The 72,089-nt window shown below is 39.1% G+C and overlaps 1 protein-coding gene across 1 annotated transcript; it reads left to right on the forward strand.

Moving 5' to 3' along the window:
• Positions 1-28,548: 28,548 nt before the first annotated feature.
• irx1a (iroquois homeobox 1a) lies at positions 28,549-33,556 on the forward strand. The gene is made up of 4 exons (XM_072394638.1): positions 28,549-29,106; positions 30,444-31,548; positions 31,904-31,979; positions 33,009-33,556. The coding sequence occupies exons 1-4, from the start codon at positions 28,864-28,866 to the stop codon at positions 33,082-33,084; spliced, it is 1,500 nt and encodes a 499-aa protein (XP_072250739.1). The 5' UTR covers positions 28,549-28,863; the 3' UTR covers positions 33,085-33,556.
• Positions 33,557-72,089: the final 38,533 nt, after the last annotated feature.

Here is a 72,089-nt window from a genome sequence, read left to right on the forward strand (position 1 = left end):
CAGTGACCAACACAACCGCATCCACACTAGCACAGTGGACTGAAGAACTTCTAATCAGACTCGTTTGTGAAAAAGATTTACCTGCCACCACAGCGTTCTCCAGGTCTAGAGGGATAACTAATCATAGAGAATAAAGTTTAGTCGTGACTTTGATGATATTGAATCCAAAATGTGTAAAATATGTTCAATGATCAATTCTTACACCGTGTTGCAGTGTTACAGTGACCTGATTGCTTTGACTGTGTTCCTTTAGAAATGTTTTGTTTTTCAACTTTTTTTTATCTATCTATTTATATAGTTTCATTTTATTTTTAGGTGATTATTTTTAATCAATACATAAAGGGAAAATGGGGGAAAAAAACTTTTTTATGACCTGTTATAAATACATGGTACTGAGTTGGTAGTTTCCGTGAACCAACATAAAACCTGCTGTTATCCAAAATACAGTTAAAAAATACTATTAAAACAAATTACAGCAAACTGTAATTGTGAATGTAAATCCTGAAACCAAAGACAATAAGTTCCAGAGCACTTTTAAAGAATGCATGACTATAAATACCAGAGAAGGAGTTATCATGTTTACAATCCAGTCCAACACTCCAACATATATTCTTGCAAGTATTGTGTTTTACAGGAGTATGCATATCAGCTGTATTTTCCCCCTCCAACACTACATAACAACAAATTTCACCAAAATGATAAATAGATAAATAAATAAATATTTTCCTGCCAGTAAGCTTCATATTTTGGAGGCGTTTTGGAGGACAGGACTGTTGTATACGTATAACAAAACAAAACATTGTTCCTTTCCTGTACAGATAATGACAACAGGTTGTGAAAAAGAATAAGGAAGTGACTTTGTATGTTTGTTTGTTACTCAATTATGCCAACTCAGCTCACTATCATGCAGTTTCCCACTTTACATGACCACCAAGCAAGTAGAACTGTGGGTTGTTACATGCAGCAAAAAGCATCAATACTTTACAGCCAACTTGTTCTATAAGAGCAGGGTGCTAAATGTATTTCACTTATCATCACAGTCAAACTATAGAAACTACTTCTTTAAAGCTTGGTTCATGACTTCAGAGAGCAAAGCTGAATCAATAAAGGGGAAAAAAAGCAAAAAAAAGCAAACAGAACCAAGATGCTGACAAGATTCTGCCCGGCAATCAGAGGCCATACTGTGCAGTTTTTGAGCTTCTTTCAGATTCTTTGCTCCTCTGGGTTTGCTTGCTCTGCTGACATTAACATTGATGTGATCTGAAACATAAAAGCTTTCCTTTCATTTGTCTGCCTGTTTTTCTTTTGAAATACAGTTTCTGTTGCCATCGTCTTTGTTTTTGGTTTACACATACAGTTAGAGCCGCGTTTCTTGTCTCTGACAGATTAAGACACATAGTGCTTTGTCGCAAACACATTTGTCTACATCACTGTTTTGTTTGCTTTAACTGCTTTTGATCTTAGCAGCAAGCCTCACGTAGTTTTCCATAGCTTTTGTACTTTGTAGTTTAACTCTGGCATAGCTTCAACTTCTCTATCTAGAAGTGGAAAGGTTGGAAAAGTTTCCATGTTCCAACATGCAATTATGTTGTTAAAACTGTAAATTCCCCTTAACAGAGGTGTCAGAATGCATTCTTGACAATAAAGCACATTGGAAATGCATGAGTACCATCACTGGTGAAAACAAAAACATACAGAGCAAAGCGTGGAAGTAGATGTGGAATGGGCAAACACACCAGCACGCAAATATGTACAACTGCAAATAACAAGCACTGAATGCCAACATACACATGCCACTCTCCTATCACACGCATAGTTCATACAAAAATACGTGTGTACAGTGAGAACACTTGCCCTCAGACATACAGCAGGCACAAGAGCTCCAGTTGGACAACAGTGTTAACTGAATTATATTTATAACGCATGATGCAACTCCACTTGAATAAGATGTGATCACCAAGCCAAGCCTGCACAACTGCACAATGTGTCAGTATGTGACAGACACATACTGTATCTACTCTTGGTGCCTGCACAGGCTTGTGTAGAAAGAGTGTGTGCACATACATCAGTGTGTGCTTGCATCCCATTCATTCAATTTCATTCTGCTGTACAGTGCAGTAGGGCCATAAACAGGGGGCACCTCTCCTATTTGATAACAGATAGGCTCCCGTAGGATCAGCCATTATTCCTTTGCATTTCACAGAGCAAATGAACTTGACAGATGGCTGTGTCACCCAAACCCTTGACTACCAACCTGATTATGCAGAAAACAATACAATAGAATAGAGCAGGGGAATCATTACCAGAGGTAGGGATTGTGAGCTCAAGAGCACACCCCACCGCCTCACCCACAGTCGAGGACAATGCAGCACAGCCCAACAAAATTACACTTGTGAAATTGAACAGCAAGAATGAGTTTAACATAAACTGGGTTACGGTCAAGCAATCTGTCATCAGGCTAAAGCGATTGTCTAGGGCTGCTTGCATGGCATATGAACTCATCCGTCATCTGCGGCTCCATTAACGGCTGCAGCTCAGGTTTTAAACTGTAGAGATTTACTGGCTGGGGAAAGACTCCCTTGCTGACAATACAGGCTTTATGAGCAATATGACTTTTTGTGTTTTTTCTGTTAACAACTGTTTCCAGAAAAGTTGAGATGATACCTTAAGAGGAAAAATAAACAGAACCTAATAGTTTGCTTATTATACAAAACACTGTACGTAAATTTTATATTTGAGAATTTTTTTTTGATGTACAGTCATGTCAAAAAGAAAGAACACCCTCTGTCAGTTCTAAGGTTATACATATCAGGTCATCATAAGAAGTCATCTTGTCCTTCCGGAATCTTAAATTAGGTAGATTAAACCACAGAAAACCAACAACACATGACATATTACATCATGTCAATATCTATTTAACAAGAAGTAAGCCTAAATGCAGAAAACAGTGATTGAAAAAGTAAGTTAATCCTTATTACTTCCATGATGAATTTGAGAAAACCATGTGCTGCTAATTAAATGCACTTGATCAAGTGGTATCACTTTTATAAAAGTAGAGGTTTTGTCAGTTAGCTGGTTTGGAGCATTCAAATGTGTGTTAACACAATGCGACGGAGGAAAGACATGAGCAACAATTGCCTCTCTGAAATTGGAACTCATCAATCTGGGGAGTGTTACAAGGCCATTTCCAAACAATTTAGTCCCTCATTCTATTATTTTTAGGGCTTGAATATGTCTTAATTTAGATCTGTCCTGCACCTTTGAGTTACAATGCTAATATGAACAGGATACAAACTGAACTGCTACTTATTTTGGCTACTTTTAAAAGTTTTTGTTTCTAATGGTGGTAATGCATTCTGTGATAGATTGCTTGACAAAATTCTGACACATTTCTAACTTCCATCTGGGTAAAAAAAATTAGAAGTTGGATTTCCTGGTCTGGATGAAAAACATTAAAAAAAAGAGAAAGATAGGGCATTATTGGCTAATTCTGGATGATTATACACACTTTTCCCTGTGTAAATCTGTGGGTCACTAAATAAGATATTTCAAGACATACTGAGCACCAAACAGTTTTTTGTCAAGCACATACAAAGATGACAGTATGGCGAGGTATGAAGAGTTGTCAAGAGAAAACCTGCTCTCCAAAGCAAGTGGTGATGTTTGCTTCGCATCTGGACTAATAACATAACAAACTTCTGGAAGAATCAACACGTTATATATATGCAGCTGAGCTGTCAGTTTTGAGCAGTGGCATTTTCATTCAGAAGCTATATGAATTTTGTTGTGCAAATGTAAAATCCTGCTGTCCAATGAGCTTTTGCCCTTACCATGAAGCTTTTTTGACCAGACCACTAGCATAAACACGGAGACCAAACACGGAGACCAAACATGTCTGCGTCGCACGCATTCTCTCTGTTCAACTTGTGTGACTTTCATTAAGTTCACGTTTGAATAGACAAAACAGACTTTCTCCATCACTCAAACTGTTAAGCGTGCTAAGATAACAAATGAGGTGAATGTGCCTCTTCTTTCTCAGTGTAACGTGAACTTTAGCAGTGTAGCGACAAGGGTGTGCTTTACTACTTCAACCTCATATCCTGAAGTTAGCGGCTTGGTCAAAGTATCTGTGAAGCACACAGGGTAAACAGAGCTTAACAGGGTCTGAATGTTGTAAATAAGAAGACTCAAGTCTGTGGCAGAAAGTTTATTCAACCTGTACGGTTTCCCCTCCCTTCAGCGATGGTGTGTTTTCCTCTCTGTGCTGTCGACGGTGTGTCACACTGCGTTGCCAGCTCCCAAAGCAAACCAACAGTGGCCTTGCATCAGTTTAGCACCCCGGTGCAAGGTATGTACACGTGGAGAGTCAAATCAAAGACCTTGTTTGTGCTTCAGCACAGTGCAGGTTTTCAGTGGGGAGAAATAAACCTTAAATAGGAAATCTCACACTATCTTGTAAGTGGGTTAAAGGAGACACAGCCTGGAAGGAGGTGAGCAAATAAGGAGTGAGGAAATGGGGAGAAAAAAAACATTGCCTTTGACTTCGATCTCTGGTGTGATGAATCACAGAGTTGCAAATCCCTTTTTAGCTAATTGCTACCAACATGCAAGATTTCTCCCCTACTCCTACTCCATGTTCAATATCAATTTTCAGGGCCAGCAGAGAGAGATAGCCCTGGTCCGTTCCCCTGAGTTTAGCCAGCGGCCTCACTGATAAAAACTGCACTAACAGCACTTAGCCATTTCAGAGACTAGGGAAATAGACACACAAACACACACATACACATACTGTCTTTTATTCACAGCTGTGTGTGGTAATGAAGGAGAAAAGATGGGCCAATCGAAGTGAAACAGGGAACAGGCTGGTGTCATCTGCTGTGTGACCTTCTGAGAAGACTGTGTGTGTACATGTGTGTGTGTGTGTGCTCTCCTCAAGAAGTCTGGAGGTCAGACCTGTGCTCACTGAGGGGAATTAACATTTGTCTGCTTCGCTAAGGACAGGCTGTCCCCCTTGGAGAATGCAGGAAATGTGTGCATTTTCAATATGTAGTTAAGGGTCATGCAGAAGTATTTTGTCCTGAACAATTAGCGTCAGCATGTTTGACAATTTCAACCCAACAGAAATTTATGCATGTTGACATATACAGATGTGGGTAGACTTGAAGGGCTTTGTCAAAATATAAAATATTAAAAGGGAAATAAAATTGCATATAACTGAGGGCATGGGATGTAAGATATTTGACACTTTAAGACTGTAAAGTTGTCATAGTCTTATTTTACTACACTTAACTAAAAGTGACCAAAACTGACAAATACAAAAGGAATTGATATACATGGAATATACCATATATTATGTTTGTTTGTGTATGTGTAGTTTTCAGTGGCTGCTTGCCCTTGACCATCATCAAGAGGATTTTGGACAAAGCAGAGGTCCCCTGACGCTTTCAGCTAGCCTCAAGTAGCTGGCTCGACAATTAAAGGATCACCTCCTCCTCAGAATCCATCATGGACAAATACAAACAAAGTGCACTCCAGTCAATGACAAAAGCCATGCATTTTACAACAGTGTTTGTGTGTGAGTGTGAATGTAACCTAGCAGCATAGTTAAATTATCTTACCTTACAAGGCATCTGGATTCTCACTCAATCTGTGAGATCAGGAGTGAATATATCCTTCCAGTCCTCAAGCTACCTTATGTGTATGTGGCCAAAGCACAGTTAGTCAAACAAATAAGTGTGTTGGCAGTTACATGTGGGTTTTTTATATTAGTTATATCACAACTAGTTAGTATTGGTATATATTGGTAATAACCACTCTTTGACCAAGGATTTATCTAGTCGTTTGTCAGGTAATTTCTTTCAAAGTGCGTCCCCTTTCCTAAACAAGTTCCAACAGTGCCTTCCCTGAGTAACAAAACTCATAGCACCTTAGAATAGAAATTGTACCATCCCATGGTTGACAATAATTAGAAATAAACAGTCCCTGACACTCAGATACATTGGTTCTGTAAGCTGTACGGCATTACCAACTGCAGCCCGATGTTTTCATGCATGCAGACACTGTCATGCCGCATGTGTCTATTTCTTTGTCACTTTGTGGAGTCATACACAAACTAATTTGGGGTCTTGTGTGAATGTTGAGGTATCTTGATTATCACAGTTACAACCTGTGGTAATTCCTGTCGCTGTATTTTGTTTGTATTTTCAGACCGACGCCACTTAGTTAAAAAGTTATGGTTTAGAAGATAAAATACCTGCTTAAGTTTAGGAGTAAAAACATGGCTTGGTATTAGATATCAGCCCAGTGGCCAAGAAACGAGGTATATGACATAGGCCTTTTTAAAATAATAACATACTAAAGCTACCAACAAGTCTTCCAATCCTAATCTTCCAAGCCTAAAGGTAATTTGCTCATACTGCCCCTCATCTGAATGTTTCCACATTGGAACAGAAGTTATTCTTAAGTTATTTGGTCAAGAAGCCACATAATCTATGCACAGTGCTTTGTAACTTGCTTGCAAAACAAGTTAAAATTTAATTTTGTCACTTCCCAGGAGGGTTTATGCAAGAGTTATGATCTATCAACATTGGAAAATAACTATAGACTTAAAATTTTTTTTTTTTTTTTACAATGCAAACTGTGACTCTCACGGATGCCATTTTTATTCTTAACGTAGAGTTTCTGTCATGACTAGCAGAGATTATTTATTATTTAGGGTGTATCTGCCTGCATGCAATGGACGGGAACAGTCTCTAGCATACACATTGCACATATTTCTAATAAATCTAATTATGAAACATATTTTCTGCGGATACTGGGCTGGCTAATTGTTTGTGTCTAATAATAGATTAAATAAAAGGTAATGATGGAAGATAGCAAGTAATTACAGCTTCCTCTGACTGTACACTTTCTTAAAGGGCGAGTGCACCATTTTGTCTCACACAATTAAAGACTCCCTTTGAAAGATCGGACTATTAAGAAAACCAGGGGACAAACCAAGATCCTTTTTACGTCACAGTGATCAGACTTCCAGATCTATCTGTCCTTTAATCCCATCACTGAGTCATTTACTTTTTTTTTCTTTTTTGCATAAACCTACCCATGCAATTTCTTGACATGGAGACATCACAAATCAAACTCTCCCACTCATAACCACTACCAGAAGCTATAATTCCATTTATTACTTTCTGCATATTAATCAGTGTTTGAGTAGGTTCAAATTACAATTTGCTATTTCTAAACAGCTGCAAGCTTTATTGGACATTTGCCTTCACCTGTCTTTCAGCCCTTTCACACTTTTGTTTCAACAGTGAAAAAGCAGCTTCTTTAGAGCTGAAGTCACATGCTCCCTTGTCTGATTATGCAAAAGACTTTTAAAGCACCAAGTTGGAGAGAGGTTTGACAGATCTGTGGCCTTCATACCCTGCTCCTTTTAACCCTCTGCTCTCTTCTTTACTCTAATCTGATTGCTAGCAGACATCTTTGATCTAGTCTTGGGCCAGAGGAAAGCAAGCTGCAGAGGCCTTGCCTTTACAGATGAAGTGAGGATGGAGATTAGCAGCCTTCCCTTACAGCTTTAGTAGCTAATACCTGATTAGTGCCCCAAGTCAGCCAATTGTCTCAGCACAGGCTATCAGTGTTAGCATTGGATCTGGAGGAGTTGATGTATGGAGACGAGCAGCGCAAGATGGGATGGTGTAGTAGGGATGGTAATATTGAGTACAGGGAGGGTTGGGATGAAGGTTGATTCTGTAATGCATACTTGTTCTATCCCACCCCACTAAGAAGATTAGGCATTGGGGTCTCATATTAGCTGTGCTCTCTGGGCCTTTGGTGGTCCATGCAGCTGGTTCTCCTCTCCTCTTTTCTCATTTTCCTCTCCTGTAGTGGAACATTCTCTTCCATTACACTGTATTACAGGATCACCAAAAGTCTGGGTTCTGAAAATCCCTCTTTCCTTTTTAAGATATCCTTTTCCTTTTGAAAAAAGAATCATCTGCTGTAATGCCCAGCATCTGTTTTCAATTAGAGGAAATCCTATTGTCTTTATTCTGAACTATGCATACTTTTTAAATAAGAGATTGCAAAACTTATTTGATATTTGAGGTGAGATACATTATAAGAGCATTGAAAGATGGTCATTCCATCTTATGATGCCCATTATGATGCAAATAATTGCACAAACATGTGCTAATTTTCTAGGTCTTGCTTGCTTTTCTCCTCAGAAGTAAACTATGTTTAGGGTGTGTTGTGTCTTGATTAATTAATGTCACATCATTAATTTACAACTAACACAACCTTAAGTGTGCTCTTACACTGACGGTAGAGTCTTCAGAGACATAGTTGGCAAAGAGGCCAAACAGGAGACCATGAAAGTTTTTAAAAAAGGAGATGAGATTGACTGTTGACATCTTGTTCTATTGGAGGGCTGTTGGGCTGTTGGAGGGCTGTTTTCCAGCTTGCTCTCTCTGACTGTCAATTGCTTTAACTATGACAGTATAACAAAGACAGAGCGGGCCTCTCTGAAAAGGACAAGCTTAGCCAATTAGAACACTTGAGACAGGCAAATGTCTACCTCCTACTTGAATCTAGAGTTATGCTCCTGCTGATGAGAAAAAGTGGTTTAAACATAGACAGTATTTAAACATTGGTCTCATTATTTTAACTGGTTATAAGAACAATACTCCCCACTCAAGGGTTGCGTGCTTCAAGTTCTCAGTCAAGTTCATCTGTTCAGTCTACAGCAGTTTGAATTCAATTAAAAACAGTGAGATCTCTTTGTGCTTGCCATCTACAATAATTCAAAGAAAACTATGCATACTTGTCTATGCACAAGTATGATACAGATATTATGTAAGGGTTTTGCTTTTTCTTTCAGTATGCACAAAATACTGCTGAAAAAACAATTCTGTGTGTCTTTGTGTGTGTGAGTGTGTGTGGTGGTGGTTGGGATACAGACAAAATCAGAAGAAAGGTGAAGGAAGAGTGCAAAGAATGAGGAGAAGCTCATTCAGGGAAGCCTCAAATGCCTCATTATCCTAAGAGCCACATCTCCTTATGAGAATACGTTTTATCTCCCTACAATCCTTTACTCTTTGTTCTCCGGCACACTTAAGGTGAACACCTATTAATTTGCATGTATGTGAACGTAGGGCCGAAACCGCATGCTGATATGACTGTGAGTATGCCTTATTAGTGTGGTGCTGAGCCGCTGAATGGAAAATTAATAAATAAAAGGTGAAGATTAGCTCTGTGTGCATACGATTTTGTTTTTAGGAAAATTAGGCCTCACGGACCTAACTAATTCAGATGATTAATCTCTCATTATCTGAACCCTTTATCTCAAACTTGCTCGCCAATGCAGCCGATTTGTCTGCTAACATTTTCTTGTTACTTTGCAGGGTGTGTGAGCTTAATTAACAAAAGAGTAAAATCTTGTTTGCTGAGGTGCTGTAATGTTTTGCTCGTAAAGAGGTGTGGTTTTCGGTGCTTTTTTTTTCTTTTAAAGATGCATGCATGTACAGTTCTATAGGTGCTACAATTTGCTCATTAAAAGTCTGCGTTTCATGCAGCGCCGCTTTCTCCTCTCTCCCTGGCTATTTTGAATGTGGTGCTTAGTCATCTGACTCACTCTGGCTGAGAAAAGCAAAGTTAGTTTAACTCAATACTGAATCCAGTTTTGTGGTTGTAAACACCCCCCATCAGCGGCAACCATAGACCCATAGAGTCTCAAAGGAGAAGCCCAGTTAACGCCTCTGCTCCCCCGTGGTCAGCTAATGAGAGGGGGCATGCATTGCTACAATCCTCCTTACTCTCTCTCGCACTCAGCCCACAGAGTGGTATTGATCCCTGATGTCAAAGGCCTTACATTTCTGGGCCACTCAGTCCAGACTCCTGCACAGTCCCCTACCCGACCTCCAAGCAGTCAAATTAGCAGACTATCAACTCATCAGAGCCTGAGTAAAAATAAATGCTTAGGAACCTTTCCTCTCCCCTTTAACTCTTGTACTTTATGTTCGGACCACCTATTTGTAAGCTTTCAAAGGATTACAACCAACGCCAATACAACCGGTTCTGTACAGCAAGGCACCGTTTTTTGTCATTTAGCGACCCAGTGTCATTGATACCAGGGCACAGGATGCAGCCTACACAGCCTTTGTTATTTTCAAACTGCATTAATAATCTATGATCTCCTTGTGCTCCTCGCCTCTAGAATGGTTGCAGGCTGTTTACATAAACTGACGAGGGTAGCAAAAATGTCATGCTGCGATTTCTGAAAAGTGTTTTAGCCCTCAGAAGACATGATAAAAATGGTATTTATTAATTGGATGGTATCTGGGTTCTGTTTACATTTTTCATATTCATTTATTATGTTTTCTTTGGTCGGCTATGAAAAGGCATTTGACTGACACAAATACATTATTCCATTTGTGTGTTATGTCCCACGAGGCTGTTAATTATTTGTTTTTCTTGAGTAGAGGAATTTAAAGAAAGTACATCACAAGTTCATCACCCAGGGATGATGACTGCTTTTTTTTCGCCCCTCTTCTTTCACGCATCCCTTTATGCTTCCCTTTTCCCCACGTCTCCCCGTATTTGTGCTCAAAGAAAATCAAACCATGCTATAGTTGAATACACTATTTGAGGAAAAGTTGAAAACTGGTACTTACAACTGCAGAAAGCTTTCAGTTTGTCCTTTTTGGTCAGTCGATAGTCTAATTATTTATCGGCAAAGGGAGCTCCTAGTTTTGTCAACAGCCTTCACATTGGAATTAATCACTTTAAAAATAAAATATGAAGTGAGAAAATGCAAAGCTTTAAGCTATCTATTATGCCATTTACTATTCTAAAGTAATGAATTTGGAAAATTGAGATCTGTATTTAGCTGTCACGACCATTTTGGCTGAAGGGTGATTGACATTTCGCTCAGGCTGACAAGCAGTGATGTGACCAGTCCTATTTACTTCATTGGTTGAGAGAGTATGGACCAAATTATACGACATGTGGGACATGCAAATGTACTCTTTAGCTGCAAACTAGGGGTGTCACATAGTCCTTACTCCTTTACTATGACCATCCAGAATTTTCTTTCCCAAGCTGAAAGAATAAAGTTATTGCAATTTTACAGTTTTCCAAGCATAATACTTCCAATAATACACAGACACACACACGCCATCAGTTTTTGTAATATAGCTCCAGTGAGTTTACTGTAAATGGTGTTGTGTGTAGCTATTACTGAGCTCAAAGTTCTCTGTTAACATGATGCATGTTCTTTTATGCACCAAGGTTGGAGTAAAAAAAAAAAAAAGTGGGGAAAGAATCTTCAATTTCGCAAGCACCACCAGACTGATTATTATAAATGACAGCTGAACCTGATGAAATTGTATTCCCAATTGAAAACCAAATTGTTATCAGGCCAACAAGATTCTCTTGCGCCTGGACCATACTAATTTTGCATCAAAACATTGGTAAATATATTTAAAAGCCATAATAGCATATTACCACGGAGTCTTCCTTCACCCTCACACGTGGACCCTATTAATCTAGGACTTCGATTTGCATGTAAATGTGGTCAACTTTCATATCATCAAAATACATGAATCCTACACCACTGACAGGCCAGCATGTCTGTGTGCGTGGCTGTGTGTGTGTGTGTACGTGGGTGTGTGTGTGTATACACAAATATCTCACCCACAAGCTTGCTTTAGAATATATGCAAGTGCACTTGTATATTCACAAGCTATTACAGATTCATATATGTGTGTTTGCATGTGATACTCTGCTGGGTAAGAAGGAGTATTTGTGTTGATATTGGTGTGTAGGAATGTTGGCGTAGGAGAATTTGGTTTTGAAATAATGCATTGAGGTTTGATGTGCAATTACTTTCGTATATTAGGAATTTCACAGAGGTCAGACTAACAAGGCAGAAAAGGTGACAAGATAGGAAGATGTAAAAAGGGAAAAATGTATCAATATCGCATGTGTGTGTGTGTGTGTGTGCATGTGTGTCAACATCAGTAAAGTAACATTGTCTGGTATATTGCCAATGTTGAAGAAGCTAGTGATGCCAGCTGAAGCCTTGGGCAAGACTATACAGTCTCTGAATTATGTTAAAAAATATCTGTTATTTGTTTCATCTTCTTAATATTACTATTATATTGTCGTAAAGTGTATGTTATATCATGGTTAGGACTTGATGACACTCTTTGTACTATGCAACCATCTCCTTAAGCAACATCATTTTGACATGTGCGCTTGCTCTCGAGACCAGGTTTTATTGTCAGCAGGAATAAATGACTCTTGAGGTGGTCTTTTTGGAATGATAGGCAGACTGAGCTTTTCGGGAGGAATGTAGCCTCTCTAACTTTCACTTTTACACACAAATATATTAAAGCAGAGAGAACTGTGCTACCATATGTGCTCCTAAAAAAGGGAAGTTAAAAACAGCTTGTTTAAGATAAATATACTTAGAAACTTATGCAGGTTTTACTTGGTGCTGGATCGGAGTAGATACATCAGTCTGTTGCCAACAAAAACTCTGTACCTACAACCATCATCTTGCCATCTGCCTCACTGACTTAAGTCTAATTTAATTTTTCAAGGCCAATTTTCTATTTTCACAACTTTGAGTGTTAGAAGGCATGTTTTATTCACTATCCTGTATTGCATATAGTATTTGAAATATCCTACTTAACAATATACAGTGTGACTCAATGTGGTTGGTCATCTGACGCATCACAAAACCTGTCTGGCACACCTAACTGGGACAAACAGGAGCCTTTAAAACATATCCTCCATATTGTCCCCCCCTTTCACGTTCACGTATACATCATTGCATGATGTATGTGGTGTTTTATTTATTCTACCTTATAAACTAATGTAAAAGGGCATTAGGATATTAGTAAAGTGGTTAACTCTGGAACCTCACAGCAAGAAAGCTCATGGTTCACATTTCTGGGAGTGTGCATGCTCGCCCAATACAAGCAAAGAGTTTTCCATAGGTACTGACAACACAGTCCAACAACATCCATGTAAGGTTAACTAAGTATTATAAACTGTGAGATTGGGGAAGAAAACAGGGAAATACCAACTTGAAATAAAGACTACCAAAGAATCAATGAACTGTGGACATCTGGCCAGAAATTGGGTTTCGTTTGAACCTAATTCTTATGAAGCAAAGCCTTAAGGCATAGAAAAGCCTGGATGCCTGGTCATAGGATTTATCAGCAAAATGAAGATGGCAAGAAACTTAACCCATACATTCTGTATATTCCAACAGGTTTGTACAAACAGTTTTTATTTGATTCAAACTTTTGTAATGAAAACTGTTATATCCTATGTCATAATGCGTAATGACAATTATGAAACATTTTGGGGCACACATTTTGACCCTTTATTGTAGTTTTTATAGGCTTTAAACTATTTGACTTGTAAACCTGGGAATCAGAATCACAACAGCACTTTCTAGTTGGAGGGCATATTAGCCATGTTAATGATAAATATTACTTAAACATGTTTGAATAAAACTTTAAAGGTAAAGTCACTTTCTGTACTTTATCTTGGAGAACTACGTGTTAATGTTTGGCTACGTAAAATTACTAGCTAAGATCTAAAATTATTTACGCTGCTGACCACAAGACAAAAGACAAGATTGCTGCAGATTGTTTTTCAATCAAATGCAAAGTTGCTGTTGCATGGTCTATAAATGAGAGGTACTGAATATCCTATCAAGTGTATGGTTTCTCAAAATATTGAACAAGAAATTATTTTTTCCAGTATCCACCACAAACCCTGTTACCAGGCCTGGACTCCTGTTGTCATTAGTCCTCTTGACTTTATTTTTTTTTTTAAAGTTTGTCTTAAGATAAACGTGCTTTCTTTCTTAATCCATTGGTTGACTGGATTGCAGGACAGCCTTTATTCATTGAACATGCATTTTGTTGTATTTTTATGCCAGTCGAAAAGTCTGCAGTTACTGAGTCAAGAGTCTTTTTGCAACTCTGTGTTCATGACCTAAGTGCCATGACATCTCTGATGACATGCATTCCCTCTGTAACAACTGATCGCACCTGCCCAGGTGCCCATAACAGCTGTGAAGTCTTCTTCCAAAGGGAGGTAGTCACACAGAGCAAGATAGTCAGCCAAAGCATTGTCTCCCTTTGAAGGGATGATGGCATGAATCAGTGGATAAATAAGGAGGGTGGGTGGTTGAGAGGAAAAGTTGATTAGGAGACATGGTTGTGGTTGGGCAGTGCATCAAAGAATAGTGATAGGTATGACAACAGAGAAGAACAAGAAAGAAGAAAAGTAAGGATGGGATGGTGAGGGGGTTGGGGGGGGGGGACTATTGGAAAGCAGTGGAAGAAGCTTTAATTAATCCCTCTATCCAAGGATCACTATTTCATATGCTATTCAACCTTTGTTAGGCTATAGGTCTCTATGACTGTTTGATACAGCATTGGAGAAAATGATTGCTTTACATAGTAATCTAGTTTTGATGATATGATGTCCACCAACTGAAGACAGTGCTCACAATATAAACAAGACTAATTTCAACAAGGCCAATGAAGTGCTTAATCTGTGTGTGAGGAAGGCTTGTTCTCAACATACTGACATGTAACACTTGTGTTAAGAAAATGCCACACAAATTATGTCGAAACCAAATTATAAAAATCATATCCAAACCATTGTTATCCAGCAGCATAATCCAACTGACTTTGGGCGAGAAGATAGATACATCTTGGATATATGAGCAGTTCATCACAGGTCAAACAGAGACAAAAAACATTCATACTCAAAGCCAGTTTGCTTGGCTGAAGGAAGCTACAGTATGATCCAAGGTTGAGGAGACCATCCAAAGTCAATGCCGAAATTTGAGTAGCAGTTTGAACCACAACCGTCTTGGTGTGAGGCAATAGTGCCAACCAAAGCACCACCACAGCACCCAATATGAAATATAGAAAGTCATATAAAATTTCATACACCATAATTATCTCATTGGATCTAATTTATATTAAATTTGTATTGTAAAAATGGCACAGAAGTGAATGAACAACGATTAAATATGCATCCAGCTCTTTAAAAATGTTTACATCATGAAGAACAAATGTTTGAAAGAAGAAAACGTTTGCGTTAAAGATGTTATCCCGACTACTGGCTTGTTCATCCCAGACCACTGCAGATAGAGACTGTGGTGTAGAGAGGGTAGGTGAGGGAAAACAGAGTGGCAAAGTGAAGAAGTGGAAGAAAGGAAAGAGGAGAAATACAGCACTCACTAAGGAGGATATCCCTCTTTCCATATTTATCCCGTAAAGTATAATTTGATTGGCTGCTCAGTGGCAGGGGCCCCTGGTGGCTGCACAGCTCTGTCGTCAGACTAAAGAGGGAAACAGCTTTTCACTTTTTCTGTCAAAACTAGCTTTGCCCAAATGGTATCATTTTAAATGCCATGGCAGTGGAAGGTGGAACAGAGTGTGATGGGCCTAAGGGTATACATAGACCCCATATGCTATAGACACTGATACAAGTGTAATTCTAGACTATTGGAGTGACACCAGAGATTCGCCCAACCACTAGCCACACACACATACACACTACATTTAGAACACGAAGCAGCAGGAGGGGGACTGAACGTGGAACAGGCTGTCATGCCATGAAAATTTAAGAAATTCTTTAACCTGGCCGTTCCTGATCCCCTCCTCCTTTGAATATTTTATAATGCCAAAATGATTTATTAACTTGAGACAGGTACAGCTCAGTAGGGCCAAGTAGAGCCACAGGGACAACAGCGGGGTGAGACCCACAGGGTGCTGCATCGATCACAAGGCAGAGGGAGAAGACTGATTTATACCATATTTTACACTGGATATTCCTTTTTTGGGAGGGATATTTTTCTTCTATTATGATTGAAGTAGGTTAAGGTTAAATTATGCCTTTGAATGTAAATGAAATGTTCGTTATAAACTCTTTCGAAGCTTATTGTTACACTACACATTTCTAGGTAATTTTCCTTTGATTTGAATTCATGATGTGAGTAACTCTCATTTCAACTAAAATGGAATGAGAATGGAACTCTTTGGGGTAAGAAAATAAACTTATCATACATAGGCCACCATTTAGAATCAATGACAACAATAATTCTGATCTAAAATGCAGTTTCAGTTCGAAAGTAAAAAGAATTTACATAGATGCACAATCACACACATATTACATATTATTATATATTAAAATGTAGCCTGCAGTCTATTATTTGAAATTTAGAATAATAGCTATTGGTACAATGCATCAATATCAGTTGGAAAACATTTATGTCCAACTCCATCTCTTTTATGAGTCATGATTGCCAGAGACACCGTTGGTAAACAATGTCTCATAGGTCACTGAGCAGTGGGAAGGTGAAATATGGCAATTAGACACTCAATACCCAAAAGAGTCCATAATGGAGGGTGAAACAGGATATAGAAAAATATGCTCAGAATATGATGCACAAAGTAAAAACAAAAGAAGAGAACAGGAAGGAAAAGGAATGAAACTTAAGAAATTATCTGACCAGAAAGAGATAGAGCACCATGAACAAATAAATGAGACAGAAAGTGAGAACCACTGAAATGGAGTGAGAGTAAGGGAGCAGTGAAGCAGATAGGGCCCATGGGAGCCAGCGAGTGAACAAAAGCAGCCCTTCTGCTAATTGACTGCAGAATTAGCCCCATCTCCCCCAGTGGGACTGTGGTGAAGCAGTGGCAGATGGAGGCAGACTGGACACCGGAGCAGAAAAAAGGCCTGCAAAACCTGCCGTGAAGCTGCCCACATTTGCGGGTCACAACACCGCAACACGTTCCTTGTTTAACAGGACATGGCCAAGCACAGAGAAAGTACTGAGAGGGCTGGGGGCGGGATTAACAAAGGTCAGGAAATGAGAGAGGAGTCACTGGATGGAAGAGAAAGAGAATTATTTAGCTGTCTTGATTTGTTATGTTTGTTTGTAAATGCAGATACTAAATACTGGTTTATAGTAATAGTGTTAATACAGTACATACAAAGTATTCTGACTAATGAATTGTTCATTCTTTTTATGACTGAAACAACTTGCTTTGGGATTTAGAATGTAAAATTTGAATACTTTGAATACAGAATGGATAGTGATGACAACCAACATGTTAATCTCTTGGCAATTATACACTTTTTAAAGTTTAAGTATGCTACAGAAGTTTATTTTGTGGTATGCGTAAATGCAAAGTTCTGGAACTAGTTGCTTGTTTTCATTCATAAAAAAAAATGGCACTAAGCTTCGGTTAAGATTTCCTTGTTAAAATTTTTCACTTCATTGAAACTGCATTTTCTTGGACCGTGGTCCGAGATTCTAAAACATCTCAACAGTCAGAAAGTGAAGCAACTGTAAGAAAGTCACAAATTATTTATAAAATTCCCTTCATTCATGTCAAGTTTCAGAGCTGAAGTAAGTTATTTAAAATCTGAATCAGTAACTCTCCAGAAGCCAGGCTCCAAAAACCTGATAGAAATGGATGACAGCAGTACAAACACTCTCACACCACACCACCCTGCATAACCAAGTAGCTACTGTTACTATGAAGTTGAATTAGACTGCTCAAAGCACTTTTTTAAAGTGCCAAAAGCAGCCATTCCTTTTCTAGGGATTACTCTGAGGAATGTATTTACAGTTTCTTTCTCTCATATAAAGGCTGTATGGAAATCAGAGGACTACAGACACCACTTGGGCTGTTTTGAAATTCAAAGAAGGTGGGGAGTAAAACTATATTGTCCTTTTGAGGATGCAGGAGGATACTTTCCATTCTGCACAGCACCATGACTGTCATAGTAATCTGATATGACAAATTCACATACAGTGGATTAGCTGCTGGTGGAGAAAGCCAGAGCGGTTAATATTTGTTGATGTTGCTTTTATCCAGGAGGTCTGGTGTCCCTGGGCTGTGGTTACCCTGATGAGATGAGGAGAGGAGAGGAGAGGAGAGGAGAGGAGAGGAGAGGAGAGGAGAGGAGAGGAGAGGAGAGGAGAGGAGAGGAGAGGAGAGGAGAGGAGAGGAGAGGAGAGGAGAGGAGAGGAGAGGAGAGGAGAGGAGAGGAGAGGAGAGGAGAGGAGAGGAGAGGAGAGGAGAGGAAAACAAAGCTTTTTTTTTTCAAGGCAACTAAGAAAGAATAAATCTGAGGGCCATGGGCCTGCTCATCACTTTGTATGCTGTCAAAATCTTTGATGTTCCCCGACTCTTGATGTCTGGGGCTATGAAAAATGCTTAGCTCAATTTAAGCCTCTCGCAAAAAAGGGCTAACAACTGTAATTAAATCATTAAATTCTTGTCTACGCTTCACAGAGCATAGAGAAAATTAACTTCCCACCAACCTCATTTTCTACTTGAACATGAAATAATGATTTTTTTTTTCTCAAGCTCATATAATTACAAAGCTAACATCTGATAGAGTCAGCATCCAGGGGGGATTATCACATGCATGAGTATTAGACCTCATTACCAGCTTGACTGCAAAATTATTACATCTTGTAATTGGATGGTGAGATTTATACACAGATTGGCCGGGTTTCTGTAAGATTGTAATTACAAGCTTCATTGGTTTGCTACTTATCGGAACTTCACAGAGAAAACAACTGGTAAAATGAAATGAGCATTTCATTAACCTATCGCCTTATCAGGGGAAAAACCTGTGTAACGTTCATGTATGCATTAACATAAATAGGATCATTCATTCTGCCGCCAGATAGCCTGGTCTTGAGTTCTTTTTTCCCTCTTTCTTTTTTCTTTAAGCAATGAGGGTAGAGAGAAAGACTGAGGTGATGGTGTGGGTTTGATTGCACTCGGGGTGGGAGGGGAGGAGGTTGGTGGCAATATTCATTCATTTTGACAGAGTTTATTTAACCTTCATAATCCCATGTTGATGGGGAAAAGAGACACAGAGGGAAGAATGAGAAAGAAATGGAAGGGGGCTGCAGAGGATGAGGGGAAAGAGGAAAAATAATAATAAATTAGTTGTCTAACGTTACAAGGGATGAACTCAATATATCTATTACTTAAAGACTAACTGACTGTGAAAGTGCTCATTTCACGAGAGACAAGGCAGCGAGCTGGCGGGGACTCATGGGGCTCTGAGGTGGCTGCTCTCTCCCTCTTTTCCAGCTCTCTCCTCCTCTGTTTCTCTGTCTCTCGATGCTTTGATGTTTCGCCTTTCACTATTAACAAACTCTGGCCGTGTTCCTCTCGTCCTCAAACACAACGGCAGGTGCAGATTGGATGCCCACATAAATAACCTCCTCACACAATGACACTGGGGGATCGATCCAGATTTTGATGGGTGCTCCTCCTCATACAAAGGGAGAGAGTCAGCTTATGTGTGTGTGTTGGTACATGTGTGTGTGCATTAAGATGGGGCGAGCAGAAAACAAATGGGGATGAGCAAGATGGGACAGAGGGAAAGAGGTGGAAAAGGGGGTAAACATAGTGATGGGGAGGGGGGTATAAAATGGTTCAATTACAAAGCGAACACTATTTCTCTCTTCTTAACAAGAGATTTCATGGTGTGGACCAATGTTTGGCAGAAACAGCTGAGTGCCACTAATGCTAAAGCATTACACTCCGCCAGATCAGCTGTCCGCCTTTCAGATGGGAGTCAGTTGTGATTGAACTTCATTGTTCAGACTGGCTTCTTTTTCAGCTGGGATCAATGATGCTTCAACCTGGGTGTGATGTAAAAAGTCATGCTGCAACCTGCCACCCATTCCATGTAACACCCTCGCTGAACTGGAAACAGAAGAGCGAACCTTTGTTCTTTCAAAGGTTTGTTGATTTACCACTGGGCAGTAGAGCATTTTAACAGCAGATGCAGTGTATGGTCATTTATCTTATTTAAATTCTTATTATCATTTACAACATTATTCAATCAGCTATGCTGCAAATACAGCAGAAAAAGAAAAAAAAAACGTTTCACTTGGCAGCTCAACACACTTCACCATAGATCCCACAACTCATTGGTGATAAAGAAACCTAAGAAGAGGAATGACTCTTTTACACCAGATCAGGTTGAGAAGTTTATTCATTTCACCTTCATTTGGTACCTCAGCAATCAAAAACAATTCATAACATATTTTTATTCAACCACCTTATTCATAATAATGAAAGACATTAACCAGCACTACAACTAATATTCTCCCATCTACACAACACAGACAAATAGTTCATTATGTACTTCACAGTCAAATCCAGTGCAGTCTAAACCTAACCAAGTAGAGAACTGCAGGACAAAAATTCAACTATTTACATTTTGAAACTTTTGGTTTAAAACTAGTTTGGTTGAGGATTGTTTGCAGACGTTAAGCCATTTTCAGCTCATGAAATATAGACTTTTGTAAATATGTTTTAAAAAAAATTTAATCAATATCAACACCAACATTGATTGTTTCAACACAATGGAGTCATGTGATTCAATTTTTTACTTAAAATTAAGCATCAGTTACCTCTTGAGAGACAAATCACACCATTGCAGGTAATCACAGATCTCGTCTCACAGCCTTTTTTTTTCTTTAAATGCTTTGAAGAACATGAGACTAGGTATCTAATGAAGAGGTAACAATTAAGTAATGATTCAGTGCTTGTGAACCACTCAGTGTGATGTCCCACTTTATTTAAAGGGACACACAATAAGGTGAATCATCATAAGACAATGAACTAATGAGGGACTCATTAGAAACTGCTATGAAAGATTTATCAGGCTAATGGAGCTTAAAAACAATAGCAATGTTTAACTAACTATTAATTCATTAACTCATTTTATGCCATTCCTTGGCCGGTTCAGGGTTAACCAGGAAACCGCTCAGGAGGAACGAACTCAGTACCATTGAGTCACAGCTATTCATGAAGCAATCTTTACCCAATCATTGGTTGATTTGGGATATAGTAGTATTTTCTGTAGTCACTTTATCTACTAAATGGTCTTGCATGATCCTTATGATTATGCTCCATTCATTTCATGTTTATCTGACCATTAAATAGGGATTATCCGTTTAATAACATTTGATCAGTAGTTAATCATAATGAAATGGTTACGTAGCACTTCTTCTCACGTTTGCTCTTATTTTATTCTCTTATTGTAAAGTGTTTCCATACAGAGCTTTATGAGTAACACATATTCAGAAAAAAAAGCTGGTAACAATGAAACTGTTGGGTCACAGGTTATTGTTTGTTGCAATTTGCTCTTTTTATTTATATTCTATTGTCTTTTTGATGGATTTATCTGACCTTTCACAGTTACAAAAACAATTCACACAGGTTGTATATTCCAGGATACTAAAGTGGATTCTTTCTTCAGTTCATGCTCACGTTTGTCATGGTTGTCTAAACAAAAGAAAAGAAGATTTCATGTAGTTTGTCTCGGCTCAATCTCATGGGAAAATCTAGTCTGTGACACAAAGACCTTACCTTGTTAATCCTTCAGGAACTCAATCTCTTTCTTGAGGTGTTTTAAGACTAACATTCTCCTCTTCACCCTAAATTACCATGTTTATAACTGATTACTACGTAAGTGAGTTTGATAACTCCTGTTTACATATGTGACCCCGTTACTTCAAAAGCCAAAGGGTGGGTCCAATGGTAAGACTCCCCAGGAGCCGACATGATATCAATAATTTCAATTCAAAGTGAACTTTCAAACCTCAAATGCCCCAAACAACATTGCTGCAGGATGCTGCTTTGGACAACATCCTGTCACAAATATTTGTCAGATATTCTACTGGAAAGTTTACTTAAAGTTTTTTTTGTTTTTTTGTCATGTAATGGAAAAGCGGTAAAACAGAATTCCTGACAACAATCTGCAAGTGAAACATTTCTGTTTCAGGTCAGCAGCGACAGCAGACATTATCATCTGACTCCTTTTTTTCTCTCCAGCTTTTTAGACTTCTGTATTGATAACCAATTAAACTCTCCGAGAAGTTAAACTCTAATGTAACTGAAACAGAGGCAGCCTGATAGGTGATCAAGGTGATAAAAGTGTTTTCGAGAGTGAGAGGCTGAGGCATCCTGGAGAGCATGTCCAGCAACATTTAAACAACAGGTTTCAGCCACTATCAATAGTTAGAACAAAGACACACCAAAGCAATAAGCAGCACAACATGATAACAGATGAAAGGAACAACCTCATTAAAATTCCATTTGTCATGCTGTCTGTTGATCATTTTATCTATAAGTTTCTCCTTTACACTACTACCAAAGGGTGTAATTTCACAAGAATACTTCAATGTGAAAAAAATACTTTTCCCCAAGAAGGCTGTTCCTTAAAATTCAATTAACTCTGTTCATAAATAAATGTGGGAACTGTATCATCTGAAAGCAGATTTGCATGGTCCCATTTTTTCTGAAGTAGCAAATAAACATCTGAAATGGGAAAAGAACTATTCTGAATATTTCTGAGATTTCAAACCAATTTCTGAGTCTCCCTCATTCAGATTTAGCATACAATTATATGTGGGACAAAACAAGGACTTTGATATGGTTGCTCTTTTTGTCCAAAGTTTTTTTTTTTTTTTGTACATCTAACACATTTACTGTACTTAGCATACATCTGCAACTGAATTGTGCAGATATGCATAGACTGTGAGTCTGTGGCTTACCGCCTGCTGGCTGACTAAAATTTGATTTATTATTCATGGAGAAGTTAAATACCCAGTAATGGAATTAGTTTGTGAATTGCCAAAATGGTTAATTAGCTTATGCAGGCTTTGCTGTTGTGATCGAATACATGCTGACTGGTAAATTATATGTGAATCCAAATGCAACAGGTTTTGAAGTGCCAACATTTATTAAAGATATATTAAAATGATGGCATTGCATTAAATTAGGACATTGTGAAATCTTTTCCGTTTGAAACTGGTTTAAATTGTCCTTGAGGTATCTAACTGTATCTGCATAAGTGTGCTTATAATTCTATTTGTCCCATAAACATACTTTCATGATTATACAAATGTTAATCCTCTTAGGTGAGTAGAGCAATAAAACACTCGGCTTAAAGCATTTAAAGCCGTTTAAAGGCTAGTAAATGCTACATCCTCTTCGTCTCCCTCTCGCTGCATCCCTCTGTCTTTCTGTCTTCTTGGCTAGCTATAGCTATTCATTAGCTCTAGCCCCTATGGCAATGAGAGTCTTTAACCTCCATTAGATCTAATGTTGATATGTTTCCCCAGCAAAGAGCCAAAACAATTAACACCCCTTCTCACATTTCTTTCCCCTTGGCCCTTAACCACATCAGAATCTGGGCCCACCCGTTCATTACCCACCCCTGAGAATGCCCCCGGGAGGAAAGAAGTCAGATCCTTGGCTGTTGTTTTTTGTATGGTATGTAGTTGGAAGCCAGAATGAGTTAAAAGAAGCTTGTCAACATTAATGAAGTATTGCACTTTCCCTACTTTTTTCCTGAATTTGGTAGCAAAATTATCTTTGTTTTTCCTTGGTGATACTTATCCAAGACAATGATTAATACTTAAATAACACCTCCTTCTCTTGATGTTTACTTGTGTGTGTATACATAATGTTACATCTACAGCAGCAGCAGGGAGGAGGTAGGGTTTATGCTGCAGTAACCTCATAAGCTATTTACAGTGAGCTGCCAGAAATGCACCTATCTGGACTATATTTTTAAACCATGTCATGAGGAAAAGTTTGCAACTAAAAACAAAGTTGCAAATTGTCAATATTAAACATATCAATCTCAGCTACAATACAAAACAACTCAAATACATGAACATAACGTCTTGTGAAATAGTCCAAACATCTCCTCCCTATGGTTTGTGGACAAAGCTTGTTGTAACTTGTTTAGGTTTAGGCATCAAACTCTCTTGGTTAGATTGAGGCATCTACGCTGTTTGTTTTGGTTTATGTATACATTGGTTCATGTTTTGGTATATGTATACAATAGACCCACTCACAATGTCTGCCACAGATCAAAAAACAAAATTTTCTGTGTTTGTGTTGAATATTATCTTCGTTGTAAGAATTCAAAAAATTTAAATGCTTATCCTGTCAGGTGATTAACAGCAATGTCATTCTGATGTGACATTCACAAAGAAAGAGTTTCTTTTTTCTTTATTCATCTATTCTTTTTTAATAATTGTGTCACAAAACTCCCCATACTTTATATCTTTGCTTTAAAATGTTGTTTCATAGTTACTTTAACAGTGATATGTTAACCTTCTAATGTTTTTATTCTTTTCATTAATTAATCAGTTTTATTAAGATGGTTAACATGCAAAGTGTCATCTTTACATTGTATTCTGCACTTTGTTTTGTATAAAAACATAATCAATAAATCAAATGAATGTATACATTTAGAAGACTGTGTTTGTCTATTCTTTAAATTATATTTTTGTTCAGGGAGACAAGCAAAATAAATGTATTCCACAAAAAACCTCTATATTTCTTTAAAAGGTCACATTACTCCAGTGGTCATCACTTGTAATTGTCAGGACTTTGTCGGGAATTTGTCAAGTAATTTTAAAAGTCATGTTGTGCTACCTCCTTAAACACTGCAAAATCAATGCAGCTGCAGAATTAAAGGTGGGCCTATATTCTGAACACCATATGTCAAGTTGGAGGCTGATCAATAAAAAAAGATGCAGTTTGTCAATCTTTGTGATTTCATTTTTGCATCGGTGCCCTCGTGTATTTGTGGCAGTTGTAAAATGAACATTAAAGTGCAGCAAAAAAAAAAAAGACTAAATTTGGCGATTGAACGATTGAACCCCAGGAGCTCGTTGTCTTGTCAAAATTGGGGAACATCACCCAACTGTTTAGCTGTCAAGTGAATAAGTTCTTGACCTTCTAAGATCCAGTATAGACCCCTTTTATTATCCAGGAAATTCCTAGTTTCCTTACCTATAGGTGTGGTGCAGTTGTCTATGTATCAAATATCTCACAGTAACACCAGTGGTGCTTTGACTTTAACCCACAGCTGGATAGTTTGGTTGGTGTGACGCAGTTCAGGGAGTATGCTACAACCAGTGCGTGAGTTTGAGTATGTGCTTTAGAGCGATAATACAGGGAAGACATTTAGCAGTTGTGATGATCCATTAATATTATTGATATTCATCTAATCTCCTCCCGACAGAGGAAAGGGAGTTTTGGTCTCAACACTTAATTTGATAATCCGCGAGAAAAGCACAAAAGGAACATTCTACAGATTCTTAACCTTTCCTCAACTTTGGCACTCCCAGAGGCAGGAAAAGAGTATCTTTCACCACAGTTATTAGTTCACAGAGACACCCTTGACCTCTGCGGTGGTAGCCAACTGTCAACATAACCGATGTTATTGTAATGCAGGTTCACTCTCTTTGACTTCTACCAGAGTCATTCAGGTCTACCTGCTGGCCTGGATCCTAAGCATACCGGACTTCAGGGATGTATACTGCAGATTTTAATTAAACTACATTTGACACAGATTCAAAACTGAGGCCCAAGACTGCCACTCTGTTTAGTAAAACCTCCACATGACAGAGGTCTGCATGTTAAAGTCGCGCAGGCTTTTCTAAACAAACTGCTGCAGCTGACATTTTAATGAAAAGTTAAGTAGTCACCTCTCATAAAAAAAGATGTGAAGAAACAAGATTACAAGCTGCTGCCAGTAGTTACAAAACAGTTTTTTTTTTGTTTGTTTGTTTGTTTGATTACATATTTATGAGTTCAATGCAGACATTCTCTTTGAGGAAAAAACTGACTATGATATTAAAACATGCGCTTGATGGAGTTTTTTATTTCTCTTGTAGCTCTGTTACCACATCTTTTTTTTTTTCCCACATAGATAACTGTAAAAAGGAAATGACTTGATGAAATTAGACAATAAGATGTTGTCTTCTCTCCTGAATGTGTGTTTGTGTTGCCACCATCTGATAACCGGATGATCTGTGATCTCAAAATCCATAGTGGTTAAACCATTAAGTTTTTTTTTCTTCTATTTGGAGCTGAGAGATATATTTGTCCTCCAATCCTGAGCCTGAAAATCTCTCCAGCTAGAGGCTCTGAGCACAGAGGGCATATTATGTATATTAATATACACATTAAAACCATATAATGTCGGCCTGTTCAAATACCCTTGGATTCTGAGCGCAAGAAAGGAATTTCGCAAATCACACGTCAGAACAAAATTAGTAACACCAGATTTTAGATGTGGAGCACACAGACTGTTAAATAAAAGAACGTATCGACTACCTGGGTGACTTATTTGAATGTGATCATTAAGGCATAGCAGCTTATGAAGAGCTTCCTGTAGATTTACATGATAAAACTATCTGATATGAAAAGCCCGGGGATTATCTTTCCTTTTTTATCTCTATATCTCTTTATATATATTTATAGATACATATCTATATATCTATAAATATATATAGCAGTTTATCTATATATATCTATATATATATAGATAGATATATAAGGAGGCGAACGTTCGGAAATCGTAACGATGGCGTTTAGGTGTGCACGTTGTCCGTGATTGCGCGCGCACGGGACACAGAGACGGAGAGGCTACAGATGGTGAAAGCCCATCTGTTTCGAGGCTCTGTGCTGAGAGTCAACGTGATGTGGACGAGTTTTAAGAAAGGAAATATCATAGACAGCGACAGGATCCTGAACAAAGTTTATGCGCTCTTGCTCTCTGTGACTGCTTTCCGACTTCAGCACGCGCCGTTATTTACCAAGTACAACTTCAAGTGTTCTATTTGAAATATCATTTAAAAATTACTTTTTTTTCTGAAGTAAAAAAAAAACTAGAAATCTATGCTTTCATCATCATCCAATTCGATAGATTATTATCGCCATCATCAGCATTATTTCCCCTTTTCCTCTACTGTTTCTTTCGTTCAAACTTAAAGAGATTTTCTGTCTCTTTACTCCCTGCCACCTCTCCACTGACACACCACAGCCATCATATTTAGCCCCCTGCACACATTTCCAGCGGGTTATCACAATTGCCATTCCTCCCCTCCTTTCTGATGTGTTACCCAGATTACCATCAGTGCCCCTCAGATATTTTTAACAGATCCTCGGCGCTCGGCAATATCCACTCGGAGCCATCTGGTGCAGATCAAAATCTACTGACTTCTCGGGCTTCAGTCGTTAAGGCATTAAATCGAGATCTCCTGAACACCCCCTTTGACTCGGTAGGTGGGTGATAGGAGAACCAAATCAAACAGAAATAGAACAGTTAAAGTGTGAATACTCCTTCCCTCCCGCGCGCCGCATCTCTGCTTTGAGTGGACAGCTGAGCGGAGGTTAGTCTCCGACCCTTTTCTTTTTGAGAGCCACAACTTGGATAAGCAGTTCAAGAGGAGGTGACCAAAGCTGTAGAATCTTTTTTCCCCCCCTACTTCTGCTCCGTGGAATATATTTTTTTCAAACGCGTGAAAGAAAGAGAAAACACAAAATCGTGGGAAGAGTCCCAGGCATTATGATCAAGATACCAAACTATGACAATTGATATTTTCTTCTCTCTCACTTTTAGTGGTTGAAAATATCGGCGCGTCACTTTGATTACATTAGAGACTTCGTGTAATATTCTGTGGCGCGTGCAGGGGACCTGTGGAATTCAGTGTTTGGCTTGTTTCTGGTTTGCCTGCATTCCCTTTTTTTTTTTAACTCAAAGCAAGAAAACGTGAAGTGTCTCTGTTGTCACAAAGGACAGCAGCAAAGTCCACACACACGCACGCACATGGGAAGAAAGAGTGTGTGTGTGATAAAAAAAAAGTGGGGGGAGAAGGAGTGGATTTGGCTGATTAAACCTTTACGAACAAACCAAAGGAGACCAAAAACAGAAGTCAATGAAAACATGCATAATTGATAAATCATTTGCAGAACTTTGCCTGGATGTCGGTAACTGTTTGGGCTTTTGGTGAAAAGGCGATTTCTTTATTAATATGTTACGAAAATTTGAATAAAAAAATAGTTTTTTTTGTGATTTCTAAAAAATGTTTCATAGAATGTTTTAAACTAAAGAAAAAAAAAAATGTCTCCTTAACAAGCACGCGAGTTTTTAAAAAGGATTTCGAAAAACTCTACAATAGCTAAATGCGACAAGATTTTTTTTTATAGAAAATTAGTCTCTATGAATTAGTTAAAGGCACCAGCAGCCCTTATTACAAAATACTAATTCCTCAGCAGAGGAGATTCCCCCCCTTTAATTACAATTTAAATCTATTCAAAGTAAGTTCCTTCTTCTGACGGGTTTACTTCCCCCTGTGTCGGACAGCTGTAAAATCGTGTAGACAGGTTGTCATACAACAATCAAAGCCTTCGGTGAATGGACTCTAATGCTTGAACATTTAACATACAATAAGTCCAAACACGGAGAGAGAGAGACAGAGAGAGAGGGGAGAGGGAGCGAGAGAGGGAGAGAGAAAGTGGGAGAGACGCAGAGAGAGAGAGTGGGTGAGGGAGGAAGAGGGAGGCCCCAGCCAATGTGCTCACTCTATATTCACATTATCCACATTGCTCCGAACGAGGAGGAGCTTGGAGGCTCAAGTAGGGGATGCCAATCAAAGCATCAACTTCAAATTGTATCTGAGAGATCAGCCTGGAGACCTCAGGGCCAGGCGCGTCATTCGGAGCGCAATTGTTGATCAGATCACATCCAGCGGACTTTGCGCGAGAAAAAGAGAGGAAGCCGAGATTTAACAGCGGTTTGTTCTGACTGCACACCTCTGTATGTCTGTAGTGGCTGCCGCTTTGGCTTAAATTCTTCCCCTTTACTCCTCCCGGTTATTTCCCCCCTGATTCCCCCCTCGCGTACTTTTTTTGTTACGCACAGTTTTGTCGGACGATCGAGCTGTGAGACAGTCGAGCGGTGGAGATGTCGTTCCCGCAGTTAGGCTACCCGCAGTACCTAAGTGCCTCCCAGGCGGTGTACGGGAGCGAGAGACCAGGGGTGCTTACGCAGTCGTCCCGTGGAGGGAGCACCGAAATCGGAGGAAGTCCATCCGCCACCGCAGCTGCCGTAACATCGGTGCTGGGCATGTACGCTAACCCGTACGCACACAACTACAGCGCTTTCTTACCGTACACCAGCGCGGACTTGGCTCTTTTCTCACAAATGGTAAGAATGCATGTTTTTATAATTTATTATTATTTTTTTTAAACTCAATTGAAGAGCTACAGCCGGACTGTTAATGATTCACGTTTCTCATGCCGCTGCATGGACTCACTTCTAGGTGACATAAGGTCATCTCAGCCGAAAATATTTCTTTCTTTTTTTTTTTTTGTCCTTTCATCAAGTTAGATTATTTTTAATCTCTCATTTCAGTAGATAAGATTTTGGTTCCTCACACCGCTGCAAAGTTTGACCGAATAAACAAAAATTAAATCAAATGGACATTCCGCCCGAAAGGGCTATTTAATTTGCCTTCTACGATGAAAAGTAAAAGTGAAAAATAAAGCTTCGAAATAAGCAGTCATTTTACTAAAGAATTAAAAAAAACTGCCAATAGTCTACGTTTTTGCGTACGTGAAGAGAGAAAAAAAGTTTCCAAGTCTTCACTGTGATGGTTATTTATCACAGAGCAGGACATATTGTGTTGCTGAAACTATGAGCGTGCATAATGCACGGATTATTTTTTTTTTATTCCTTTTGTTAATGGACGCTTTGTGACTCCCCGAATGCCTCGTGGATTTTAACTTTGTCTGAGAATTGTCAGACATTTGTTGGATCAAAACGCACCTAGCGATAATAAGCCATTTGCAGCGTGTTAACGCGCTGGCTAATGTTTGCATTATAGGCCCATACTCTCTGACTGCTGCACTGAAGCTTCAAAGCCGGAGCTGTTATTCAAAAATACGGGCATGTGCTTTGCTTGAATTGATTGACATGCCTTCCTAAAAAGCAATAAACGTCTCAGGGGATTGAGCTCGGCTCAAAAAGTGTGACTGTGACGCGCTGAGGAATATATATATATATATATATAGATATAAACTGCCTTTAAACTGTATTGACAAAGTGTAGAGATGGAAGTTTAGCAGTTTCCCGTAAGAGCTGTCGGTTTGCATGCTATCTATTTTCACTATAAACTCTCTCTCGGCCTGTTGTCTTCATTACTTGTTCCTCTGACGACGTATGAAAAATATGTGCCACTAAAAGGTCTTCGGGAGAGTAGCTGTGCAGGCGCAGGTGCTGCGGGCCATGTGGCATGCTGCAAGTTGAGAAGCTTATTTGTGGAAAGCTTTGAGTCAGGTGTATATAAAAGCTTATGCATAAACTTTGAGTCAGGAGACATATATTTATATATATATATATACATATATAAACACTATCTTATATGTGCATTGCATGTTTATAAAGTGACAAAATGCATTTGTGAAAACGTGTACCAGTTGTATCAGAGTGATTGTGTGTATTAACTGTGCCACAGAAGTAACACTTCATCCTTGATTTTTAAGGGATCCCAGTATGAGCTAAAGGACAGTCCTGGCGTCCATCCTGCTAGCTTCGCAGCCCATACATCTCCTGCCTTCTACCCATACGGCCAGTTTCAGTACGGGGATCCTGCCAGGCCCAAGAACGCCACCCGGGAGAGCACCAGCACCCTGAAAGCCTGGCTCAACGAGCACAGGAAGAACCCATACCCGACCAAGGGCGAGAAGATCATGCTGGCCATCATCACTAAAATGACGCTGACGCAGGTCTCCACCTGGTTCGCCAACGCCAGGAGGAGGCTCAAGAAGGAGAACAAGGTGACTTGGGGAAGCAGGAGCAAAGAGGACGGGGAGGACGGGAATTTGTTCGGCAGTGGCGACGAGGCGGAAAAGAACGAAGACGAGGAGGAGATTGATTTGGAGAGCATAGATATAGACAAAATTGACGACAACGACGGGGATCAAAGCAATGAGGATGATGACGATAAATCAACCGAGGGGAGCAGGGACCACAGGGGCGGCGTCGGTGCGCCTGGAGAGTTAGACAGCTTGGAGAAAAGACGGGCCTTAGCCCTACAGGCCCATGAGGCCTTTGAGAAATCAAAGAGCACAATTTCAGTTCACACAGGGGGTAAGGAGAACTCGGACGGCAACAACAACACCACAAGAGTTTTGTCCCCGGACAGACCAGGGAGTTTTCCTCTCCCGTCTAACAATAAACCCAAAATATGGTCTTTAGCAGAAACCGCCACTAGTCCCGATAGTTCATCTCAGAAACCTACGTCCCCTTGTGGCCCAGGGGCCACCACTCACCCATCAGCGCCCCACCACCAGATCCAGACCCACCCGGCCTTCCTCCCCAGTCATGGACTGTACACTTGCCAGATTGGAAAGTTCCACAACTGGACAAATGGGGCTTTCCTGGGCCAGAACTCCCTGCTGAATGTCAGATCATTTCTGGGAGTAAATCAGCACCATCACCACCACCATAATCATCACCTGCCGGCCCAGCAGCAGCAGCAGCAGCAGCAGCAGCCGACATCAGTGGTGGTGTCACCGGTAGCAGCTTCAGCAGCTCTCAGCAATGACAGCAAGGCCCCGCCAGAGACCCACAGTCCCAAGCACATAGGTAGGATGGCAGAGTGAGTGCGTGCGCGTTCACTAATAAGTCGTGCAAACGCTTAGACTTTTGTATGAGGTGTGTTTACTTGCGTGCATTATCTTAATGCCGCAGCTCATGTCCGTGTCTGTTTATTTTTCAAATAGGCCGGCAATTATAATATCAAAGCACCGTGCACACGCATGCACGCACGAGTAGGCTACACTTTCACACTCAAAATAACTAATGTCCACGTTTAGTGGCAAAAAACAGCTCGGTTTGATTTGAGTCAGCGACGTTAGGCCTTAAAAAAAAAGACTCACACAGGCCCTTATTTCCCCCGCATGCCGGTGCTGACTTGTGTCTTGCTTTGTTTCCTTTTTAGACCATGAAAACGGCGTAAGATCTGATTCACCTCCAACGCAGACCCTGAAGTCTTCTTTTCGACCCATTCATGACAGGTGAGACACGTTTGAACTTGTTCTCGTTTTTTGTTGTTGTTGTTGTGTTTTTTTTTGTTTTTTTTTTTCTGTTGACACAAGAGTGTTCCAGTCACAGGCTGGAGTTATCAAATTCAAAATACACGATCGGTGCGTCGATAAAAGATGCGCACTGATTTAGAGAAGGCGTTTTTGGAGCCATGCGCGTGGCAGCGTTTATTACAATTCCTATTCGAAATGAAAATGCATTAAGAATGAATACGAATGATGTCGAATCAATTATGATTTTGTCGTTTTCTTGTTAAGTCCCCGAGTAACTGCTTAACGATCTTATATTATATATCCATCTGTGTATTAACGTGTATCCATTGTTTTATTTTATTTTAAATAGCATATAATTTATTACTTTTTGCTTAAAACATCAGTAGCACTACAAAAAGAAAAATAAGCACAGATAAGAAAAAAATACAGTTTGCTTTACGGGTGACAGGGGTCTTGACTTTCATCCCACACCCCCTTTAATTCCTCCCCTCTGGGGAGAGTGTGGCTACTTATCAAGCCACCGAGTAAAACGGGCTCTGTCTGGGCTGTGTGCTTTCCCTAAAGACCCATGGGAGACCCAGAGCCCAGGGGAGTGCTCTAACTCCAAGAAAAAGAGAAAAAAAATCTTTCTTTCAAGTATTTAAGAAAGAGTCCCCCCCCCCCCCCCCCCCCCACACACACCTCAGTGCAACCGTCTTAGAATAATGTCAAGCAAAATAAAAAACAACAAAAAAAAGATTTGTCATTTTTGAAAGGGATTACACAAATAGGTGTTTTTTTCTTCTTCTTCTTCTTCTTTCTCCTCGCCGAAAAAAAAAGACATTTTCAGTTTCTAAAATGATCGATATCACTGCTGTTGGTCTAAAGAAAGTGAGGAATTGGAATCTGAGGACCGCAGTCTGTTTCTAATCAAAACCGTTGAGCCAGACACTTGAGATGCATATTGAAACCCGCTGTCCAAACACGGCGGGGGTATTTATCTACCTTTCTGTATTATTCTTCATCCAGATCCTCTCTGCCGTCCAGCGCCAGGAGTCCACAAGACGCCACGCAACGGGTCCTCACTGCTCTCTCCTCGGCTTGATCAAGACATCCCCCCCTCACCCCCCCACCCCGTGCTTGGAAAAAAATATCAGATTAAAAGCAGAAAAAAAAAAACAGAATAAAGAAAATAGACTTTACGCTCTCTAAAAAGGACAATGAGAAATAATAATGCAGTGTAGCATTCAGTTGGTACAGAACAAATGGCGTAATTTGGTAATATCCTGTGGATGGATGGATTACTTCCTCTATTGTTGTGTAGCCTATAATCGCGCCTATAATGTTACTCTCTCTTCCACTTTGCCCAGGCAGGCTGGGACATTTTGGTAGGCTTTTTACTTTAATAATAATATTATTATTATTATTATTATTATTATTATTATTATTATTATTATTATTATTTGTCTTTATCATGTGTTTTTGGTGTCATTTCTTTAATGTAAATACCAAGTGATTTAAATTTGTAAATAGGAAACATTGAAGGAATTTGTCCAGATCGTATATTTTGCCTAATAAACTAAATGAAATTATAGAGAAACCTCACGGTCCTCAGCCTACATTTATTTAGCCCATTATCATTATTGTTATTATCATTGTTGTAGCTATATTTCTTGTTCATAGGCTTGCTCCCACTTTGATTTAAAAGCAGGGTGGGAACGGGAGAACACAAATGTTGGCACTCTGCAAGGCAAGCAGGTTTAATTTTATTCAAGTTTGGGAGGAAAGCAGCGTGGATGCATTGAGGTGCTAATAAGTGTCCAGATGGTTGCTGGTGACAGAAAATGGACAGGAGCAGCTGGGAAGGTCATTAAGTAATAATATGGGAACGCCCAGTCCAAACAAAATCAAATGGTTAAAATCTAATCTGTCAGAGGGAGAAGTCGATTCGAAGATAAATTATTAATATTTTTCTTTTTTCTTTTTTTTTCACGGGTGGGGGGAGGAGGAGGAGGCTGACATTGTGGGGCCTTGCGCTGTTTTTGGGGGGCCCTGTCTGTTCTGGGGCTGATAGTGGTCATTAGGCTATAAAAGCAGCTTTTCTTTTTTTTTTCATTGTTTTTTTTTTTGTGTGTGTGTGTGTGTGAGTGTGTGTGCCCCTCAATTAGTAACCAAAAGCAAATATTGATTTACCACAAGAACCCTGATGGGATTTAAAGACAATGAGAGGGAAGTGGAACGATTGGTTGTGATAGAGGATGAGGTGAGCTTTGTGTTTTCCTAATTTCTTTTGATTCATGACAGCTGCTTCCACAAATATAACTACTAAAAGCAGCAACATTTCTATATGTTTCTCAGAGGACAGATGTTTATAAGATAACATTTATAAGATGCTCTATCCATATTTAAAATGTGACCCTGTTACTGTGTGTGTTTAAAACCACAAACATGCTTGGAGGAAAAATACAGGCTTTCTAAAAAGAAAAAAAAAGAGAGAAAGAAAACAGAGCATGAACTGACACCATATTAGCTGATTGAGTTTGAACAGTTTTGTAAATGACAATGAGCTGCAAAATGACCCTGTTCCAGAGGCTGTGTTACTTGAGTGCCCTGAACATGTGGAGTGGAAGCACATCTGTTTTGCAATATCACAGCGACCTCTATAGGCGAGGGAAAAACTGATCAAACCCGAAGCTGTTCTCACACGAGAATGGAGCATTAGGGTTCATAAAAATCAAGATTTATAGTTTGAGTTAAACTTATTGAGCTCAACTTTGTCGTACATAGTTATAAATTCAGAAGGAATTAGCTGCAGAACTGGAGGATAGCCTGGTCTAATTTACAACACAGATTTCAGGTGATACAATTTAAGAGGTAAAACATTTTCAAACGACATATTATCCCCTTCATATAACAATCTGTTATAGATCATTAGTTTTCTGAGACGGTGATTCTTAAATTATGATGAAATGCAACGAACAATGCGTCCAGGTACATTTATTACAAGTGTTTGCATTTGTGACGGTGACACACACTTTTCTTCTTCTTCTTTTTTTTTTTAAAGCGTAGTAAACGTTGACTGGAACATGAAGTCTATGCGCTTAAATCTGTCACTTTAATGGCCATTCTTCACAGCGCAAAACCACGCTGAAGCATCCACAAAGGTCATCCAAGTTTTTGTAGGCTTGAGTGGAGCTCAGCCCGCTTTTTTAGGCACGTGAACGCAACTTTACCAACAACAGAAATGCATTATCATATACCGGGTATTTATTTATTTATTTATTCTTTTTAACCATTTGTGTGTTTCTTTTTTTCTTATTCCCCCTCCTTACCCATGTGACACAGAAATATGTAAATTGTTCCAGCCTCCCGCGTTGGATCGGTGTTGAAATTAGAGCAACATTAATTCACGTCGAAGCAGAACTGACTCCAGTCAATTTCACCTGAGCTACAGCCCGTGTGGGGCGATAATGATTCTAATATTGCGACGGAAAAAGACAGGTGTGTAAATTTCATATCGGCCTCCCTCTCTCCTCCACCCACTTCGCACATGACATCCTCTGCCGAGCTGGCTTTTGGGGCTAAAATTAAATAACCTCTTGGTGTCCCATTTATTCCTTTTGTACTGAAACAGCGTGAGGTTAGAGCAAAGGCGTTAGCTGCAGGCCATAATATTGTGTTTCCATAATATATACAAAATTATTCATTTAGTAAGTGGATGTACAGTGGATTGTCTAATGGGTAATGAGCGGAGTTGAAGCTGATAATTAGGCTGTCACTTCTAGCCATTTCTTCCCCCCATGCTGTGGGCCAAGATGTAGGGGAAGAAAAAAAAAAGAAAAAAAAGCATTAATAAGAATAAATATAAATAATATTTTAGAAAACAGAAAATAAAGCTCATTAGGATTGAACAGGAAAACACACACCATATGACTCATTTAAAACACATAGTGTTCTTATTTCATTTGTATGCTTATTTTAGAATATAACTGCCTTAAAATAGTTTCAGTGATCATTTAATATGAATTCAAATTACTCACTTGTACACATTGACACTAATCAGTTATTTAAAATGAAAGTAATTTTACTTCTTTCTGAGAACAAAATAAACGATTAAAAACTGTTTTCAGTAAGCTTTGAAATCCCTGTTTCAAAGGGCGAGAAGAGGTGCAACTGTTTTCATCTGTGTACCGACTGCTGAAACCTACTTTGGAGATATGTAAATTGTGGCTCTTGCAAAGACAATAAGTTGTTGACCCTAAAACAATTTAGCATTCTGTCACAGGCTCTGCTCCCCATAATGCCCCAGTCTTTTGTTGACGAACAAGGACCATCTCCCCCTGCAACTGAGACGTGTCACGCTGTGGCAATCCATTCATTTTAGTGCTGAATTGTGCATTGTGACACTTTGTGTGTGTGCATGTGTAACAGGAAGAGTGTGTGTGTGTGTGGGGGGGTGACTGCGTGGGGAGGAAAGTTTATCACTGTCTTGTCTTTTTTGGCAGAAGCAGGCTATTCTTACAACAGACTCGACCCCTTGTTGTCCAACAACACAAATGTCTTTGCCTCTTCCTCTCCCTTCGCCCTCCTCTTTCAATGCTCCGCTTCCCTTCAACATCTCCGTTGTCTTTTTTCAAACATGCCCGCCCATATCTATGCCCCTCTAATCCATTTATCTAGCTTCATGAGTGCAACACTGGTCGAGCAGTGACACAAAAGCCATCCCGGGCTGCCCCCACCCTAGTCTCAGATGGGGGAAACACACAACAACAAGCAACAACAAGTCACTGGAGCCCAGAAGCAGCAGCAGCCACAGTGGGGCCACCTTCCAACCCTGCGACACCATGTATAACTGACTACTTTGGTGCTGCTCCTTGTTTCTGCGACACAATGGCAGTAAAAGGAACGGATGCCTTGGTCATGGGCTTTTCATTTCTAGAGCAATAGGCTGCTGTAAGACACGATTCTTGCCACAGGAAGAGGTTGGAGAATTCGGTCGGGAAAGGCAGAACGAAGGGAGGGAGGCTCTCGGCACGGCTACACTCAAACACAAATAGCAACAAGGAACTAGTAGTTGCCTGACAACTGGCTGGCTGGCTGACTGACGCACTGCCGGTTAAGCAGCAACTCACGACAACTCAACAACCCATGCAGACCCTGGCTGACACACACACACGCATAGACACACAAAAAACTGGCCTGGCTCCTAGATGTACTAGAAATAAACATGGACTCACGCTCATATTTGCCTGGTTCTCTTTCATTTGGTCACTCAAAGCGACATTCTTGTGTTTTGATCGGGCAAGAAAGAGAGAAAGTGATAACAAAGTGAGGCAGGGAGAGTAGGCAAGCAAAGTTTTCCGTGTTTCAGTTCAACGTTCTCTGAGTGAGGAACACAGAAATGCTCTTTCACTCCACTGTGCTGAGGACAATATGCTTATTTGGATCTTACTCAAAGCACTATGCCAATTATTGGGGCACTAATTAGCTGGCTTAATCTTGAAATATTATCTTCAAATCTGATATATCCTAGTTGAAATGGTCTATTTTAAGGAAACCTCGTCTGAACATAGAGGTTGGTTATTATCTTCTTGTTTGCTACAAGTTTGTCAATCAAAGTTATTTCCATGTGCCTGTTGTTGTTTAAAGGGCATCAACGGGGTCCAATACACACACATAAGTGCTCTTGTTCAGATACGCACACTTGCACTCAAGTTGTGCTTCTGTTCCATTAATGACTCCACAAACCAATTAAAGCTGGTCTGTCTTGAGTTCTCCTGAAGCACCCATACATAGCGGTTCTACCACAACAGCACTATATTTAGGGAAGAATGCCTTCAATTTCCCCTCCCTCTCATACACCCCCACACTCTCTCTCTGCATCTCAAACACACATAAGCACATAGCCATACACGGCACACAGAAGCAAGGGTACGCGTGCACACATTCCTCATGCAGACTGTTGGAGGATCAGAAATATTTTGCCTTAATTATCCTTCAGTATGGATCATGTTCTTCAGGGGGGGGGGGGGTGTAGTAATGATGGGGTTATTTATAGTCATTCATTCTCTCTCTGTAATTATACACTCCTCAAAATTGAGGTTTTTACATTTGGCGTGTGCTTGAAAACGTAAATTAGATAGACAGCACTGTTGTTAAGATCCCTTTGAAGTGAATCCCCTCTCCAAACACAATTTGATGGAAAGTTTTATTTTCTGCAACTTTGCCTTTCTTCGTTAGCGCAGAGTTGGCTTCCCAGTACAAGATGAATTGTGTTTCTTCACAATTAGTTTGGTGGGAAATGGTAGTGCCGCACCAATTTATGTAACACACTCTATATGACAAGTTGCAACCGCATTATTGTTTACATTGTCTTCAAAAGTGGAAAAATAGATTTTCACAAGTATGCAGTCAAATTTCAGTAACGTGCCAATCCAACCCTGAGCACAAGAACCACAACAGCCCACATATTCTTTAGGACATCTTTTTTATTAATAAAATTCAGGTTGACAGGACAGGAAAGCCAAGGGCCCTGTGTCCCCCCTTTTTCTCCCTGCACAAATATTTCCACAGCGACAGATAATAAAGTCTGATTTTCCTGTCTTCTTTTCTGATGTGATGCCATTGTGGCTTGGGCTAATTCCAGGGGGCTGTACAAAGGGAAGCGCGGCCATCTGAAGTGTCATACTGCAGCTGTGGCTGAAGCACAGGAATTTCCATTTAGTAGAGGATGCTTCTCTCTCTGAGCTCTCGGAACACTCCCAGCACATGTGCAGTGCAGAGGGTGATATCAAATGCAACTCACCATTTTCTTCCCTCTTAATGGGAAATCGTTACACTCTCTGTCCAACTGTCCCTCTCTACCCCTGTCTGCCTTATTTTCCTCCTCTGGATTGTGGTGAAAGCTGTTATTAACTTGCAGAGTGAATGCGTATCTTATCAAGACTGTATAGATCTACATATAGTTACTTAATGTAATAATATTTCACATTTATTCAAACACATGTAGAGAAAAGAATTTAACTAAATATAATTCTGCAAACATAACAAAAAATATATGTAATGATGTCTAATTTTAGGAATTTGCAAATTCATACAATAAATGTAATATAAAGTTGAACATTTCAAGAATTTATTCATAAATGTAAGTTACTGTCATCTGAACTCAAACCAGGTTACTGATACCAACAGCACCTCTCACCACCAGTTATCAATAATTTCTACTGTAAGGAAACATAAGATGTATTACACCCTCCATCCCCTTGCCCAAAGCACACAATTACAATGTCAGAAGCTGTCACCTAGAGTACAGTAGCCAGTACATCCAATGCCAGGTCACCTGCCAAGGCTGAAACAGAAGAAGAGCAGAACAAGAACACAATGTGTTGGAACTATCACTTCACACACACGCAAACCTGAACTAAACAGGAGCAGGCCGGTCAACGGACAGACTACCTCGCAGTGATACCTTTCCCCTCTGCTTGAACTGTAGATTCTTTCTTCACACCTGCAGATCTCTATGGTCTCTCATAAAATAACAGCAAGGACAGAGAATAGCAGGAGTTTCAACAGAAGCTAGCTCTGTCAAATATTAACAGCAAGCCTATCTACAATGTAACCGCATGAAACACTTGGGTGGTGTTTCTGGTTAATGTCCACCCATTTCTTCCTTTCTTTTCTTTTCTTAGGAGGGGGTTTAGCTTTTCATGCAATTTTTCTCAAATATTAGGTGGAGAAAATGATACGCACAAGGAGTAACCATGGAACCCAGGCATAAATCAAGATGTATACAAATTGAAAAAATAAGTCAGGGTTTGTAAGGTAAAACTAGATTAAATTATTTTACTGCACAAGATACGAAAACTTCACCCAAGATACGAAAACTTGAACTATTGTCCCACACAAAGAAATATATAATTTAGAACAGGAAAAAAAAAAAGCTCAGTTTGACCACATGAAATAAATAAGAACTTGAATGAAGTCAGCATAGATAATGAAATAATAAAGAAAAAAGATAAGATGCTGGATATGTGTTTCAGCCCTCAGATGTCAACATTTACCTGATCAGATTTTATTAAATCACAGAAATTCCTTGGCTAATGCAAAACCCAGCACAATGTTCCTGCTGCCATCCGTGACGTGAAAATGAAAAATAACATACAATGTTGTTGTAACTGTAACACCAGCTGTCGAAGCCACTAACATGCTGTGCAAGTTATCCCTGTCGTCAAAGTAATATTTAACTATGAGCACAGTTTTTCTTTACCAGAGAGCTATTCTGCATGCTGCTAAATGTCCTGAGATAAACCTGTGCTGTTACTGAGAGTAAAAGAAAAACTTCTGGATGGGCATACAATATGTATGAGCTCAGTTATTGAGACCATGTGAAGCACACGAACAAAGAGTTTTTTTCATGGCAAATCATGTTCACATCAAAGTTTAAAAATACACATGCACATCTTGAGGAAATGCCATCACGTTTTCTCTGTGATCTGTCTGGGCACATCTGTGGCCAATACTGTTAAGCATGTGGTCAGCTCACTTTCAACTACTTTATCTCTGCTTTAGTCCACATGAACAATGGCAGTGGGCTCTAGGCTATAAAAACCAGCTTAAAACACACGGATACATATTAGTCTTCTCTTTTCAGGGCCATTTCTCTCCACTGTCACAAAAACAGAAAACCGAGCGAAACTTGTTCTTGTGATGAACAAAGTAGGAAATTAGTGACATCACAGAGCCTGTGCGAGAATAGGTTAGAGATCAACTTCTGTGGCATTGTGTGTTTACACACAGGTTAAAAGTTTTCTTACAATGACTTAACTACAGCTATGACTTCTACATCAGCCAATATTAATCATGTATATATATATATCTGTATCTATAAACATATAGATTTTTTTTTCACAAGCATGTTAATTAACGCACAGGTTTCATATACTTCCATCACAGCAATATGAGCCAGTGGGCCTTTTTGCAGGAGAAAAAATGGTGTAAGGTTCCTTGCCTTTTAACTAAGATTAGTACAGTTCTGATGCACTGCAGCCTTTAAAATATGTATCAAAGCTGTTCAAATGCCAGCAGTGGGTATGTGGCAGGCAGGGGTGGCAGTGGCTTGGACGATTGGAGTCATTCCAACTTGCAAGTCCTCAGCAGGCCAACCCCCTGCCAGTTATTTGCTTGCCCACCCTTGCAATTGATAGTCCTTCACGTAGAATAAAACGAAAAAGGGGAAAGAGTGCAGTCAAGAAGGGAAAGAGAAATGAACATATAGATGGATGAAGGCAGGAAGCGTTGTGGCTCTTTCTCTCTGGTCTGCCCCTTGATTGCCCTGCTGCTGCCTCATTCTCCCTCCTCCCATCTTTCTCTCTTTCCTTGGGAAAGCACTTGCTGAGAAAATCTTTATGAACTCCTGGGCCTGTTGGCGTAGCTGGGGCTGCTTAAAAACCTACTGGTTTAACAGCTGTGTGTATGGGCTCGGCCCCGGATAAAGCACTTGGAAGTGGCAGGACTTACACCATAGGGTGAGTCTTTATGAAGGGCCCTCCTGTGTGGCAGCCGCTGCTGGGGCTGTTAATTGGCACACTCTGAAGTGCTGTATATCTGCCCTTCATAATCCAGACAGAGGCGAAGGCAACAGGGAAAACCAAACGTTTATCCAACACTCAGGCCCCAGGCTTGCTCTCTGCTCATTCTTCACCCCTTATTTGTATAGTATACAGGAGCAAGGCTTTTCTACCCCGTTACTGAGCATACAAAAAAATTAGGAAAATATTTTCCTCAAGTTTCCAAATAATGATATTTTATCATTTTTATACACATACTATCTAGAGCATCTTTCACAGAAAGAAAGTATACCCATTGGATCATACTAATACGTGTATATGCACATGCATGGATGTAAACACTTACACACATGGGACAGTATGCAGAGCCCTTCAGGAACCCCAGCCCCATGTTAAGCAGCTTCAATCTGGTGCACCATAGGAGAAAAATAAACACTCTTGTTCAGCTAGAGACCCCAGGATGCCATTTCCTCCTCAGCTGTGTTTTCTCTTGTGTGTTTGTGTGAGGTAATGTTGTTGGATTACCTGGTGCGGGTGTTCGTGGTGTTTAGCAAGTCCTGCAGTGAGATCAAATAGAGATTATATATCAGTGATTAGTATAATTGTTTTGTGTTTTTTTCATCTGTGATACAACTCAAAAGTTCAAATTCATCAAGACATCTTTCTTTTGACCATTTGTTTAACATGATTTCAAGTTTTACCACATTATTTAATCAATTTTGACTCAGCTGTTTAATGGTTTAACTTGACAATCAAAATTAGTAGATTATATATATATATATATAAGAAATAGATTTTTTTATTGTCCCTATTTATGAACCAGCACCAAAATACATCAGCAAAAAATATATTATACAATATATTTAATCAGGTGCTAAAACAAAATGTTGTCATTATGATTTCCTAGAAAACACAGATACGTGTAATCACGTGTAATCAGTTTCCATGTCAGAACTGTATCAAGAAAGGTACATTGCCACTGTTACCCGATCAAGTCATTTTGGCGCCTAAACCAAGGTAAGTCAAGTCGGTCAAAATGGTCTCACACTGGAAATGAGTTAACATAAGGCTTTTGACTCAAAGAAACAGAATAAAGTGACAATGTCAGAAGCTATTACATGTAAACATCGTTTCTACAATTACTGGGTTGCATTTCTTAAAACACATACCCTATCCTCCACAAGCATGTGCTTAGTAAACGAACAAACAATGATGCATTTGTAGGCTAAAATGGTGGAAAAGGAATAAGTAATGGGACATTTTTTCTGAGAACCTAAGCCTGACTTGTGAGATAATTATTTAGTATTTTTTTCACTTTGCTTCACCTTTGAACTTGCAACACAGACACAGCACTCTCATGCGGATTTGGGTTAGGCTAAGGCTACAAAACCACAAGGCTAGGGTTGGGAAAAAATCATGGTGCAATGTAAAATACACCCTACTTAAAAAGCCTGCATGGTCCTCACAATGTTCATATGAGACAGGGTAAAAGAGACACCAGGCTCTTTCATCTAAGAAATAATAAGACCATACATGTCTGTGCTTTGTTTAAAAAAAAAAGGAATATGACAAAATTTTACTTGAGCGACCGGGCTCACTCATTTAAAAGCATATAGTTTGGTGATGAGAAAAAAGAGGCATTCCAAATTTAAGCAATATGACAGTTGAAACTTATAACTTGACAAGAGAACTTCTATTTTCCTACCACCTTTATGATAGTAATATGGAGTTACTTTCATAAGGTCAGTTGAATATAACAGCAGCAGTTTAGAAAAACTATTAACAACAGAGTCATAGTGAGAGTTAAGTTTCGGGTTACAATCTCAGCAGAAAGCATTATGGTTAACCATAACCCAAAGTTTTTTGTTATGGCTGAACAAGAAAAAAAAAACCTTTGCACAAAATGATGACTTACTGTAAAAAACATCTTTCTTTAAACCATGTCTGAATCCCAGTTCTGTGTAGTTGAAAACAGATGTTACTGCCTTCCCAAAACCCTAACCACTGCAGCTTTACTTTCCAACACACTCTTTCATTGTCAAAACATTTGTAGTTGTTTTTTCCACTCTTTTTTTCCACAATATCAATTTATTTACTTTTTGTATAGAATACCAGTAAGTTATTTTTTTTACAATGGTCAGGGACCAGACTCTGCTCATTATGTAGAGTTTTAGAGTGCCTGGTTTTCTGCAGCACTCATTTGAGATAACCATCTCATGTCAATTTCTGCTTATTGCACACAGAGCAGTGATGGCAGCAGTCATTCTGCATGAGTTGGTGTCATTCTTTTTCCGAACGGGAAACGTTTCCATTTGGAATGAAAGGCTTACTGTAATATCACTTCACTTGTGTATTTCTTCGAGAAGTGACATCAGTGCTGAGTCAGACATTTACGTCAGCCGAACATTAGATTTGTTACGTCAGAGTGGCATTAACTCAACAAACAGTGCAGGTAATCTTATGGCCTTGAAAATAAATAGAATATTATCAGTTTTAAAGAGTTCAAAACCACAACTTTCACAATAACTCTTCTGTAAATATATTATGGGGCTGGATCCTTGGGGACATTTGGCACAAACTGAGACTGTAACAGGGGGAAGACAGAAGATGAGCCACCAAACCTGCTCATGACCCTAAGCACTCAGCAGATTTTACTCATATGACAAATTGATTTAATAGAGCTACATCCCATTCCAGCCATTGCAACACATGATGCACACATGAAAGACCTACTAAAAGTCAGTCATCAGCACATACCAGTGGGTGACAGTATGAGTAGAGACAGCTGACAAGATTAGTAGCTTCACAAAAGCAGGAAAAGAAAAAAAAAACTTGTTGAGAGCTTAGAATGGAGAGAATAAAGTTAAAAGATGAAAAAAATAAAACAAAGCAGTAATAAAATGTGAGACGAAGAAGAAAGGGGTTATAAAACCAGATGATAACAGAGGAGAGAGAAAAGAAAACTGAGAAGCAAAATGGAATAAGGGAAGGAAGGAACAACAGGAGCTTTAGAGTGGATGAGCAGCCCATAAGGTTGCCAGATGAGCTTCAGCTTAACCACAATCCTCAAAACGGAGACAAACATACGCCAGTGTCTCCTGTATGCCTTCCACAGACGCCCCTAAACGATTGTAAACATTAGTTTTCTGGAAAAGGGAGGGTTCTCCAGGGCCACTTCTGCACACTGGATCACGCTGCAACAGCAGCAGTGCAACATAATCACCGACAGATAATGTTTGGTTACTGCAGACATTTCTGGGGACTGATTTCAGTTGTGATTGTGGAGGCGGTGAGTTTCGGCCGATCACTCTAAATGTTGCAAACCCTGAACTTGCGCTATTCAAGTCAGGTTTTTGTGCTTTTGGCTTTATCCTGAGTCATGAGATATTTCTCGGTCATCACAGAGGGCGAGATCCGAACAAGAATCAACGTAGCAATGATAAACATCTGCTTAGCTTGAAAATGGGCCATGCTATGAGGTCAGATTGCATGGGTACATTTTGACAACATAAAGTGATATATAGATCAATAGCATTCCCTTTGGACAGCACCATTTGAATTTGCAGATGTCTTGCCTCTTACTTGCCTACACAAATATTTTAGGTTGTGTAAATCATATAAGTCCAAAGTTAGAAATGTATTGTGTCTGTCAAACAAGAGTATTTCAAATAGATGTTCTTTTTAGAAAAATATCCAAAGAAAAATGACAACTCATCAGTCCCAACTTTTATCTGAGCATTTTTATTTTCTACCCAAGTCTCATTGTTATCTTTTGAAATGAAAAATAAAGATGTGGTGAAAAACATTTACCGAAAAACAACAACAAAAAAAGAAAGATTCATGATGATTTGCAATGGGAATGGGGGAAAAATGTGAATGCTAATTAAAAAAAAAAAAATTAATTAAAAAAATGAGATACAACCTCCCCACATTTTCAACTATTCTGCCATACTTTCGACTTCTTTCCAGTGGAATAGATGTCTATATTTTTCATGGAGTTCAGGATTCTCAAGAACTCCACATTGCTCCGAATCAGCTAATTATTTGCTAGATTTGACACCAAACAAATCCAGCCTCTCTGAGTTTACATTAAACAGGCCACAGCTCTCAAGCATATTTCCCAGTTGAAACATTGCATGTGTCACACAAAGTGAGCCTCCCTTTGTGCCTTGTTTTTATCCCTCCAGGACTACTTTAACTCCTTTGAAGTCTCATTTATTTTACCTACATATCAGCTTCAGAATTGATTAGGCTTTTCCTACATACACCCACCGCACGGTGTTAGTTTAACATGGACATTTGCAGGCAAGCTCCACCTTGCCTGAACCATTAAAGACATAGCACGCCTTGACATTATTACCATTTCCAAGCTTCCCCAAAGGAATACAAAAGGAAGCGAAATGTAAACAAAGCAGACATCTGAGAGGAGATATTTGATTCAAACTCTCACATCCACTTTTCTAAGGTTGCTTGAAAATGGAAACCTGGGGTTTGTTTAGTTTTGAGTCCCTTGAGATGGGGAACATTTGGCCTCTAAGTATTAATTGGTGAACCGGCAGAATATCCACAGCTGCTTATGGTCTCTAAAGAAATGTAACAATGACAAAAAGTAAATAAAAATGTAATGAACACTGGCTGGTCTAATTTTAAAGCTTTGTCTGACTGCAAACTTTAACATGAACTGCATAAAGGTCTTTAAGGATCTCTGTGAGGGTTTAAAAAACAGCCAAGCCCATGACCTTCTGACTCACATTGTGATTAAAATCCTCCCTCTGCAGACAAGAACTGATACTGGAATTAAACAACCATCTAATTAGATTACACCCTTTATGTGTGACGCTGAACAGAATCTCTCATGTATTATTCTTGTTCCCATTTATATTATGTAGGGCTCTGATTTATTGTGCTACGTACCATGTTCACCAAGAGTGGGATCAAGTTTAACGGTAGAATTTGTCACATATATTTACAAAAATAAAGGCACTTGTTATTAGGTCATGTTAAGTAACCTTGAAGGAGAGAATAATATCATAAAGTATTCAAAAACGTCAACAACTCAAGATTCAGACCGTCTGGAATGGTGGCTTATCTAAACAATGAGAACATTGTTATTTTCGTAAACCTGTTGACATAAGTCATTGAAGAGCGTATTATATGCCAGACAGCTGTTTCGACATGAACTTGTGCGGTAAAGATGGAAAAGAAAAAAGAAAAAAGAAGAAATTAACGTGATGATTACATTACCCAGTGTCCCAGGCAGTATACTGTAATCAAACAATTACAGGAGAGCAATTTACTGGTTGGCTACTGCTGCACCCAGTCAGCTGCAGTGCAAGGCGGACTCTCAGAACAATTCTTTTTTTTTCAGATATGATCAAGTTTCATGGTTTGACCCGTGAACAGAAGAACATTTTCACAAGATCCAAATAATTCTAAAGAGGAAGATTCCCATAAGCTGATGGCTTAGTAACCACTGGAGAGCATGTGTGTGAGGCCATGTGGCAAATTAGTATATTGTGTTGTATTTGTATTTGTATGTGTGTAATTGAACTGTATGTGGAGAGGGGGAAAGACTCATGGGCTGACACTTCCTTTGTTAGCCTTTAAAGAAAGGGAATGAAAGAAAAAAGACAAGAAAAGGAAGACAGCAAAAACACCAGGACAATAAATGTAGAAAGTGGTGCTCTCTCGGCAGTTCAGCGCTGTCCAACAGACAGGCTTTGGGGGTAGTATTGGTGGCATTCTGGTTGCAAATCAGGGGAAGTATTCATCCGAGCATGCCACATGCCACACAGAGCCTATGTGGCCAATCCACGCTGGAGGCCCTAGGACAGGGAGTTTGTGCCGCTGAAAGCTTGGGACAACATAGCCCCACAGCATCTCACACACACACACACACACACACACATACAAACACAGTGAGAGAAAAGACAGGCTGGTTTCCCACAGGGCAGGGCTGAAAGCTACACCATGTTCAGCTGGTACAACATGATGAAAGTGAACTGGAACACATTGTGCTGGACTGCAACCGAAGGGACATCGGCTCGGTGGTGATCTTTTTTAAGCATGAAGAAGTGTTCTCTTTTTTGTATATGTGTGTGTGTGTGTACATGTGGTGTAAACCCCGTAATGTCAGCTGTGGAGTTTTTGGAAATTCTGCTACCATGTAGCCACCAATCGATTTACTGACTTAACTTGTCGAAGCAACTGTTGGACAGTGAGGGATCTCTGTAAGTCTTCTGTAAACCAACTTTGTGGCAAAGTGTTCAGGGGAAGCCATTTTGCTGCAAGACTTTGTAGTCAATAACTATATAGGACAAAATCACATTTTATTTGTTGTGTCGCACTATTTGAAATGTTTGTTGTTGTTTTTTTTGTTTTTTTACACAACCGCTGGGAGTTTTAGGGTAATCAGGTTTAGATTCAAGAAGTGTAATATTTCGTTCATTTCTCTTTTATTTCCTACTGATCATGTAAAGATGGAAAGAATTGAATAAACACACAACATTTTGTCCTCTACAGATGTTATGAAGAACCAAATTGAAGCACTTAAGGTCTCTACTTAAATCTACTTTTGCAAACACCATACCAAACAGCTGCGCACACCTCGAACCAGCAGCTATGCACTTTGTGTCGGCCATGTTTTGCGCAAGATTTTGGGTGTTAGGGTCAAAGGCGACCTCTTGACACGAGGAGTTTATACATGCTAATGAGGGCTGCACTCTAACCTCTTTGCTAAGTGCATATGGTGAGCACAGGCTTACTCCTTGTGTTTATGTGGGATCAGTGTGTCGATAATTGAAATGAGTGGTAGGGAGATTTCAGTGAAGAGCCTGAAGCACAAAAACACGAAAAAATAAACGTTAGAAAGTAAGCAAGGAGGCTGTAGATCTCACAAAATTAATTTGACATTAAACGCGAATTTGAAAGGGCATATCATTCATTTTGAAATTTGAAAAAAAAAAAAAAGAAAAAGATTTGGTCCATACATTTCCAAATAAATATTTCATTTTAACAATCATGTCATGATTATTTGCAAAATAATAGAGTAAATAAATAGACTTTTATTTTTTATTCTTTACGATTTCATACAATTAAACACATGTGTAATAATACAATTGTATAAATGCTTGTTGTATAAATCCTTAATAATAAACTTCACCTCCCTTATTCATTTTTGAAGACACACACAGACACACACAAAGAAAATGATATGCTTTGAAAAAGTTGCAGCTTTGAAAACTCACTTTTCTCAGCCAAACTTCTTATACATATTTGTAAGAAAATCAAAGCGTCTTTGTGGGGCTGCCCCTAATCCTTTCTCCAGCACATAAAGGATGTACCTTTAAACTGGCTTTCACTCCTCTGACAACCATGCAAATTGGTGAGAGGTAGGATGCCATCTCATTGACATTGTTTGTTAGAATAACATAGCACAGGGGAAAGGTCCCGTCTCAGGCATTCCTCTCAAGCCCCCCCCTCTGTGAAGTTGCCTGATGAATTGTCACAAGCTTGTTATTTGCCATTAGTTTCTAGCATTTCTTCCTTCTGTTGGCCAAACTAATTCAATCTTTTTCAGGGGGTAATCTCATTGAATCCCCCCAGGAGGTTTGGGAGAACTTTTCTGCTTTATTTTTCCCTCCTTTTGCTTTGCCTCACATGCTGTTATAACTGAACCAGTTTATTTATTTCTTTTCTCATACAGTTTCTTCCCAATGTTACTATCTCAAGACGATGTTAATTTGTTTTTTATTCACTTTTTAGATATTTTGTTATTGTTCTATTAAGCAGATTTATTTGTCTAATTAATGCTATTTAAGCTTCTTTCTTGTCTTCCTGTAGTGAACTGTGGTAAAGGACACCATCCATCAGGGGTACATGCAGCTGCCCATTCAAACATATCTGTTACTACAGTATCAAGTGACCTTCCTTCATTGCAGTTCCTGTTTATAATTTGAAACGCAAACAAATACAAACATCCGCGTCAAAATCCGGCAAGAGAAAATAAGGATAACTTCAGCAAAGAAAGTGAAGTTTCCATATCTGCTCTACACCTCTGGACGACATCACAATTCTTTGAGATTGACAGACAAAAAAAGAACAGGAATATGTGTGTTTACTCTCAACGATCCAAGGGCATCAGTCAAAAGTCACATTATTAAAAGATCCAGAGTTACACCCAGATCAGAGCAGGACACTGCTAACAACTACAGTCTTTTGATGGCAGTGTGACTAAGAGTTTAATTTGGAGGCAACCATTACTTCAAAGGGAGATGCACGCACTTTCCTGCTTATTTGCACCCCCAATGGGGCCTATACAATATAGTATAACCATGTCCCAGTCCTCTGCTCCTGCACTAATGTCATCCTGATTGCCTAATTTCTCATGTCAGCAACTTCTTCTGGGGAGAGAGAGGAGGACAATTAGGGGACAATTGAACATGGCTGTGATGGGAATGTTCTGTGCAGCAGCAGGCAACCCACAAGCCACCTCACTGTAGGCTGGTTTTGGTTAAGAAGAAGAAGATGCTTCTTTTTTTTTTTCACTCCATGTTTTTTTCACAAAGTTCATCTCCAGGACACATCAGGAAGCAAGTGTGATAGGCAGGCAGTAAGCAGTCACAGAGGGAACACCGCAACTCCTTGCTAATTAAAAACATTTAGACACTCAAGAGCAAATGGGTGGATTCATGGGTGGTTTGGTTTGTTTGACAAGGCATGCGGCTTTTTTGTATGTGCGTGTCACACCTTACATTTGACTCACTTATTTGCTCTTTTTTGGGGGCTTTGGATGAAAATTGCTGAGACTGAAGTCAGATCACGCTATGTTGAGACAGTTGGAACATTCTGTGCCTACCTTTTGTCAATCACTTGCATAAAAAAAAAACTTTACAGCGTGACCTTGCTGTCACACTCAAGAGGTCACATGATGCACATATAAAGCTCATCATTTTATATCGTAACTTCAATAGAATAGGGTGAGATCCTTTTATGTAAAAAAAGAGAAAAATTCTCACACTATATACTGTCACAGCACAGCTTGTCACATTCTTTCTGAAACACATCTTTCTTAGCCCCTGTCTTGTCAAATCCCTCCTGCCAAAAGGACCTTTTTCCTCTGTTTGATCAACTGATTGCCCAGCAGTGTTTAACGGAGAGTAAGTCACTCTTTTCTTTCTATTAGACTAGCCAATTCACACAATGGATTCCTCAAGGTTTGGATTGGCGCACCAAATACATCATCAAATAAATCACGATATACATGAATAAAAGAAGAAAAGCTTGAATATGTTATTGAATACGTTGAATATGCAAACAAAACGTTCAGCAAGTTCAGAAGCAGTGTTTTCCGTGGGAGACAATACAATAAAGCTATGGACATTTTTCACAAAAAAAGCTAAAGAAATCATGATGGAAGAACTAGGTCAGACCGGAAATACTTAACGTGTGACATTTAGAATTTAAATACAGATTTATAAAGGTGAAAAAAAATCATTAGAGTGTTGGCTTAAATATCTAATGAACATTACACAGATTCAAATCTATATAATTACTTTCATAAATCTCTACTATTACTTCTACAGCACAATTAAGTTGTTAAGTTGGTTAAGAAAGACGTGTTGTTAATCAAAATGCTCTTTTTAAAATAGCATTATTATTTTTATTATTAGTATTATGCTAACAATGCTAAATAAATGATATGTGGATTTTGTTGCAGGTCAGGTGTTGGACACAGGAAGATTTTTTTATTTAACCTCGACTATTGTATTTTAAAGTTTTCTTGCTTGGAGACAGTTTTGCTCCAATGTGACAAGGAGAAGACAGCAGTAAGACAGACTTTTCATGTAATGTAAAATCGCTTTTACTCCAGACTAGCATAGTCTGATCAGAAATCATGATACATACATTTGTCCACTTGTCCAAAACTTGTTAATATCATAGACCATATATGTAAATTGTGAAATGGTCCCTCATTAGTTGTTTTCTGTTGGGCTGCGTAAATGTGCAAGCCATGAAGTGAATATTTAAAACTGTCCAGCCATGTATTTTGTAACATGTAGACCATACAATTAATTCTAACCCCAAATGGAAACTTTTAACTCCCAACCCAATCATTTGACCCTTAGTCAGTTCTCTCTACTGTGTTATATGCTGTCTTTACAAAAGTGCATTCATGTACCAAAGTTTTAAAAAAAAAATCAAGGCTGAACATAATGAGCTCAAACACTTTAATGATACAGCATGTGTAGGAGAAAGGTGCAGCAGTAGAATTAACTTCTCTATATAAGAGCAATCGCCTTTCCAAAGTGTCAAATATTTTACAGAAAACAAACTCACTCCTGTGTCGGGATCTCGAGTTTCAGTACAGTATGTTGTTGGCCGGTATAGTGATGAATGCTCTGTTACAAATACAAAAAAGTACAATATCAAAGTGCACCTATAAAGAAAAAAAAAAAACTGAAGGTCTAATAAATTTCGGCCACAACTTGACAGTGGCATTATCTGGTTGTGAGGCTGTGCATGCATTATCTTGTGTTATTGGACGATTTGTCATAAGAGAACACGTCCCTTTGTTCAAACAAACCAGTCAGTGTTGCAGGTCCAGAGCAGGGGGCTCAGAGGATTCTGGTTTATCTTACCTCTGGACAAATAAACTGCAATGCTGACTAATAACTTGCCTGGAATGTGAGGAGAGCTTAACTCTCGACTCAGTGTGTTGTTAAGCATAATGAATATTACAGGCCCCTCTGTATAAAATGCCAAGGTTTAGTTTACTTTACTTCACATGGCTGGCGCCTTTAACTGAGCATTGACCCCTGGCTGGGACATGAGAAAGAGCCTAGACATAAATAGCTGACTTGAATTATCATAATGATGAAGATGACAGCTCAACTTTTCAAAGTTAGGGTGGTGATCTTAAAGAATAACAAGATATATCAAAGATAAGCACAGGTGTAGAGTATTTTTTTGTTGTCTTCGTGTATTTCTTTTTAAGGTTTATAGATCACTTTAAACATTTCTGAGTACAAAGTTGCCTAGAAATATGATTTGAGATTTTCTGGAAAATCTTGTACATCATACCCCGCTGTACTAAAGGATGGGGATTTGTGAATAATATCTTTAACAATCATATCACAAAGTCTTAAAACAGGTTGTAAAGAGCCATGTTTGGGCTTTTGCTTTTTTTGAAGCAAAGCTTATTTTTGTGTGTTGTAAACTTTCCCATTTACCAAGCTAATGAATATATGTTATTTATTTTCTGTTTAACAGACAAAAAAACAATTACGTCCGTCAATAAGGAGACAAAAGATTCATGCCACTCTGTGTTATGAGGGTAAGAATAGTGGAGAAGCACGCCTGTCCCGCCTGTCTATCTTGAACAGCAGAAGACACAGCACGGCCACTCAGTGTCTCAGCAGGCTGTGGCTGTCAGGCTTTCCAGCGAGTCGACAGCCACGGTGATAAGAACACTTTAAAGGAGAAATACCCGTCTCTTCTCCTCTTTAAGAGGAAATCTGCTTAAAATACCATGACTGTCTTGTATGTGGCTTATGGAGGGTGCGATCACTGGAGGCTGGTTTAAGAGTAATAAACTCAATACGGTGACTGTCTCGCTTTGTTCGTGGCCCAGTGACTGGCACAAGCCATCAAAAAACAGAGCAGTTGTCACTGTTTCTGTCTTACTATAACCCATATATCTGCCCTGATGCCATCAACTTTGAGTAAAGAAGAATAGGCTGTATATCAGCTGCTGTAGAGCAGTAAGTACAGTGAAGGAATATTTTGAGCAATGCAGTCCTGATCCTTCCAAAAACGATAAAGTCCGTCATGAAGCACTTTCCATACATATTTATACAAAGAAAGAAATTTATGAATAATGGCAACAGGGGCTTCAACTGACAATAAGATCAAAGTTGAGAGGATCAAAAGGATGTCAGGGGTGAAGCATGAAGGACACTAGATAGGTTACATTTTGACAGAGTATCTCAGTGAACGTATGCTTTGCTGGCAGGATATGGTGTGAGCTATAGAAACACTGCCCAACTCCCCTGAGCCCTCTGTCTCTCTCCCATCCCTCTGTGACCTAATTCCCCTGAGGTTTCCAACTGCCTGTCAAAGTTTTTCACAAACTACCGAAATGGGCAGGCATTTCTGCAACTTGAACACTCTTTACGATCAACCGAGTGGTAGGTACCTGTTTTGCTTGGAGTTGCAGAACTGAGGCAACATTCTGATGAGGACGTGTGGAGGTCAACTCCTCGGTGAAAACAATGACAGATGCAGTAGCACAATATAAGTTCGCCATGGCATCCACAGCCTTAACTGTCAGCAACATCAGAGGGCATCAGGGGAGCCTGCTGCAAAAATGAGGGGGTAAAACGGAGCGGAGGAGAAAGGCAGCGAAGTTTGTAACAGTGTCTATTACGCTGCAGAAGAATTTGCCTGGGAGCTCGGCTTGACAGATTAGCCCAGCGCTCAGATGGGGCAGTGCATTGGTGAAACAAGAGCTACTTTTATGAGGTACGTAACACAAGCCTGGGGTAGCCACAGCAAGGCCAGGTAAGTGATCTCTTGATGAAAGTGAGGGCAGTGCTCCACCTTTCATGTTTCCATAGGTTTTATTTGGAGCACACATAGACGGGGCTGCAGACAGAAATGACAGACAATTAAGATTGCACAAAGGCAAGGGAAATTCAGTATCGGGCTACATGACCCCTGCTTGCCGGCAGTATTTCAATGCATATGGCTGCCTTTTGTAATGAAATTCTTAGGGAAAACCTGTGTGTGTGTCAGTGAGTGAGACAGAGGAGAAAAAGAGATGGGGAGAAAAGAGGGCCTGAAGCTCAAGCGATGGGTAAAACATGCAGTTATATATACCTGGCAGATTCCAGTTTCTAAACCCACCTTCATGCATCAAAGAGCCAAACCAATAGACGGGTGTGGGGATTAATGTGGAAATAAACCTTGGGCTTTCTACATATCAAAGACCAGATAAGCTTATGAAGTTTAATTCATATGTTTTATTCTGGTGAAAAACGGCCATTTGTGATGATGGCTGGGCTGTCCCGGCGGAATGATAGCATGCCGATAACGATCCGGCGCCAACACTTCAACTGAATCCATTTCTAAGGAGAAAGGAACAGGTCTGAGAAATATAAATTAACCTCACCGCGCTGTGAGTGAGAAAGGGGGGGGGGGTTTCTCCCATGAATGTCCACTGACAGGGATTTCTTCATCCCAATAACTAAGACATCTAGTTTGAGCCAATAAGGAACGATGCCGCAGACAGGCAGTCTGTAGCTCCAGACAGAAAAGAACATTTTTTGGTGGCGAGAGATGTCTAAATCTGGGAATGGATTTTATATTTCCAGCGTAATATCAAGGGCGAGCAGGTGAGCTTCCTGGGTTTTCATTCTGCAGACACCTAATCTTGATCTCCCTGCACATGTGGAGGAGGGAATGAAGTCAGACAGCACTGAAAATGTGTCCATTTTGAGAAAGAATTAGAATGAAATTGGCACGTTTTCCTTTTTTTTCTATAAAGTTTTTAGATGAACATCCCCAAACAAATGAAAAATATGCATGACCAGGTGAATGACTGAGTTTCCCCCACAATCACCTAGTTTTAAGCACAATGGATAATACAAAAGAACTACATGCTATTCCTTACTGTTAGAGCACATACAATTAAATATTTGTAACAAGAATAATTCTGTGAGATCAGATACCCAATGTTTTCTTCTATATCCCGTTGACTTGATGTTATATTTTCTGGGTTTAAAAAGTCGATTTTTCAAACAAAAAGAATGAGTATGCAAACATTGCTTGTGCTTAGCGTGGAATTAGTCACAGTTTTGGATTATCACTGTATATTTGGTTTGCTTTTGGAAGGCTAAGAATGAAGAAAACAAATGTATCATGTTTGAACAATGGGGCTGAGCAAGTTATGAGTCAAAAATAATACTGGGGGATCAGGTACAGGATGTTTCTTTTCAGAACGGACACCGCACCAAGAAACACATTTCTCCTTGAAAGTGTAAATTATTACAAAATGTTTCTCTGCAGCCACTTTTCAACAGTATGCTGAAACTGTGATTTTTTTTCTTCTTCGTCTTTTTTTTTTTTTTAAGTCAGAGAGCTTCTTCACAGTAAAATTTACCCAAGAGGTTTTTACAGGATTGTTCCCTTTAATGAGGCCCTGGAAAAGCTTATTTTCCCATCTGTGGCCTCTCTCATTCCCATTCAGCTAATCAAATTACACGCCATCTTTAATCTTGCCTTATGAGCCAGTTTATTAACTTAAATTCTTCAAACCCTGCAGCAACGAGTGGGTGAGATTCAAAGGAGATCTATATGCAGCGTAGGGAAGCGCTTTGACAGTCAGGCATAGTGATGATGACACCTCTGATGAATTTTTCACCACAAACAGTACTCAACTGATATTTACTCTCAAATGGAAGCGCAAACACATTTCAAAATGACAGTCTACAAATCATAAAACTAGCTTAATTAATTTTTCCAAAAACACTGATGTGAGTGCAATAAACGTCTGCAGACAGGGTCTGTTCCAGCCCCATAGGGTGGAGTTATTAATGAATGCAACTGTTCTGCCAATCCGTTAATCGCAGCCACTCTGAACCACATCATATATCAAACAACTTCACTCAGACACCCAGCCAGTGAACCAATCAGTCAGCCAGTCAGGCACTGAGGCGGCAGTATAACCAACAATAAAACAATAGATCAGGCTGTAACGCAGTTACTTAACCAGCCAGTCAAGTTGTCATTCAGCTAACTAGATGGCCAAATGCTACAAACTTAACCCAACAAAGCCAAAGTCTAATGGGGTGAGTCAGTCAGTAAGTCAGCCAGTCTGTCTGCCAGCTAGAGGAGCCTGTCTTGGCCCAAGCCTTGGAGAAGACAAGCAGTATGCAATCTGTGCACCATAAACACAATGTGACACTTAGCACAGGGTTGAGCAAGATTTATCGCTCACATTCTTGGCTCTACAGTTAATATACTGCACTCTGCTGTGACCAAACTTTCACTTCATGCTCTTAGGCAATGAGTCTGTGTCACCCCTTCCCCATACCAATAAAATCTCTGTTTCACAAACAATTTTTGTTTTTCCCAAATAACTCACAAGTAATACATCTGTATTTGGAATTAGTATGAAGCAGTGTGGTATTTAAACCCTTCTTGTCAAGGCCTACTACAATTTTCTATAGCTAACTCATTTTTGGTCTTAATGATACAATGGTATTAACAGGGTTCAAAGTAGAGCTTAGTAGCTGGACGTATAGTTTGTCAGATTTCCATCATTGTTACAGAGTTGATGAAGATTATTTAAGGATACCCCTATTAAAATATTTATGGCTAACTCATGTTTCATTGTAACAAATAAAACAGGATTCTGTTTTGAAAGTTAGATGTGGTAGAAACTCTCCTTTTAAACTTTCAAATGACAAGATTCTTACTACAAGATACAATAAGCAATATATTCAAGAAAAACTATCAATTAAAGGATGTCATATTATTCTGATTAAGGGTCAAATAAATCTGTCTACAGCTTGAATGACAGGCAACTTCCCTTTAGTTTATTTATTTGGTGTAGTTGCCCTGTATCTTTTATTTTTAGAGAAGTGAAAGACCAGTGTCAAAATGTATCACGTCTGAGGCAACGGGTTGGAGACAGGTTGGTGTCACATAGTTGAGAAACAGCTTGTGAACACATGGACCTTCTGTGTTCAAGAATTTCTCTCACACTGGAACTCAATGCTATTCATTTACGTGAGAGCCATTCCAAAATAAGGACAAATTTCATTCCAAATATCTTTTCCCTTTCATTTTGTTATTTGCATGTCCCTGTTTGCCTTGATCTATGATAGCTGCATGCTTTAGCTGCTTCAGCTAGAATAATGTCAGTGTCCTGTAGAGACTTGGCATTTACGAGTGTCATCTGGTCTATGCAAACCAATGGAAGGTAGGATAGAATGGCAGCTGTGTTTGCCTGCTAAAATGTGCTTAAAGCAATACTGTAGTCAGATTTCAAATAAATTAATTTGTACCCATTACTGATAAATTTATAGCTCGGTTTATTTTACTTCAGCCAATAAACCATCAACTGCTTGATGGAGGCATTTTCCAGAGTGATTATTGTTTCTGAACCGAATTGATGAGAAATTTTTAGAAATATATTCTAATTAACTTAGAAATCTTTTCAATATAAAAAAAAAACATCTTAAATTGAATCCAGCTGTGTTGATTGCTAGAAACCTCAAAGAATAAACTGCATCTCATCAGTATCTGAATATATACTGCAAAAGATAGATGTCCATTGTATCAGAGTGTAACAACAATTTGTGGACAGCAAAAACATGCAAATCATTTTTTTCAAAAACTGAAAGTGCTTAGGAGCAACTTCTGCTAAACTGTACAAAACAGTACTTTGATATTTTAAGAAAAAGGTGGCCTTTGTCTGCTGAAAACACTGTGTGGAATAAATTACTTCCCAAGGTCGAGTTAGGTTATCATAGCTACTGTTTTGGTTTTCAATTTTCCTCTATGTCTGTTTGTAAACAAGACATAGAGCAAAAACCACCAAAACACCCAAAATGAAACCTGAGGGAGGTATAAAGCATGGGCAAAGGATGAACTGGTAAAATGTTGCTGTTAATCAGTTTTTAATGGTATGAAGGAACATTGGCCATAGAGGAGAATGTGCTTTCCATGCGCCCACATAGTCATGGAAGTGCAGTTTTTGGTCTCAATCAATAGAGCTGTCATTGCTCAACTGAGGAATCAGACTGATCCCTGATCTCAACCTCTTCAAGTAACAAAATTACATTTTTTCATAACATTGTCACATATTAAGGCACATATTTCAGCTCAGGATGTAAGTAGTGTGTTTCACCACAGATTCAAAGAGGAAATCACGTATACAAACATATTTACTGAAACATACTTAACTTTATACATTTTATGTGATAGTATTTACTAGCTTTATTAAGAGTGATCAGAAAAGCTGCTCCATGTATATATCTTTTGTCGACTTGATTATTGTAACGGTGTATTTATTGGTCTGCCCAAAGGATCAATCAGACAGCTGTAGCTCGAGTACTCAACAAGACCAGAAAGGTGGCTTGTATGACTCCAGCATTGAGGTCTCTACAATGGCTTCATGTCCTACAAAAAATAGATTTTAAAATACATCTGTTGGTCTTTGAAGCTTTAAATGGTTTAAGACTAAATCTTCTGGTACTTTATGAATCTTCAAGACATCTCAGGTTGTCAAACCTTAAGACTGCCTTTTAAATAAAAATCTTGAGACTTTCCTGTTCACCACTGAATTTGATTAACTGATTTGAATGAACTGAAGGACTTTGATTAATATCTTTCACTGCGCGTACCTCTGGCTCTGTTTTACTTCTTCTTTTTCTGACTGCAAATTTTGTTTAAATGCTTTTTACGTTCTACAGTACGCACAGCACTTTGAATCGCCTAGTTGTTGAAATGTCCTGTATAAATGAATTTGCCTTTCCTTGCCTCACTTTAATGCTAATACCCTCTGGTGGATTAAACCTCACTGAACTCGCCCAAGCCTCTTTTGCCAAAACAGTTTTATGAAAGAGGGCAGTGACTTACTATTCCAGAGCTGGGAGCATTTATCAGTTTGTGCAAATGAAACAGTGATGGAAGGGATTAAGCAGTTTGCTGACCCCAGTAGTCCGACAAGATCTGTCTTGAGAGGGTGTGAATGCACCTGTTAGATTTGGTAACTGCACATCATATCGTTATCTTAGACAGTTTTTGCAATTGCATAATCTTTCTTTATCGGAAGGACAGGTACGAGGGAATTAAAAGCGAAAACAATCAAGCAAAATAGGTAAAAATAATGTGGATAAAGAGCATTTTGGTTTGGCATTATAGGTTTAGGTTATTTTAGAATACCAAAAGAACAAAAAAAAACTCAGCTCATTTAGACTGTAATGTCCAATCAGAACCCACAACATTTCTCTCATGTGTACATCGGTCTGTGACTCTGCGTCCAAAATATAACTTAACTCCTGTGTTGACCCAAGATTCGTTTCCCACAATGACATTTGAGAGCGGCATGGAAAGAGTATCGCTATGCTGTTGATATGACAAATATAGAGTTGAGCCTTGAGAACGCAGCTTAAAGGTCAGCCAGAATACAACCGATAAGACTATATACATTGAAATGCTTTAAAGATGCCAGATGTATGGTAACATGTTACCAAAGCTGTTGCTTATACAGTTAAGCTAACTCAAAGCTATCCTCTGTAGAGAATGATGACCTCTGAGAAAACAAACAGTTGAAATTTGATACTTACTAGAAAGTCACTTGTTTATCAGTTTGCTAGGGTCAATAGGTCAGATCTTGTTTAAATGACCTTTGTAGATCTCATCCAATTGTTAATAATATATCATTGAAACAGTTTGGGTATAAAGAATTTAAACAGTCATTCATAAACCTAATCACAGCCACCATGTGATGGTTATATCTGGACATGTTTATCTGTTTTCCCATAATCACCATCACTATCAATTTCACCTATTTTTAGGTGAGTGGGGTAACTAAATCTTCTCAAAATGTCCTTTAAAGTCTTTTCATATTAAACCCCACAATACAACAGTGTAATCCAAAGACAACAAATACATAATTATTTAAAACAATTTTTACATGTTCTATTTTTCTATGTGGGAAAGCAAGCCAAAATGAAATGTATGACAAGAATGCCAGAATGGAAATGAAGCCAAACTTATTATAATATATGTGGCCAGAGGCTTACTGAGGACATCTGAGGCATAGCTGGTAAATAAATGCATTTCTCAGGTAGGAAACCACTCAGGTATTATATAATTCAAATGAGCCAATGTACAGTTGACGGCTCTCCTCTCATTTGTTCATCATACAGTATGTTTGTACACATGCTGAGCCGGTCACCTGCCCGAAAGGATTAGAATACTAACCAGTTTACATTCTGCCCACAGCTTTTTAAATGATTCAATTTTCCTAATCTTGTTTAGCTTTAGAGTATGTGGCTTTGAGGCAATGTGGCATCCTTTTTCAATCGTGCATCCTTTGAGCATATTTGCATATCTAAATTTTGTACTGAAATTCAGAACAGGCTCTGCTTTGCAGCCCAATGAAAAGCCCAAAGTGTGCAGCAATGCTGGGTCAACCTGGAGGTTCAGTATGTGTTTGATAGGTAGACACAGCAACCTACGTTTGGCTCTTACTTCAGCCTCTGAAAAATGCTCAACCACTTATTGATGTTAATAAGATTGTCTATAGTTTTTCAGTCACATCCTTCTCCATCAATGGAAAACATTAATTGGGATTTTTTTTATGCAAGTAAAGGCAGTTGCAAGCGATAATAACAGGATATGAAATTAGAGCCACACCCTGTATGTGAAGTTAGCTCCAACACTGAACAATTTATTTATTCACACAAAGAAAATGTATCAGTTAAGTTCAGGACTTTAACCTTCTGATCCAACATACCATCTGATTCCAGAGACAGATTAAAAGCAAAAAAAAGCACATTTGTGTCCCTCACTGGTTTGTGCTCACATTTCTGAGCTATAGCTGCAATTACCTGCAAGAGTTAATGTGCGCTGATCTGTAAAATAATTGTGAAGTGCTGAGAGGTTTTTCATTCCAAGTGGTCCCCAGTGAATTGAGTGTTAAGTCATCATGATACGATGATGCAGAAGACATTTGTTCCTCAGATTTAGTCAGCAGGGAAGCAGCAGACTAAATTAAACCAGATTTCCTTCTCATATTTGTGCAGCTGCTTGGGTTAACACGTAAGCTCTAACTTTGCACTGTATCTGAAGAGATGCTTTCTACTGTGATATCATGGATACTGTAAATATTGACATTTTAACATTCACTTCAGAATTCTTTGTTTTACTACAGCACACATTACCAGCAGCAACAAAATGATTGAAATCACTCTAAAGTCAAAACGTATAAATAAGATCATACCGTTGCAAACATAGATCTTTTTATATGAAAACACACTGATAATGGATTTAAGGCAAACACTTTTAACAGATAAGTTACTTTAGATAATAATTCACTTTGTGACAAACACAAATATTCTAAAATGCTATGTCTACAAAGAGAAAAAATCACGTTTTATCAGTGAAACTACAGAGCTCCTTCTGGACTGAAGGATGCACATTGCAGAATATGAATATTGTTTCAGAGGCTTCAAAATATGACATGAAATAAAAGATTAATCTCTCTAATCCCGAAAGACCATCTTGATCTCAGAGCTTGGATGCTCACTGTGAAACGAGTGAAAAAAAAAAATAGTATTAAAAAGGGACAAATATCGCTTCTCCATTCCTCGCTAGATGTATGTGATAAAGCAAAATGTCAGCAAAATACTAAAGCGGTATGTCAGCAGTGCCAGCTGACAGATGGAAGGGAAGAGGTAAAAATGTTCTATCATGTCCGACAAGGTGTTCTTTTTGAGATTTAAAGATCACTGCACAACTTTAAACATGTTTGTCACTTTTTACTCTGACGCAGAGAACTATCATGGGCTTCACAAGAACTTTATCTGCTCAGGCTCAAGGTAAGGGAGAGGCGAAAAAAAAAAAAGTCCATTCCCATTTATCTTAGCCAGGTTCCCTTCAAAGGCAACAAATAAATTACAGTGTACATTTGATACAAATTGATTTCTTAACTCAAATAACAATGTTGTCCCCCCGGTCAGGGCCATGTGTCACTCAGTCGCTAGTCTGAGTGAAAGCCTCAATCTGTCTCTGTGATAGAAATAGGGCTGACACATCTCCACCAAGGAATGCTAATCACGCGGGCCTGGCCTGGCCCTTTGTGGGCAGGCCATGATAAGGAAAATCAGTTTCCCCTCCTGTCAGACAGAGGGGCCTGCACCCTGATCGCTGTCTGGGAGGAAACAAGCCATGGGCCTGGAAGTTACTGTGCTAGTTGTTTTGTTGTCTTGGTGTAGCTACATGACGGTGGATTGAGCAGGAGAGAGAGAGGTGGAGGGAAGAGTTGTGTTTTTTTTTTTTAAAGTGAGGGAAATGGAATGAAAACAGGAAAAGACAGGTGACAGGTAGATGGTGGAGAAGCTGGGAGCAAGATAGAGAGGCGAAGAGAATGAAAGAACGAGACGATGAGCAGGCAGGAGAAGGAGAGACAGAGGGAGAGGGATCAGGACAGATGCTATGGTTTTAAAGCCTCCGTGGCAGCTGTAGCATCAGAGATGGAGCTGCAGTGAACCCCACTGAATATCTTGAGCCGATCTTATCAACGGCTGGGAGAAATGAGATATTGGCAGGAGCTGTTGAGTGCTCTCACAGCTGAGCAGGTTAATAGGGTTGGAAGGCAGGCCACAGGCTAATTGGATTTGCCGTGGCTTGATAAACAGTGGCAAGCCTTTTTTGCCAGCCAAACATACAGGTCGACTCCGCTGCCCCACTTCAGCAACCCCCCCACCTCCATCCCACAGTCCACTTCTCTTCCAAACCCCTTTCGTAACCACAACTAGAGAAAGGGGAGGGCAGAATGAAGGCTATTTTCTTGTCCTTATTCCCAACAGGCCAGGCTAGGAGGACCCGTTTGTGTATCTATGTGTGCGTGCGTGAATGTGTGTCTTCATAAGTGCACGTGTGAAAGAGAGAGGGAGAGAGGTGGCCATCTACTGATTTTAATCAAATACCATTTAACCTGTCTGACCTCCAACAGTCATCACACATGGCCAGATCAAGTCGGGTTGTTCTTTACTCTTGCTTGGCATTAGAGCTGCGGTTGTAAAAAGGTCGTCTGTGTAGAGTGTTATTTTAACACCTTTACCTTTCAAAGAAATGTTGTTTTTCATATCATAACCCTTTTTAATCTCTGAACAAAATCTGAATTTTTTTATTTGATAATATGCAGTCGGAGAAATTGGAGTGGTATGTGGCTTCGGGAATGACAACTCATTTATTCCGAAAAGTAGAATTTCTATCTGTAATCTGGTTTACTCTGTTAATGTTTTCAATGTGTGAGTTTATGCGCCTGAAAACGGTTTTTGTTTTTGTCTAAACAAGTAGCAAACCTAGAAGTGCTACCCTACAAATGATCGAGTTGGATTATTCATATGCATAGACCTATGCACAGCAGGAAGCTCACATCAAAGAGTTCACTTCCCACTCTCCCAGTTAAAGGTCGTCCAATCAGCTATACACAATCCATACATCTTTGTCTGAGTGTATAAGGCAGGGGTTCCTCTAACTCAGATAGATGATCAAAAAAAGTGTTCCCACACTTGTTTTGATCATATTCTCGTAGGTGGCCACCATTGATTCAGTATTATCATTTAGGTTTTTTCTAGTGTGCTGTGCACACTTGCCTTGCAATGGGAAGTGGGTCTTATGTGGAAGAATTATTTGTACTTTGAGCATGAGGGCTAGGAGGAGAGCGTATCCATCAAAATCTGTTTACAAGGCAAATGACTTAGAGGAGCAAACGACACAGACAGATTTTTTTTTTATTCTTTTTTTTTTAAGGAATAGTTCCCACTATGAAACACCCCGGGGTGTCACACTGTCCTCATTTATATAAACAGCCCCGACTGGTGGATAACTCCTCTGCATGCTCGGATGTAGCCAGATTGGCTTAGTTAGTGAGCACCCCACATAAGACAACCCAGGAAAGAAAGTGTTTGGAAATAGAGGGGGAGAAAGAGGGGACAGTACACCAAGCTGCCTCTGGATATCTATTTGCAAAAGAAAAACATCAAGGCCTCAGACAGCTTTGGAAGGAGAGACTAAAACGGTGATTGATGTGGAAAAGGATGTTGGACGTCAACTTCTGGACTGACTGCATTTGGTAAAAGTTCACAAATTTGCAGATAAGCCCTAATGTAAACGCAGAGTGAACCCACAAAAAGAATGATGGTAGTCCTCAGGCACATGCAGGCTACTATCTGCTTGCAAAGTCCATTTAGTGATAGATTGGTCATATTAGACAAACAAGAACCTATCTTACTATGTATATACATTCTGTATGAAAAATTCTAGCAGCTCTCTAAGGTAGGATACAAGCATGGAGAGTTCAAGTTCTAGATTGCTTGTGGGTGTACTGCTATACAGTCTTTACATTATAAGAGGACGACGTGAGTGGAGAGAGAAAATAGAGAGATGGAAGTATGACAAAGAAGAAAAAAGAAAGAGAGAAGGGATAGATTGTAAGAAAAAGGAAACTCTCCCTTCATCTTTTTATCTCTTGTGGGTGATGGCAGAGTGGACGGAGAGGGGGGTGTTTGGCATGAGCCGTCTAACAGACTGAATTCATCAGCCTCTATAACTTCAACTTCCCCATAAAGAATTTATGAATCCTCCGATAGTAATCGGCTGCATCTATTTCCTGAAGAAGAAAGGACAACTGATGTCTGTTAAACAGCCCAAAGGAACTGACCTCCACTTCTGAGTACAGGAGAGGGATGCAAATACACACATACATGCATGTATACATATACTTTTTGGCCATAATGTGTGCACACTATTGCACACACACACACACACACACACACACGAATGTACACATTCAAAACACAGATGAAAATTACACAACTAAATAACTTTTTAATGGCATTTATGCTTTGAAAAGAGATACACACCAAGCTTGTGTGCTTTCTGAAGTGTCCCGAAACAAACCAATTGTTTTATAGTATTATGATTAAAAAAAGACATCTGAAACTGAAATCAATCATGTTTAGATCAGATGAAGAAAACCACATAGGCTGCCAAAAAATAAGTGTAAGGGTCCTGGATTCTGTTTGCGCCACGGAAACTTTTTAAAGACACTTTTCTAGCACAAAATGACAATGAAAGACAACTCCCCAATTACTTATGCCAGAGTTTCCACTAGTGTTCCATTAGATCACCTAAACCTACAAGGTAGTCATGACCAAGTCAGGTGTGCAGGTCTGTCAAGATCAAGTGCACCGTGAATAAACACAAAAAGTCAACTATACTTTGATGATATGGAATGACAGGACAACTTTCTTTCCTGAAATGACAACCATCTTGGACACAGCTAAACTTCCATGGAAAGCACATAGATGTTTCATCTTCAGAAGGCCTTCCTTTTCTATCCTGTGTGGGACAAAGAATTATTGACTCAGTGAGTCAGAGAAAAAAGGGGCTCTGGTCATCAAAAACACACAAGGGTTTGACCGTGAAACGTTCTGTGCTGCATGTTCACACAAGGAATTAGCCAACCCAAAGTAAATTGTGCTCTTAGGCAGGCAAATCAGTCCATTTTACATGTCAATTTCAGCTGAGACACTGCACTGCATCTTCACTTTCTGTTGTCACTCTGAGGGCCATATGAGAGAGCAGAATTGCAGCATTTTGGGGCTTATGTACGAGCTAGCATTACCAAAGTGCCGTACTTTTCCATCAGACAGTTTAACAAACCCAGTCCGTGTAACGCTGTGCCAACATGGACCGTGTTATCGTGGACCATAGACTGTACTGTGACACAGATATTCTTAGAAAATGCAGTAACATTATCATTGTGTAAGAGTCCAGATTAAAGTTTTTTTTTTTTGTTCTTGTTGTTTTTGCTCAAACCACAATGAAATATTTCAGATGTAAGCTGCATTCGATGGTGAAACATGTGCTTTTTGTGGTGGCCCTGTTCTCTTGAGTTGTTGTCTTCGTCTCACTGTCAGGATTCTTACCTGCTTCTTCAGACTGAGCTTTCTGACAGCTGTCTACTGCAGGTAAGACAATCAGTATAATTACATGCACAGCTGAGTAAAGCTATGGTTACATTTGGACTCATCCATTTTACTGAAACACCTGAAACAGCATACAAGCACGGAAGCAGAATCGAGTTATAGACCAAAATGTGTGAAACGTTGTAAAGCTATGACACTGGCAATGTTCAATACATTCTGCCGCTTCCAATTTTCTTTGTGGGAGATCATCGCACATGTGAGTATGACTGAATTCATTCATTGCACAGACAATGTCTTTGAGTTACTTAAGTGGGGACTTTTTCAAATGACAGTTATTATTATTATTAAATCAGGATTTTATTAGAGCAGAGCAACAGTGCTGAAATTGCTGCCGATGGGCAAGAGGTAGAGTTCACCTGGACGGGTTGCCTGTTTTTATAGGGACAATGGAAACAAACATTCATGCACACTCATGCTAGCTCCTGTGGTCCATACAGAATCATCAGTCAACCCAACCCAGTGTTTTTGGACTGTGGGAGTCCCCGAAGAGAACCTACACATAAATGGAGAGAATATTCAAAGGCCACACACTGGTTGAACATATATATACGACTGCACTACCTTGGTGTGTTAGTCTGGTTTTGAGAAGCTTAATTTAATTCGATTTCAGTCTAACTAACATGTTTACTTGCATTTTAAATGTTCGGTAGACATTATTACAGAGTAGCTTAGTTGGCTTATAGATTGACAACTTATTTTCCTTTCCCCAACATTCGCTTTCTTTGGGAATGTGATGTGCAATAGCCATGAAATGAAGAATCCCTATCCAGCTATAGAAATGATGTTAATAAGATAAATTAGTCAAGACCTGAGACCCAGACATGATCATGTATGTCTCAGTACAATTTTGTTGTTTGTATTCATTTATATAATTTCTTTTCAGTAATCGTTTTCTTAAAAAAAGTATTTTGAATGAAATCTCAGAATATGATTAGTGTGTCTTGTAACTGCTGTTATCTTTAAGCTGATTAACAGTTATAGTTACTCATTTTATACTACAGTAATTGGCACGCTAAAGACAAACACATTAGCAGTGTTTTTCAGTTAATATTCTGTCCTGATCTGAAATTGTACCTTTCGTTTATACATATTCATATTCAATGTCTTCTAATTATTTTACTTTAATAATTTATGGTGGCAGGCCTGATTCAGTGTCTAAACTTAAAATTTCAACCAGTGGTCCATTCAAGGTACTGAATAGATTGGTATGGCAGAACATGACTCTAAATGAGGGTTAAAAGACAAATAAGCATGCATTACAGCATGCGTTTCAGCTCATTGTACTAATGTGGGTTTCATATCAGGGCAGTAGTATATTCTCAGATCTGCCACTGTGAAAGTTTCATGACTTTATTTCCTACACATCAAAATGGATTAAGAAACAGTGTGTTATACCAATTTTGCCCATCTTAAGCTAACTATACATGAAGCAATTTCAAAGTTGTGGCGCCCTCCTGATGTCTGGTGTACAGTAGTTATAAAACTAAATCAAACATATTTAATATTATTGTAAGTCTTTACTTTTGTTTTATGCTAATCGTGTCGTTCAGTGACAGCATTTTCAACACAAGACAATCATCGGCATTCACATAATTTTTTTTTGTCTTTAATTACAGTTTGTGCCATCTTGTCAAATAAACTTATTTTTTCTCAATAGTTTGAAAAAAGTCTCTTCACTTGTACTTTCTCTTGAGATTTTCATTCCATTATTTGTCTGCTGTCAGTGGCCTTTTACAGAGGCCTTTTATATGAGAAACTTGGCTTCTAAAACGTAATTGGTTGAAACCCAAATGATGGTCTTTCTTGAGCACAGTTGTTGAATAAAGTGAATGTTAGCTGTACATGCTGACATCTGGCTTAACTCTGACTTAAGATAAAAAGTCTACATGAAAAGTAAAAGAAATAATAAAAATTTACCATCAAACTTAGGTCTTAGGCCACAGTCTCCTGGGGAAAGCAAAAATGTAATTTCCACAAAGGGCACAAACCCCAGTCTCCTGAGTGAAAGCTCACTTTACCTGTAAATGGAGCTGGGAATGTGAATGTGGTCAGCACATGTCCCTGATAAAAATTATCTTCTGATGCTACAAGTAGGTATCAAAGGACACCTACTGTTTATAATGTCGATTCAAAGGGGTTGATGATATTCAAACCAGGTGTTCATTATGAAAAAGCTGATTCAGCAGTTCCTGACAATATGGCACACGATGAGTTTGAATCAGTAGTCTGTAAATAACTGCACGTACAGTTTGCTAAACTAGACTCATCCTCAACAATGATATACATGATTATTGTTTTGTGCGTTCTGTTTGTCTTTCTATGTTTTTTTCTCTCTTTTTTCGCAGCAGTAGGTAGCAAATAATTTGTACCCTTTTGTTGTTTTAGGGCCCACAAACCCCTTTTTCTCAGATCTGGCTCTGTATAAAATGCACAGAGCACAAGCGTCTTATCTGGTGTTTCCTGTGTTTTTACAGCTGACCGTGCCCTTCTTTTTTCCTGACTATCATCTTTCAGGCTATGCTCAGATTCCTTTCCTTACACATCAGATCGCAGACATTCATCTTAAGGATGACATCTGTGGTGAATTTCTCAATAACCTAATAGTCACTCAGTACAGGAGGGACTGGAGAGAGAGTGTTGAAAGTGGGGAATAGGGAATTATAAAATATAAAATGCTAAAACCCTGATAGGTGGGCGTGGGGCATTTCTGCATAAAGATCAAAATTGGTAATTCAAGTTAACGTGGCTTTTGGTCCTCCAGAGGCTGGACTATAATCCGTGGCATGATACATTCAAGCCCAGATATGTCATACGTTTTACCAAGGCCATAGGTTCCATATAATATCATTAGCTTGCAGTTAACACAAGAATTTGTTGGAGAGGCATGTGTTTGTTTACTTTTCTCTCAAGAAAAGGCTGTTATAGCCAAGAGTAATACAGCATTTTACATTGTGGGAACACGTGTCATGCATTGAAATGCTTATGTTGGTCTTACTGCCATGGTTACAGAGTGGATTGAATTTCTTCTCTATTCTCACACCAGACTTAGATTAGGTTTCTTTTCTTTTTTTTCCTTTTTTTTGCAGTGTTAAGTCCAGCATTTCCAAATTATAAAAACAAATTCTAAATCCTCAGTGTAAAAGGTTCTTTATAACAGAAATGACTCCACCCTGACACATTATCAGACACTGGTGTTTTATGAGAACTATCTTCTGCCCCAAAACCTATATGTGATTTGTATCTGCCATGATCCATATGGTGAGGATGATGTGCTTTGAAGAGGCCCATCAGTCAGTTAATCTAAAAGAAAATAGTAGCAGCAGATATCTCCCTCTCTTGAAGACAAACCAAAGAGAGAGACACGAGAGGGGGGGATTCAAAGCAGAGCAAAATCAGCTCCTCTCAGAGATGGAGAGGGTGGTTTAGAGGGGGATTAAGGCACTCCCTCACTGTGGAGCCAGCTTTTATAAGGTACATCATATTACTTCAGCTTCACACTTTCATAGATATATCATCATCTGCCTCCCACCTAAGCCTGACTCTTATGCCAATGTATTCTGTCTCAAACAAGATTAATTCTTATACACTTGGCATGTAAGGAAACAGTGACAGTAAGCTGACAGTACCTACTGTATGTAAAGCGCTCGCTGAATTCAATATCTTGTTTGATATACAACCCCATGGAGTTCATGCCCTAATGCACCTCAGCCCCTAATCAGCTCTTAAGTGAAATTCCAGGTTTAAACAAGTAATGTAGCCATGTTTCCAACATTTCAAATGTTAGATAATGTTTTTTTTCTCCCAGCCTTAATGCAGGGACTTTATGTCATTAATGTGTATACTTTGAAAATGAATTCTATGGTAGAAACCTGGACAGATTTGGACCTGCCATTCTATATAAAGTATGTTTTGTTTCATATCAACTTCTTGATCAGTTTACAGTAGACTGAACAAAGGCATAATGCACAGACTGATTCCTGGACCTGCAGTATATTTCTCTCACATAGTTGTCAAAGACCATCTTTTGTATCAAATTAGAATCAAGAAATCTGAAAGGGATAAAAATACTGTATTTATAGATAGACATGAAGTCTTTCATGTCAAGTCAGTGTCCTAGAGTAAGATTACGGCTGCTTTGAGTATGTTTGACTCGTCAGTTTTTTGCCTGGGGAGAGTCCCCAGGCAAAATCCATACACTGAGTGCAGGGCTGCCTTTAGAAGCAAGCCACGGAAATGATTAGTGCTGTTCAACTGAAAGGCACAAAGGGGCCCGTTGGCTGGCGCTGAAAGTTTCAAAGTGAAACCAGTACACCTTGTGTCTGTGTTAATTGATCACAGGCACATTATCTTGCCTGTTCAAGGCTTAATTTGCCCTCTGAATCAACACCTTTTGTCGACTACTGCAGTCATTTGTTGGAAAGGGAAAAAAAGAATCACTACAGCTTAATCATTCCAAGCAGGTGTGAGTCCCAGCCAATTTTCTGCTCCCTTTTGTCATTCAGTCATCTCACAGGTTGTATTTCATTCCACAGACTGGAATTTAGCAGTTTTTTCAATGTAAAAAATGAACACAGAACAGGACAGAAAGGGCTATGCTATATATGGCAGAGGTGAGATAAAATAATATATTTGACACAAAAATGTGGTACAATACGCACCATATTTTAACAATAGAAAATTTTGTTTACTCCAGGCTTTTGACAATCCATGCATCTGTGCTTTGGAAGATCAGGAATCCATGAATACATAAAGACAAACAAAATGATATGAAAAGAGTATGGTAACTTGAAAATCTATGGTGAAGCTCAATGACAACTTTGATACATTTATATATTATTTCCAGTTATACTTCCCAAACCTATTTTACTTTCAATCTGTGAACAGCGTTGAATGTTTGTGCATGAGGCATGTTTCTCAAAGCTTTGTCCAACGCATGGGTCTTGTTTTTATTCAAATCAAAAAATATTTTCACCTTGGTGGAATATTTATGTGATGGGTGAGCCTTTGTTAGAGGTCGCCATCCCAGAGACACTTGAATGGTACAGTGAAGCTCGCTGGACAGAATTTAGTATTAAACGTGTTTGTGGGACACCCATCACTTTAGTTTCTTTTCTTATGTTTTTTAATTGCCAATCAGCAATTATTTGCATTTAAGCATCATGTGACAATCTCTGAAAAGGATTGCAGAGATAATTGATTTGTGGAAAAAAGCATTTTTGATTCTATTGAAAAGATTATGAAACTCAAAAGGAGCACTGACACATGCACAGATACTCTGGTCTGACATATCAAAAGAAATAAGAAAATTTCTGATGATGAACTTAATACTTTTTCCTATTAAAGTCCTGTTCTATTATTTTGAGCTTGAATTAGTTCATCTCCCAGCAACTGTAATTTATACTTCCGGACCTTGAATCCTTCTTCCCTGCATGTCTAATAAAGTTGAAATCCCTTACCAATAGATCTTATTTTATTAGCAACATATGTTTTTCCCCTAAGACTCAGTAGGCCTTTGACAAGGTGTTAAATGCTGTTTGAAAAAGTGACTCATAGCCTGTTTCTGTATGACATGGTTGACTTACCTCAGTCGACAACTCACCATGCATTTACTTTGAGATAAGAATGTTATCAACACTGTGGTGTCTTTGCAATGAGGGTGATTAGAAGACATATAGTACAAACACTTCCATTTTGACTTCAGAAACCCTACCTACACCCATTTGTACCAGCACAAATCTATCATTGGATGG

This window comes from Leuresthes tenuis, unplaced genomic scaffold, assembly GCF_036924035.1.
Source record: "Leuresthes tenuis unplaced genomic scaffold, fLeuTen1.0.hap1 SCAF_10, whole genome shotgun sequence".
Taxonomy (NCBI): Eukaryota; Metazoa; Chordata; class Actinopteri; order Atheriniformes; family Atherinopsidae; genus Leuresthes; species Leuresthes tenuis.

What these genes read in the sequence shown, in the direction of transcription:
- irx1a (XM_072394638.1), top strand. Translation starts at nt 28,864, where the DNA reads ATGTCGTTCCCGCAGTTAGGCTACCCGCAGTACCTAAGTGCCTCCCAG. An exon ending in TGGCTCTTTTCTCACAAATG is followed by an intron (nt 29,107 to 30,443) that starts GTAAGAATGCAT and finishes TTGATTTTTAAG; the next exon opens with GGATCCCAGTATGAGCTAAA. An exon ending in CCACAGTCCCAAGCACATAG is followed by an intron (nt 31,549 to 31,903) that starts GTAGGATGGCAG and finishes TTTCCTTTTTAG; the next exon opens with ACCATGAAAACGGCGTAAGA.